Here is a 71,128-nt window from a genome sequence, read left to right as displayed (position 1 = left end):
AGAAAGTATGAACTAAGAAAAGTAAATTATTATAGATAGAAAGGTTATTATTTTACATTATTATGAGGCTAGAAAAAAGTCACGGAAGAAAGATTTCAATCAGAAAAGGTTTTATACTAACAAACCTTACAATGTTAGATTAGGATGGGACCTTAGGTGTCACATCAACTGCAGAAAAGGGAGGAACTCATGGCTTTTGGAGGCTAATCATTAAATTTTCAGATATTTCCAAGTATTAAAAATATCTATTTCTTAGTAAAGAAAAAGATTCTTCCATAGAACTCAAACCCACTAGTTCTATTTCAGCAAGATAGTTTTTTTTTATTTTTAAAAATTTATTTATTTTTGAGATAGAGAGACAGAGTGAGTAGGGTAGGGGCAGAGAGAGAGGGAGAGAGAGAATCCTAAGCAGGCTCCACACTGTCAGCATGGAGCCTGATGTGGGACTTGAACTTACAAGTCATGGGATCATGACTTAAGCTGAATCTAAGAGTCAGATGCTTAACCGATGGAGCCACCCAGGCACCCTAATAGGGGTTTTTTAATTAAATTTTTAAAAAAAATTTTAAATCCAAGTTAGTTAACATATAGTGTAATAATGATTTTAGGAATAGACTTTAGTGATTCATCACTTACATATAACATCCAGTGCTCAACCCATCAAGTGCCCTCTTTAATGTCCATTTAGCCCATTTCCCACCCCCCAAGACCCCACCAGCAACCCTCAGTTTATTCTCTGTATTTAAGAATCTCTTGGGGCGCCTGGGTGGCGCAGTCGGTTAAGCATCCAACTTCAGCCAGGTCACGATCTCGCGGTCCGGGAGTTCGAGCCCCGCGTCAGGCTCTGGGCTGATGGCTCAGAGCCTGGAGCCTGTTTCCGATTCTGTGTCTCCCTCTCTCTCTGCCCCTCCCCCGTTCATGCTCTGTCTCTCTCTGTCCCAAAAATAAATAAACGTTGAAAAAAAAAATTAAAAAAAAAAAAGAATCTCTTATGTTTTGTCCCCCTCCCTGTTTTTATATTAGTTTTGCTTCCCTTTCCTTATGTTCATCTTTTTTGTGTCTTAAATTCCTCATATGAGTGAAATCATCTGATATTTGTCTTTCTCTGACTGACTTAGTTCACTTAACATAATACACTCTAGTTCCATCCATGTTGTTGCAAATGGCAAGGTTTCATTCTTTTTGATCACTGAGTGATAGTCCAGTGTGTGTGTGTGTGTGTGTGTGTGTGTGTGTGTGTGTGTGTGTATACATACCACATCTTCCTTATCCATTCATCCATTGATGGACATTTGGGCTCTTTCCATATTTGGCTATTGTTGATAGTGCTACTATAAACATTGGTGTGTATGTGCCCCTTTCAATCAGCATTCCTGTATCCTTTGGATAAATATCTAGCAGTGCAATTGCTGAGTTGTAGGGTAGTTCTATTTTTAACTTTTTGAGGAAACTCCCTACTGTTTTCCAGAGTGACTGCACCAGTTTGCATTCCCAAGATGAAAAAAAAAATACTTGTTTATTTTTGAGAGAGAGAGCATGAGTGGGGGGCAGGGACAAAGGATCTGTAGTAAGCTCCGTACTGACAGCAGTGAACCTGATTCAGGGTTCGAACTCAAGAACTATGAGACCATGACCTGAGCCAAAGTCGGACGCTTAACCCACTGAGCCACCTAGGTGCCCCTAGGTTTTGTTTGGTTTTGTTTTTAAGATTGTTCAGTTCACCAAATTCTCTTAAAAATTTTTACAAAATGGCTTTTAAAAACACTCAAAATGATTTTTTTTTCTGTAAAAGAAACCTCTTGATGTGAGAGTGCTTCATGGAATAGAATTTTTAAAAAGAGTGAAATGACAGAACTTAGGAACATTAAAAAAAGCCTTCTTAAAGAAAAGGAAACTCAGCTTCAAAGGTGTTTAGGATTTTTTATTTAAAACAGACATGAAAAATCAAGACTGGCAGAACTGGGGATAAAGCAAAGATATTCTGACTTCAGGTTTATAATTCTTCCCACTATTTTAAAACTAATTTATAAACTTATTCATAATTTAACACAAATGTGAGGTTATTATCCAATTGACCTTAGAGCTATATTCTGAAATTGAGTTATTCTTCTGGGGCAAAATACACTATACTTCTCTATTTACACCACTAGACAGCAGGTGACCAAATAACACACAATATGGGACCTCCTACAGGTCTGGAGTGGTAATTAGGTTCAGTGAAGAGTGGTGAATTGCAAAGTCACAAAAGATAGGAAGTTGTAACTATTCAGGCGAGTGGGATTTACTTAAGAGTGAGGTCATCATTTCCCCTCTTCACTTTACTTCTAAAGCAGTGAGAGTCAATTCTAATGACTCTTGAACTGAGATATAATTTGTTTTGGTGATCTCACATCTGTGTGGTGGGTAGAAAATGAGAAGGTGATTAACGAAAAATACTGAGCCTGATTAGTGCATTTGAACATCAGAATATTTCCAAAGTAGAAGGTCTTTCTGAGTGCAATGCAAAAGACAGAAACAATACAGGAAAAAACTGAGAGTCTTCTACACAAATATTTAAAATACCTATGTAATTGGGCACCTGGCTGGCTCAGTCCACAGAGCAGGTGACTCTTGATCTCAGGCTTAGCACTTACTTAAAACAAAACAACAAAACAAACAAAAAAAACCCCAACCTTGTGTGTTGAAGCAGATGATGGTGGCACATTCCAGTGTCTCCACACAGTGGAACTAAATATTCAATAACAAAGGAATGTTTACTTACATTGTGGAGTATGTAGATGATGGAATGCTGGTCAGCTATTTAAAATTATCTCTTAGATAAGTATATTTTTTTGACATGGGAAAATAAGGATACTGGCAGGCAGAAAAATGTTACATTGCATTACATACACAATGATATTTTTAATAACTAAGAGGATATAAACATGGAAATGAATGGCATTTATATACATCTATAAAGTTTCTTAATAATCAGCATTTTTGTTGTTTTCAAAGATTTTGCACTAAGCGTGTATTACTTCTGAAATTGAAAAACAACAAAAGTAAACAGGGGCGTCTGGGTGGCTCAGTTGGTTAAGTGTCCGACTTCAAGCTCAGGTCATGATCTCTGGGTTTATGGGTTCGAGCCCCACATCAAGCTCTGTGCTGACATCTCAGAGCCTGGAGCCTGCTTCGGATTCTGTGTCTCCCTCTCTGTCTGCCCCTCCCCTGCTCACGCTCTGTCTCTTTCTGTCTCTCAAAAATAAATATTAAAAAAATAATAAAAAACAGCAAAAGTAAATGTAACATGAAAAGATCGGTAAAGCAACTCCTTTGCAGTGATAACTACACGATATTCGTCTGCCTGTCTAAACCTTTCAGAGCTTGCCAGACACAAATCTCTCTCTCTCTTTTTCTCCCTGTGACTACCTCATATTCCTGTTTCCCTGGAAGTGAGGCATTTGGGGTCCATGAATTGGCTGTTTAGGTGGTCAGTTTTGCCATTTATGATTTATAGCACTGAAAATACCTGTGAATCTTTGGTTCACATTTTAATAACTTTTAAATTTGAACGTCTAAAACAGGATTTTCACATTGTGGTTTGTAGACCATTTGCATTGGGTGCTTGTTAAAAATGTAGATTCTTGGGGTGCCTGGGTGGCTCCATAGGTTAAGCAGCTGACTGGATTTTGGCTCAGGTCATGATCTCACAGTTCAGTTTGTGAGTTTGAGCCCTGCTGTAGCACAGAGCCTGCTTGGGATTCTCTCTCTCTCTCTCTCTCTCTCTCTCACTGTTTCTCTCTGCTCCCCTCGTCTCTCTCTCTCTCTCTCTCTGTCTCTTTCAAAATAAATAAACAAACAAACAAAATGCAGATTCTTGGGCTCTTCCTCAGGCTTGGTAAATCTAAAATTTGGCGAATGGTGTTCTGGAATTTGCATTTTAACTAGCTCCTTTTGTTATTTTAAGTTTATTTATTTTAAGAGAGAGAGCATGAGCAGAGAGAGAGGGAAAGAGAGAGAATCCCAAGCAAGCTCCGTATGGTGAGTGTGGAGCCCAGCCTGGGACTCAAACGTATGAACCCCGAGATTATGACCTGAGCTGAGACCGAGAGTTGGACATTTAACTGACTGAGCCACCCAGGTTCCCACCCCTCCCTGAGTCGTTTTTATGTGTCTTAAAGTTTAAGACTGATTGGTAATGGCTGGGATCAAAGGTGAGAAAAATGAGAATAAAAATATTTGAACTAGTGAATGATTTTAAGCACTGTATTTTATTTATTAGTCTTCTTCTCTGAACTCTTTTTCTGGTAGATGGTTATACTCAACATTTTTAAAGGCACAAACATATCGGGACAAACCAGTGATGTAATTTTAAATAACCTGAGATCTTCCCACTACCCACCCCAGAAATTTACTACTTCATTAAAGTATTGTATTTGGAAGCATATTCCAGCATGTATTTGGAAATTGAAGTGAATAAACCAAGACGCAATGTCTTGAAAAACAAAACCAAACAGTGTTTCAGAAATAAAACATTATGTAATAGAGGAATAAAATCTGGATTTAAACGTTCTCTGCTAGTCCTAAAGCCAAACAGCACCTGACACATTTGGACACCAGAAGAGTTGATAATAGAGTGAAGAAAATTAGTCTTGAAAGCTTTCACAGCTGGCTTCAGCTTGACCACGGGCTCCTCTTGGGCAGAAGGGCTTTGTCCTACATTCTGAGACTAATGTTTGGAAGGCAACTGTGACCTCCAATTTCGATCCACAGCAGGTTTCTCCTAAATGTTGGAGCGAGAACATCGGTCACAGACTAACAGTTGGAGAGAAAAGTATTGCCAAGAATGCAGTGGACGGCGCTCTAGGAAGAGAAAGCTACTTCTTTGGAGAGAAAGGCTTGTGTGAGAACCATAGGTATATGAGCAGTATCTTGTACAATGTGCAGATGCCTCGAAATCACAAGGCAGTCAAGAACCAAGGTCCTTTTCCCGGTTAACCTTTTTTGAAGAGTTTTGTGTGGCTTACATATTGCAGTGAGGAAATCCAGGGCACGTTTCAGTAAATAGTTATAAAATGTTGATTTATTTAAGTCTCTTCATTTAGTCAGTCTCTAAGCCACTGGGGTTTGAAATATTTATGAAAACTTTGCAAAAATTCTTTGAATAAATGTTTTGATTTTTGTTTATTAGAACACTCATATGAAAACAGATTGTCTAGGGGCGCTTGGGTGGCTCAGTTGATTAGGCTTCCTACTCTTGATTTCGGCTCAGGTCATGATCTCATGGGCCATGGGATCAAGCCCACCCCCCAGGGTTTTGCAGTGACAGTGCTGAGCCTGCTTGGGACTTTCTGTCTCCCTCTCTCTCTGCCCCTCCCCTGCTCGTGCTCTCTCTCTCTCTCTCTCAAAATAAAAATAAACATTAAGAAAAAATTAACTAGTTTGTCTAGCTATTCAAGTATTGCTTTCTTTTCATAATAATTGGGTTGATACTTGGTATCTGTGGCGGCCATGAAAATTGCACCTTGAGAACCCTTACTTCCAGGAACTTGACTGACTGTGGTCCAGCCTCTTTGCTTTGAAATCCACTGCTGCCTTTGCACAGAGGCCACCTTCTCCCCATACATTGATGTGGTGGGGATTCTAAGGCAGACCTCTTCGTGAGACACCGGACTCTTCTCAGATGACTTTGGCTCAAGGATTTCCTGATGACTTTCTGCATGACCCTTTAGGACTCAACCTTTTTTAATGGCTCTTTTAGGTTTTTTGTTTTTTTGTTTTTTGTTTTTTGGCTCCCTCCCCATTTCCTTTCCCAGAGGCATTTCACTGAGAGAAATCCTTGCACATTTAGTGCTATCTTGGAATCTGCTTCTTGCAAGGCCTGGAATAACACAGTATCTCTGGTAGTATCTCAGAATTGTGTTCTGATGGGAGGTTAAAGTGGTTTAATTTGAAGTGCAGTAGAGATGCACTTTTTTTTTTTTCCAAACAGGAAGAATATGGAGCTAGAATCTAACTGCAGTGGCGGAATATTAGAAAATGTTCTACTCTGCTGAGGTGCCACTGGTACTCATTGATTCCATTTGTATTTCCCTTCTCCTCTTAAATATCTTGGATCCTTTTTGAAATTTTTATTTCTCTACCTCCTAGCAACTGCACATTTTCCCTACAAGAGGTTTTATTTGAAATCACATGAGTTTGTAGTTATCTCAATTTTTAAATTATTTCTGTAGCTATCTTAGACCCTCAAAAAGTTTATAAAATGGAGAAGTCCCTAGAGAAATTCAACAAAAGTAAATATGACGGACTTACTACAGTAAAATCCAATAATTTAATTACAAAGGGATGGATACAAATATACTTAAAATATACAAACAACAGATAAATTCATATTGATTCAGTCTGATAATTTGATGTCTGTTGGCTACAGACTGAATGAACAAGCATTTATAGAGATCTTCCTTTGTTTTCAAGAGTTGGATGGACACGATGGTCTGGATCCTCAAGAGGCCTACTATCCAGTTATGATTAGACTTGGCCACACAAGAGAAGAAGTCCTAGAAGCCCAGGCTTGGAAGAGATTTGAATATTCATCAAGTCCAATCACCTTTGTGCTTGAATGTTCTCTTCCCCAGCAAGGCCAACTGTTTGCAAAACTACTAACTCCAGTTTGAAAAAGAGCCTGCAATTCCATCTCTAGATATCTTTGACTTTAAAAAAAATATTAAATATAATTTACTGTCAAATTAGTTTACATACAACACCCAGTGCTCATCCCAACAAGTGCCCTCCTCAATGCCCATCACCCACTTTCCCCTCTCCCCCATGGATGTCTTTGACTTTCAAAATTCCTCTTCATAATGAAATTTCACTCTCTGGTCTTAGTTCTACCCCTGAGGAAGCCAGTTTTCAAGATGGTCTCTCAAATCCCTATCTCCTGGTAGTCACACCCTGGTGTGGTTCCTGCCCACATTGTACCAGAGATGCTGTGTGACCAAGAACAAATGGCAAAGGTGATGGGATGTCACATCTGAGATGAAGCTATAAAAGACTGCTGCTTCTGTTTGGGGTGCTTTTCTACTCATTCACTAGTGCATGCTCATTTGTTCTCCTTACCAGTCATGGGGGAAGCTGTCTGCTGTATAGAGAGGACATTCAGGGAGCCCATGGAGAAGTGCAAGTGATGAGGCTGTCTGACAGCCAGTAGGGAACTGAGACTTGCTATAATTACAGACATAAAACTGGAAGGGCATTCAGTCTCAGTCATGCCTTGAGATGCCTGCAGCCTCATCAGACAGCTTGACTATAACTTCCTGAGACCCTGAGCCAGATGCACCCAGCGAGGATGCACCCCTCCTAGATCTTTGATCTTCAGAACTGGGGAAAAATCAACACTTGTTGTTTGAAAGCTGCTAAATTTGGGGAAAATTTGTTACATAATAATAGATAACTAACACAACTCCTTAAAGTCATTTACTTATGTTATTTTTTAATATAATGTGCAATAATTACATATAATATATAACAATAATGACATTTTTTGAGCATCTATAATCTTTCAAGTATTGTTCTAAGTGCTTACATGTGTTAAGTTATTCACAACAATCCTATGGCATTTATATTTTTATTTCAGGTTCTCAGACAAGAAAAGTTTTGGGGGGTGCCCAGAAGTTTAAGTAACCTTCCTAAGGTCACAGAGCTGGTAAATAGTGTTACTGGGACTCGAATGTGGGAGTTCTCCTTTCAGAGCCAAGCTTTCGGGAGGTTGCATCAGGCTGTAGGCTGGGGCTGGAGCCATCTCAAGGCTCAGTGGGGGTCGGAGAATCTGTTCCCAAGTTCACTCACATAGTTGTCAGCAGGCCTAATTCCTTACTGTTGATTAGCCAGAGGCTTCCTTCCTCACCACAGGAATTTATCTCATTAGTGAGTTTAAAAATAAGATCACAGTATATAGGGCTTTCTTTTTTTCCACACTCCAACATATTGTAAAGATTTTCCCATGTAACTAAACATTTCTAACTATCATTTTCTAAAGGCTTTGGATACAAATTGCCACCTTGACAAGACAGAATTTCTTTAGGTGAATCAGCTAAAAAAGTGAAATACTGTCCCACTTTATCTTTAATTTAGGCACAAAGAGAAACTTCATTCACTGCGATGATTGTCAGCCTCTTTGATTCACCTCTATACAAAAAGTGAAATTTGTGTTTTTACTTGACAACAGAGCTCTTCCCTCGTACTGTATACTAATATTGTCTTCTATTTTGTAATTATAAGATAAAGAATTTTTAAAACTTGAAGTTCTATAAAAGCTAAGTACTCTTAGTGCCAAATCTAGAGATATGCAAGTTAACATGAATAATTCATTACTGAGTGAAGGAAAAACAGTTTCAGTCATTGAAAATTTCTTCCTGCCTTGTCTGGATTATGGTCTTTCTTCTTCTTTCTTTTTTTTGTAAGGTGTCATGAGAGTGAGAAATAGTCTGCCAAGGGAAGCAGGGAAGTTTCTCCCATCTCTGACTTTCACACAAAGGCATCCCACTTAGAGAGTCTTCTTATTTGTTCACGGGAACAAAGCTCAGAGAGCAGCTTTGTGCTGTCGCTTGCATGCAGTCACTTCCCTGTGTATGTGAAATGGGCTTAAAAGAGCCCCATGGGAGTTGTCATTACAAACACAAATCCCACACCTTGGGTAAAAGGAAGTCAGTCAGATGAACACCTTCAAGCTGATGTTTCAGGCGTGAGATCACTTTAGGGAAACTGAATCCCAATAGGGAGGCTTTAAAAAGAAGTAAGACTTGAAAAACCTCCACAACAAAATCACAATTCTAGAGGATCCAATTCTAAATGAAGCAAATTCTTTATGTTATGTGTTAAAAATGTCTTTTGGATATATATACACACACATATATATGTGTGTATATGTATATATATGTATATACGTGTATATATATACACACACATATATACGTATATACATATATATAGTATATACGTATATATATATACGTATATATGTGTGTGTATATATATATACGTATATACACGTATATATATATATATATATATATATATATATATTGCTTTTAAGATACAGGAGGGCATAAAATTGAAGGTCTTCCCAGTATATCACTCCCTGTGATATCCCTAATTTCTTGTGTTGCTCTCTTTTACTGAAGTGTCCTAAAGATTGACAGTAGACCAGAATACAAAGTGTTTATAATTTTTTCATGTTTTCCACCAATATTGTTCATGTGAGAGTTAAATGAATTTTCTCTAAATGATAGTCTAAGTCTTTAATGGGTTTTGATTTGGCATAATTCCTTACGTGCTCTCAGTGGAATACTCTTTAGGGGTTGGATTGTAACATGGGGTAATGCAGCTCTCACAAATCAAGTTACATCAATCTATGAAGTATAAGCCAGAACGTTATTTGAGGAAGTTTTTATGGGTTCAGAATCTCTATTGCCCAGAACAATGTTTAGGATTTATCCTCAATTTTCAGGATTCAACTTCTAACTCTGCTTTTTAAAAACTAGGTGTAGGATAGAACCCGGTGCTGAGGGATTGGAGCAAATATATTGCATACTGTTATGGATGTTATGGCTGACCATTTCATAAGAACTTGTGACTTTTAGGCAATGAGTGGGAGTTGAGAATGATGTAAGGTTTTTTTCTTCAGAAGCTGGAGGGAGGTTCAATTTATTTAATACTCTTCAGAAAATGTCACTGGAGTTAAGTTCAGCCCAGAACCGATGCTAAACACCATTTCCATTTATTCAGCTAGTGTGAGTGTTATAGGAAGCAACTTATGGGCACTAAACACATATTGATGTAAACATAAAAATTCATTTAAAATTGGCTTTTAAGTGTAAAGCTCATTTGAACAATTTTATTACTTCAACTCAGATAAATACATAATTTAACTAACTATAACTAGTTAATTAATGTGTAAATAGTATGTGTCCCAAACAAAGTTTGAAAGGCCTCCCAAATAATGAAGCAATTAATGCACAATAAAGAAAAGTACACATAGGAAACTCTGTGTAGTAAAATGTTATTCTACATGTTACTTTTAGGTATCACCCTTTCTCAAGGGTCACTTAGGCTAAAAGAACATGCTTATGATGTGAGTTTAGCATTGCAACATTTCAAATCTTGATGAAAGCCTTCAAAGTAGAAGTTTTGAACGCATTAAGTAGTTCAATTTTTTCTCCAGGCACAGAATTTATTTGACCAATAATACTTCCAGTTAATAGTTGGTGCTTTCCAAAAAGGAACTAATCAGTAGTTTCCATTACTGTTTCATTTTTCAAGGCTTTCAAATCAGTGACTGTATTAGCCAGTTTTCAAGGAATGTGGTTCAGGTTTAGGGAAAGGCTCTTGACAAAGCTCTTCCTGCTGTGCAGCCAGCCATGGCCGGTACACCAGAACTTTCTGCAGTTAGTGCAGCCTGGAGCACCCAGACACACAGAAGGAATTCCTCATAACTGACTGCCTGATGCCTTCACTGCTGCATCTCTTTGTTTCCTAGGATTTGGAGAATTCTGAGGGTTCTTTATCAAGAAAAGTTCATTATTTGGTAGCTAAGCTCTCTCCATAGGATAGGTTCATTTTTCTCTCAACTACCCTCAAGTCATATTTCAAAATTTCCTTCAAAATACAGTTCTTCTGGGCAAATCCATGACTAATTGACTCATCACAGATATTCTGTTAAACCAAACTAAAAATTAAATGAAATTATAAAGGCAATGGCACAAATGAAAGAGCACCTGACTGGAAGTTTGGAGACGAGGCCTCCAGTTCTGGTTCTACAACTTGCTACAGGTGCCTGATATTGACTCCTTGGTCTTGACTGAATTTCACTTCCCACACACCACTTACCCACCACTTACCACATTTAGCAATGTGAATTATATATAATCAATATACTGATATCAAATCCATACATAAAATATCGTTTATCAAAAGAAATATTTGTCAAATATATAAAATATCCATATTCATACATATATGGATAATTATGAATGCAAAGAGCATTCATATATGATTATATATAGCATTCATATATATAATACTTGTTATATATATAATGCTATATATAATGCTATATATAATATATAATGCTATATATATTATATATATAATGCTATATATAATGTATATATTATATATAGCATTCATACATAAGATTATATATAGTATTCATATATATGTGAATATAGCATATATATTATATATAATGCTATATATAATATATAATGCTATATATAATGCTATATATATTATATATAATGCTATATATAATGTGTATATTATATATAGCATTCATATATAAGATTATATATTGTATAATAATTATAATTAATAATATAATAGTTACATTATATAATTAATACATTAAGATTACACAATCTCTACATAATATATAGAGGGATTATATAATCTTCTTATTTTTATATATTTTATTCTTGTAGTTGCACAGTGAGTTGGACTGGATTCTAGATATCTGGTTTTGCTCCCAGTCTTTCTATTTCAGATGGATCATCCAGAGGGGAGGCTTTTCCAGCTGTAGGAGAGTTAGTGGTGTACCAGAAACAGACTAGTGTGTTTATTTAATGCATAAAGTACAGTACTATTATATACTTTAAATATTATAAGCTCTTACAGTTTAAAGTACATACACAAAGTATATATATTTAATGTTCATGTCATCTGGATATGAGCTCAGTCTTGGAGACAAAGTCCTTTACAAAGATTATATGTTTCATAGATTTATATAATTTTTTATGTTCACATCTTCACTTTACAGATGAGAAAACTGAGGCCCAGAGAATTAAGGCTCCTGCCTTTTCGTCCGTCCACTTTGCTTTTACCACGTCAAACTCCACGCACAGATAGGTGGTCAGTGACGATGAAGGCGACCTAATGGCAGCGGGACCTTCTGAAAGTAATTTTCCCAACAAAGACCCACAGTGGGGTTTCTTCACAGGTCGGCTCTGGGGGCGGGTCGCTCTGTCCCGCCGCTGCTCTGCTGGTCTGCGGATAAACGCGCGGTGGCGCCTTGTGCTCCAGGCCCCTCTCGGGAGTGCGGTGGGCATGGGTTGCGGCGTCAGCACGAAGGTGGTCCCGGGGCCGCCCTTGCTGCCCCGGGTCAAGCAGGAGGGCCAAGGCTGCGCTAACTCCAGAGGCGTAGGACCCGGGCCCGAGGCGGCGGCCGAGGCGGCTCGCAGGATGCAGGTGGCCCGATTCCGCGCCAGGTTCGATCCGCGTGTCCTTGCCAGGTAAAGCGGCAGGTTAAGCACTGGCAAAGGGGCTGGCCTGGAGCTGGGTGGAGGAAGGTAGATTAAAGACGGATCAAGATGGCTTTAGACCAGCTGCTTTCTGCTGCTAGGCCCCTGATGTCACTAAATTCTTTCTCTGCCCCTTTGAGATGTAAGTCTTCCACAACCAGGAATGTCTTTCTCAAGGAATGTCATTCCCTTTGAAATGTAATCATGGGGCCACTTTCTCCCAGTCTTTGTGGGAAGGGGGGAGCCTAATTTGCCTGAGCCCCAATTAGCACGGATGGCCTACTCATGTTGACCACCTTCCCCACCAAGCTAACGTGCCCTACTATCTCTCTACTAGCTCTCTCAGTGCTGAAACTCTCTTGCCTTTTGTTTAAACAGAGTTAAAGTCAGTCTCTCTCTCCTACTGCAATAGTTTTGACTTCATTTGTAATAGTCTGGAATAAAGTCTTCTTCAGTGGTTTTAATAAGAGTCAGGGACAAATTCTCTTTGACACCTCTGAGCAGATTCCAGACTGAAAGTGGAGGAGGAACAGCAGTGAGGAAAGGGAGGGGATCCCGGGCCTCTGAGCCCTGGAAAGCGGAAGGCCTCTCAACCCCTATAGGGCTGATGGATGAGAGCCTTGCCACAGATATGCTGAGGCAGGGTCCAGACAGGCCTGGTTTGCGAAGGATCTTTACCACATTCTGAAAAAGGATCTTTACCACATTCTACCCTATAATTCACAGGATAGAAACAAGTCTTTGAATCAGCCAGACTCGAGATCCACTCCTGTCTCTTCTTGCATGTCTAATTGAGAATGTTCCTTAGCCTTTCTCCTCCCTCAGTTTTTGCCTCTGTAAAGTGGGAATAATAATAGTATCTACTCTATAGGAGTGTTGTGAGGATAATTAAAATAATATATGGAAATTATGCTGCACAGTGCAGGGCACAAATCTTTATTTAGGTATTGGTGCAGTACTTACTCTTGTCTTCATAAGGCACACATAGGACCTAGCTGACTCTGCAAGAAATGAGCAAGGATCGCGGGTTGGTTGGCCTGAAAAATAACTTCCTCAGTGAGTACCATGTTGGACATGCAGAGAAAGAAAATCGTGAAATCCTCTTCCACTCTGCAGGGCTTGGTGGGACACAGTGGTGGCTGGCTCCATTGGCTTCTCAGGGACACTTCTGGCCCTAGAATTGTGTGCTTACTTCATCACAGTGCTGTGAACAGTCTATGCTGAGCCATTTCCTGGCCTACTTGGCAACTTCAAATACAAAGGTACCTTGTGGATGAGTCCAGTAGCTGCGAAGCTTAGAGACAAAGTTGGCTGATCCAACTGAACTTGAATCAGAATGGACATGGGATCTTATCATGACTAAATTGGCTAGATGGTATCTCTGGTCATCTGTAGCCAGAGAATTGTGGCTTTTCCGCTCTCATAACCTCCATCGGCAGGGTAGTTCCCAGTCCTGTAGGTGTGAAAGGGTCATAGAGGTGGAGGGTCATGACACTCTAAGGGCTGTAGCTGTAAGGGCTCTAGCGACTAACTCAAGGCTCTTCTTTACCTGATGGAGAGTTGAGCCCCAGAAGATTAACTGACTTGTAGAAGTTAGAGGCAGAACTGAGTCTAGAATACAGTTGTCTTTCTTCTCCTTTGTCATTCCACTTAGAACTCTTGCAGAATATAGCTGATAGAATTTAAATCTGAGGATATTCACTTTCTTCTTGGGAGTTCATTACAATTACTTCTATCAAATAGGTTGTGATATTACTATTGTTTCCATGTGTCATTTTTTAAATACATGTTCTAGCAGCTGAAGTTACAGGAATAATTTCAATTTCTATAATTTCTAGGCTAATGTACAATTGCACCACCTACAAAATTAACTTTGAAGCTGTTTTGTTGGGTGATGGGTAAGAGTGGAGGAGTGGAAGGGATGGAATGGGCTCATAAATGCCTTCTCCGATGCTTGATTTGATCGTTAATGTTTTCAAAGTATATGTAATAATTTGGAAATAATAGGTATTCAGTGAACGATTCTTTCATTCAACATTTATTGCTGTTCCCTCTGTGCCAGGCACTGCATAAGATCTAGCCACTCAAGTCATAAAAATCGTCACCATCCATGCCATCAAGGGCTCACAAGCAAGGCTGCAGTTACTGGAATTTGTTATGGGACATTGGTTATTCAATCTGCAATCATTTATTTCCACTACTCTACATTTTGGCTTAAAGCCTATGTTTCCCTCAGTACCAAATTACTAGCAGTTTTTCAAATATTTGGGATGAAGGCCCCTTAACAGTATTGAATAAAGCTCCTTTTATTTAAGCAAAAGAGTGTAGTTCCTCAGAGATGGTAATTGGTCTGATAGCTGATGATTAATTCCACGAGCAAATGAATTTGCCTGCAGTTTTGAGGGCATAGTGATAAATTAGTATCTGCAAAGTGCTTTCATCCACATTAGAGGTAAATGTAAAACTTGGTTGGTTTGCAAAGCAATAGAATTTGAAATGCCTGTGATTATCTTCAAAATCAACCTGAAAGTACATGTGAATATAAAAGCAAAGTTGGAAAGAGAAGAGGTGACAGAATCCGTTTAAGATGAGTAAATTGCTATCTGTTTTGATAAAGTAATTGGCCAGAAAATTAAATGCACTGCATAGAACAAAGCTGTTTTCAGTAAGCTGGTACAGCCAAATGCCATTTTTTATTCAGTAAGCACAGGAATATAAGGAACAGATAGGTGGGGGGAAAATTACTGGAAGAATAAACTCAGCAAAAAGAAATAAGGCTATTTAAAGCACAGATTGAGATTTGCATTTGAATCTCTGGTATTGAGTATGCAACTTAAAGAATTACCTTTTCCCTGCATACTCCCAGGGCATATTTCCATTTGCTGGCATCCTTTCCTGGGAGAAGTTCTAATAAAGTGGAAGAGCACCAAATTACGATTCAAGTAAGACGACCTGGGTTCTCATCCTCACTCTAGAACTTAAACAACCAGTTGGCTAGCCTGATCTTCAATTTTCTCATTTGTAAAATGAGGGGTTGGATTAAATCATTCTCTAATATTCTTTCCAGATGTAAAATCATAATTCTAAGTTTAGCACTTTCTCGACATTTCTTTCTTTTTAAAAAAATTTTTTTTAATGTTTTGTTTTTGAGAGACAGAGCACAGGCAGGGGAGGAGTAGAGAGAGAGGGAGACACAGAATCCAAAGCAGGCTCCAGGCTCTGCGTTGTCAGCACAGAGCCCGATGCAAGGCTCAAACTCACAGACCATGAGATCATGACCTGAGCTGAAGTCAGACACTTAACCAACTGAGCCACTCAGGTACCCCATCAACATTTCTTAAATGAGAGTTATAAATTTGACAGAACTCTTAGATGGACATAGACATTTACACAGATAATTCAAGTTCAAGGTCACCAACCTTTGAAATCCTAGCCGACTTCCTGGCCTTTCTGAGAGATAATTACTTTACACATTAACATATATCCCATGTTAAAATTCTGTTTCCAGTGCAGAAATTGCAAGAGCTGAGGGTCAGGTGGGAGGAAACTGTGGTTCTAACACCACCCCCACCAGACATACTTACCTAATCAGTGGTTATCTATTAAAGCGCTACTGTGGACGAGATAAGGCATGTGCCTCGCTCGGACTGAGAGCTCACAGTCAAGTAACCTGAAGAAGACCCTGTCTTGTGATATGATTTCCTCCTTCTTATGAGAAGTTATAAACAGGACTAAGCTTCTTTTTTTATTTTCTCCACTTGGTTTGGTGGTGGTTGTTACAGAATAATAAAAACGAGGGTTGTGGGGAAGAAAGAAAATGGTAGAAGGTGATCCTAAAGTTCTTCAATGAAATTTTGGTGAAATACATTTGAAGGGGTTAGATTTAATTCCCATCCATTTCAACTACAATCTGTGTGGCCTTGGGAAATTACTTAACTTTTTTTATTCTTAATTTTCTTACCTATGAAAGGGGGATAGTATCATATTAGTCAATAAGAGTATTGTGAGAAGATTTTTTTTAAATAAATTTTCTTGCACACAATAAATGTATAATAAATGGTAACTGTTGTTATAAAGACTGTTGTTTTAATAGTTCTCTTTCCACCAACTAATTATTTTCATATCACTTGCCTACATTCCAAAGAAGAATCTGGAGAGGACTTCAAAAGTAATAAATACAATTAAGCTGTAATGAGCAAGGGAATTGGATGAGGGGATATAAAGATAGATAAAAAGGTGGTACAAAGCACCAACTTAAATAATTTTAAGAATCATCAATTCAGAGGATAACAGATTTGGCTTTTCTTCCCAATAGATATGACATCAAGGCTCTTATTGGGACAGGCAATTTCAGCAAGGTTCTCAGGGTGGAGCAGAAGACCACGAAGAAACCTTTTGCAATCAAAGTGATGGAAACCAGAGTGAGAGAAGGCCGAGAAGCATGTGAATCAGAGCTCACCATCCTGAGGCGGGTTAGCCACCGTTATATTGTTCAGCTCGTGGAGATCTTTGAGGCTCAGGATCGAGTTTACATGGTGATGGAGTTGGCTACGGGAGGAGAGCTCTTTGACCGACTCATTACTCAGGGATCCTTTACAGAGCAGGACGCTGTCAGAATTCTCCAGATGGTTGCAGATGGCATCCGGTATCTGCATGCATTGCGAATAACCCACAGGGACCTAAAGCCTGAAAATCTCTTATATTATCATCCAGGTGCCGAGTCGAAAATTTTAATCACAGATTTTGGTTTGGCACACTCTGGGAACAAAAGTGGAGACTGGACAATGAGGACACTCTGTGGGACCCCAGAGTACATAGCCCCCGAGATTTTGCTAAGGAAACCTTATACTAGTGCCGTGGACATGTGGGCTCTTGGTGTAATCACCTATGTTTTACTTAGTGGAGTCCTGCCTTTCGATGATGAAAACCATACAAGACTTTGCAGGAAGATTCTGAAAGGCAAATATAATTATACAGGAGAGGTAAGAAATAATTTTAATTCTTATTAATTCAGCTTAGTGCAATTTCTCAACCTCAGCACTATTAACATTTAGAGCTGGATGATTCTTTACAGGGGGGTAGCATAGGGGATGGGAGTGGGGCTTTCTTGTGCATTGCAGAATATTTAGAAGCATCCTTGGCCTTCACTCCACCCTCTATACACTACTGGTAGATACAATATCTAGTAAATACACTAGATTCAACACCTTCCCCAAATTGTGACAACAAAAATTGTCTCCAGACATTGTTAAATGTCCCCTTTGGGGCAAAACCACCTCTGGATGAGAGCCATTGATCTGAAGGTGGCAAGGGCCTCAATTACGGAGTTGTCTGTGGTCAGTACATGACATTAATAATTAAGTAGACAAGTTAGTTTGTGTGTAGTTTTTCTTCCATCAGCTGAGTAGACTAATGTGTACCAGAAGCTCAGCATGATGCTTGGGTGTTTGGTGAGAGATTCTCTGCCTTGAATCTAGATAATCCAAACCTTTTTTGTGATATAATGTTTCCTCAGTGAAACGTTTAGCCTTACAGCTTATGTAAAATATTTATCCATTGTTTAAACTTGGAGCTCCCAGTGTTCGTGAAAGTGTTCACTTCTTATTGTTTTGAGTAGAGAAGGAAAGTTGTCAATGTTTGTGTGTAGGATGCCTGACAAAAAGAGAAATTCATTTCATGTTCAGCAAGTGACCAAATACATTATCTTTTTAAGTATGAAAGGGTTCTTTGTCTCATAAAGAAAAATATTGGTAGTTTGATTATATCTACTTAAGGTATAATATCTGTACGTATAACATCTTACACAAAATCAAAAGCTAAAGAAGAAATTTAAATATAATATTTTCTGTACTTTGACAGAGCTTTAATATCTTACTGTAGATGTATGCATTGTAAAAAACTCATCGAAATTGGTAATTGAGAACTAAGACTTACATAGAAAGGTAGGAAAGGATGGGGGGAATTCACACACAGTTCAGTACCATTGATTATTAAAAGTTTGAAAAATGTGCACCCTCACTAATATCCCAAAAATGCAAATGAAAACAAAGTCTTTAAAAAAATTTTTTTAAATCAATCAAAGATTAAAAAAAAAACCTTCAACTTGATTCATTGCTAAGAGTATTAAGAGATCAACCATCTCATTCGCTGCTGGTGGAGGGAAAATTTTACAGATTTCTTGGAAAGTAGATTGAAAATATTCATCTGGAACTTTTAAAAGCTTATATATTTTGATCTGGTAATTCCACTTCTAACAATCTAAGGAAATAATCCCGGATGCAGCAAAGGTTTCAGTATAAAGATGGTCATCGGAGCTATAGTTACAAAAGTGGATAATTGGAAAAAAAAAACCCTAAAAGAATGTTTGCATATTATGAGACATCCATATGATAGAGTATGATAGTTTCTAAATTGTGCATGCTTAAAAATTGTACAGATATTTGAAAAATGTGCACAGTATACTACCAAGTGAAAATAAAAATGCAAAATACAAACTATGTATAGAGTATAATCACAATCATGTGGGAAAATGTATGCATAGGAAAAAGGCTTAAAAGAAATACAGTAAAATGTTAACAGAGCTCATTTCCTGGTTTGGGGATTATGGATCATTTTGGTTTTTTTCTTTATAATTTGAATATCTTTGTGTTTCTGTTGTTCTTTTGTTTATAAAGGATATGTCTTTCTGTTTTGGCTATGGCTCCGTGACTCTTCTGTTCTATGTACTGTTGGGTGGAGTTGCCGTCATCGTGGCCTGACTGCGATGTTATATCTATGATGGTTCTTCTAATGTCTGACATCTTGATGGGGATGGCTGGAAATCTGGGGTCATCTAGGTCACTGGAACCCTTATTCCCCCCTCCACTCTCTATGCTTCATAGGGCCTTCTCTTCTTGGGGGCTTCTCCATGGAGTCTCTCCGGCAGAATAGTCAGACTTTTTACAGGTTAGTTTAGGCTTTCCAAAAAGGAGTATTCAAGAGGGGGACAGTGGAAATTGCCAGTCCTCTTGAAGGCTGAGCTTGGAAATGACACTGCATTACTTCTGCCTCATTCTATTGTGAGTTCTGTGGGCCTTAGGCTAACCCAGATTCAATGTGGAGGGAGACTGCACACAGTATGACTATTGGGAGTGTGGTTTATTAAGCCATGTTCGGACTAGATATCACCATTGCTTTTTTAATGTGTGAGAATAATAAGCAAATATTCTTTAAGAAGTCCTTTTATCAGGTTTAATTCAGAGGGTTTCTAGGGTTGGGTTCCCCTAAAGGCCAAGAAACCCGAGAAGAAGATTCAGGTTCAAGTGACTTATTAAGGGTAGACTCCCAGGAGATAGGTAAGGGAGTCTGGAAATCAGGACAAGGAAGGTGAAGAGGCCAAGGCCATAAAGGTCAGCCTCATTTTGCAGGGAAGAATTCTTAAGCATTCTTTCAACCTGAGGTAGGAGAGCTGGGCTTTCACATCTACCCCTCTCTGCTAGTCAATGGGGGTGATGGTGGTGGGGAGCTGGTGGTAAATTTTTATATTCTCTGGGGATCAGAAGCAAGTAGCTCCAAGTGCCCTAGGGTGGTCACTGAAAAAAGCAAGGTATTGGGTTTTAGAAGCAAAGCACTCCAGGGGTACTTGGGTGGCTCAGTCGGTTAAGCATCCGACTTCGGCTCAGGTCACGATCTCACCATTTGTGAGTTCAGGTCCCTCGTTGGGCTCTGTGCTGACAGCTCAGAGCCTGGAGCCTGCTTCAGATTCTGTGACTCCCTCTCTCTCTGCCCTTCCCCCACTCACACTCTTTCTTTTTCTCAAAAATAAGTAAACATTAAAAACAAAAGAAGCAAAGCACTCCAAAGGAAGGGGGTGTGGGTACATACAGAAAAGAGGGGCTCAAGCTCCGTTTGGAGCACTGACATTATCTCCATGGTGCACGCTCTATTTCTTGAGGAAATACCTGTTGGTAGCCCCAGATAACATATAACACAGAGTAAGATTGTGGCTGCTTGCAAAATGTTACTGGATTTATATTCCCTTGGTTTTCTTTTCCGTGTTTGTGAGGCACCCATGTCCATCATATTAACATTTTCTTACAATATTACCAACTGTCTTAGTCATCTCAATCTGCTATAACAAAATACCACAGACTGGATGGCTTAAACAATAGAAACTTATTTCTCACAGCTCTAGGAGCTGAGAAGTTCAAGACCAAGATTCCAACAAGGTAGGTTTCATTATGAAGCCTCTTCTCTTGGCTTGTAGGCAGCTGCCATCTCATGGTGTACTCACATGACCTCTTTGTGTGTGTGGAGAGAGAGAGATGGGGATAGGGAGAGGGGGGGGGGCAACTCTGTGGTGTCTCTTCTTAAAAGGCCACTAATCCTATCAGATCAGGGCCCCACCCTATGACCTCATTTAATTACTTCCTTGGAGACCTCTCTCTAAATACAGTGATACAAGAGGCTAGGGCTTCAACACATGAATTTTGGAGAAACACAAACATTCAGTCCATGACATCTAGGAAACACATGTTGATAGACGTAGAAAGGCATATCATCACATTTTCTCTGTCATCATATCATTGTATACCTATCACTTACAACAAGCCTAGTAATTTCTAAATGTACCAATTTTATTTAAATACCAGGGTGACCATTGATTCTGGAAGAATAGGTATGGTAGACAGAATTATAGCCCTCCAAAGGTGTCCCTATTCTAATATCCAGAATCTGTAAGTGTATTATCTTACATGGCAAAAGAGAATTTGCAGATGTGACTAAATTAAAGATCTTGAGATGGGGATATTATCCTGGATTATCTCGGTGAACCCAATGTGATCACCAGGGTCCTTACAGTAGGAAGGCAGGATGGTCAAAGATGGAAGAGATTTGATGAAAGGAACATAGATTGGAGCGATGTGCTTTGGAAATTGAGGAAGGGGTCATGAACCAAGGAATATGGACAGTCTCTGGAAACCGAAAAAGGCAAGGAAAGAATTCTCTCCTGAAACCTCTAGAAGGAACGCAGCTTTGCTGACCATTTTAGCTTGTAAAACCCATGTTCACCTGCAGAACTGTAAGGTAATAAATGTGTGTTGTTTTTTAAAGTCCCTTTGTCTATAACTAAAATTCCATGTATGACACATAGTGTGAATCATTTCTTTTCTCTAGAAGTCCGGTGGAGAAGTGCAACAAATAGGACAAAACTTCCAAAGATTTAAGTGCTGTATCTCTTATAATGAAGAGGAGTGATGTGTTTAATATATATATAGCAAGGTTGCCTACATGGCTCAGTTAGTTAAGTGTCCAACTCTTGATTTTGGCTCAGGTCATGATGTCACGGTTCTTGGCTTCAAGCCTTGCATCAGTCTCTGGACTGATAGTGCTTAGGATTCTCTCTCTCCCTCTGTCTTCCCCCTCTCAAAATAAATAAAATAAAACTTAAAAAATATGTATATATATATAGCAAATATTTTGCTAGATATTTGGCAGATATATACTCTGACTCCACCCATGTATAAGCAAAAAACTAGCTCTGATATTAATGTTTAATTCTTCTTGATTTTGGTGTGAAATATATTCCTTTTCATGAAACTTTGATGACCATTCCACCTGTGTTACTCTTTCCCTTCTCTGAGTAGTGTTTAGGATTATGAGAAATGTCTTTTGTTTTGACATTTAACCTATATGTCATCTTTCCAAGACATTGTTGGCTCTTTGAAGGCTGGGATTCTACCATATTTTCCACTTTATATCCAATAAAATATCATGAAGAGTTAAGTATAGAGAAACATTTAACAAAAAATAATCGTTTTTAAAAATTATAAAGAGATTCTGATTTATAACAACATGAGTAAATGCTTCTCAACTGTAACTGCATTGAACATAAAATACAAATTTTAATTTATAGCAAGGTGGATTTTAGATAACTAATACCTTCAGTTGCTGAATTCATTAGATTCATTTTGGAACATTAGTGTGGTTTGGAAGGGTACATTTACTCTACTCACTGGGCTTTGCAGGGTAGGGGTAGTTCTCTTTTCCAGTCACTTCCTGCAATGCTCAAGGAGCAACCAGGTTGGAAAAACACAGCACAGGTCAAAAAGAAAAAAAACAAAAAAACTATTTTGTGAGGGAGGCCTTCACTTACCTACTTTATTACCAGTACCATCATGATGGCTTTCAGCTTGGTGGCAGGGCTCATGCTGGAGATAGTAAGTAAAAGACTCACCCACCATTTCTCCCAGAGATAGTTGGAAAGCATCCTCGTGTGGTCTCCACCCTCCTTGTCAGGCCTTCTTTGGGCCAGGGAATCATGCTAAGCTCCGGGAATACCCATATGAAAATACTCAGTGACCCTGCTCTTTGAAATCAGGTGATCTTGTCTGAGAGACCAAGTATTCTTTTGTATCTCTTCAAATTTAAGTGCTCTGATACATGTAGGAGCAAAGGCTCAGAGTCCATGGAAGAAGGGAAGACAGCCTCTTACTAAGGATATTTGGGTCAGATTTCACAAAGGAGAGGACATGTGTGCTGTGTCTTAGAGGAAGGGTAGGAGTTTCTGAAAGGGAGATTAGTATGTTCCAAGTAGACAGAACAACATATACAAACGTACATAGAAAGGAATATGTTGTATAGTAAAAAATAAGAATTTTAGAGCATTTGTGTGCAGGTGAATGTATATTTATGTGGGTATTTTGTAAAGCAGTGTAGTGTAGTGGTTAAGGACACAATCCAGAACAATCCTGCCTGGTTCTACTCCCAGCTCTGCCATTTACTAAGCATGTAACTTAGGCCATATTTCTTCATTTCTCTGTATCTCAGTTTCTTAATTTGTAAAAACAGTAATAATGATTGTTTACCTAACAAGGTGGTTGTGAAGATCAGATGAGCTAAAAGATGTCAAGTGCTTGGAATAGTTTAACATATTAGTACATAGTGCTATATTTGTGTTAGCTATTTCTGTTACTATTACTATTAATATGGGAAACAGAGGGACTACAAGTTTGAATTTTGCTTAAATAAGCTACTAGTTACATATATATCTTACAGTGCACACTGTACTTACCAAGTACACCATTTCATTTTTTAAGTGGAAGAGTGAGAAAAGTGTGATGTTAACATTTTAATGCTAATGGTAAATTACACATTCTTGCCAATGAGTTGGGAATCATATATTATTGTGTAATTATATTATAACTATATCACAGCAGTCTTTTTTGGTGTTAAATAAGTTGATAATAAAATGAGTCTTACAACCATGTTAGTTAGCCATCTGAGAAAGATAGACATTGGTATTAAAAACATGTTAAAAAAAATCCCACATGGATAGTGATAAAAAATGGTCCCCATATACTTAGATTCACCTATGATTTCCATACTGGTAGGGAAAAAGTTTACTGATGCACTCCCTGAGAGGTAACATATCTGATGGATTTTGGTCACCAGCCATGACCCCAATTTTCTTTCTATATCCTCATCTCCATTTATTTCTCTTATTTTTTCTTTGCTATATTTCTTTTCCATGCAGGTTATTAAGTAGGAAAAAGTGAAAGGAGAGCAAAAGATTTGGCTCTTTAATTCCTTTTCATTCTCTTTCCATCATGACTAGAATTTCAATGATGAAATGAACCACAGTTCAGTTAGGTCATAATTCCTGTAATTTGGTTCCCATTCCTGTGGTTTAGTTCTTAAAAACTTATGTTCACAAAAATGTGTTCAACTTTTTAGATGACATTTTTACTTTAAAAGTAGTTTTATGGAAAATACTTTCAATATTTGTAAAACCTATCACAATGTACTTCATTTTCTACCTATCACTTTCTTCATCTCTTCTTTGACTTAAATTGGACAGGTATATATATTCTTCCCTTAAACTCAATCACAGTGAGGGATACCTAGGTGGCTCAGCTGGTTGGGCGTCTGACTTTGGCTCAGGTCATGATCTCAGGGCTCGTGGATTCAAGCCCCATGTCAGGTTCTGTGCTAACAGCTGAGCTTGGAGACTGCTTCAGATTTTGTGTCTCCCTCTCTCTCTGTCCCTCCCCCCACTTGTTATCCGCCTCTCCTTCTCTCTCTCTCTCTCTCTCTCTCTCAAAAATAAATAAACATTAAAAAAAGAAACTCAATCATAGTGAGTGTTTCTTGGAATCAAAACCATGTGCATTACCTTTTTGACTGTGTAGTTGTTACCTTTGGTATAAGGGATAGTGATTAGAATGGAAAGTAGTTATCTGTTTCTTTGATTATGTTGCACTTCTTGACCTTGATATCATCAGCGGAATTCATTGAGTTGAGGAGAAAATAACTATTTACATAAAGCTTCTGAAACTTAGAAATACTTGGTTTTAATGTTATAGTTATATTGTTTATGTTCTGGTTTATGAGGTTTACAATAGGAACTAGTTCTAAATATATATTATATGTGGAAGAATAAGTCAACCATTGACTCGGAGTTCAAAGGCCAACTCAATTTTTTGTCACTCTTATGTCCTTGAGTGCTTTGAAATGTGATAAGTGCTCAAACAAATTAGGCTCTATTCAATCCTCTTTAAATTTCAGTGTTTTCCTTATAAGAAGAACCAGAAGCATGACTTGTCTCATGTCAAGAACCCCTTAACTCATAAAAATATTCACTTTATGAGCCTGGTATAAGATTGATTGGCTCTTTCTCCACTTTTATTTTTTATTAGATGCTTCCTGTAATAAACTTGGGTATATCTTTTGACTTTTTCCAGGGTTTACAAATAGCTAAAGCATTCTGACATAATTAGCTTTGTCTCTGAGCAGTTTTAGTTTTGGCAAAGATAAAACACAATTTAAAGTCTGCTTTGTAGATTGAGAGGAAAAATGTTTTAATTTTAAATATTTATAGCATAAGGATGATGTACAAAATCTCCTGCTTGCTGAGCTGAGGAAGAGTGATTTTACCAGTCTACAACTAATAAGGTCATGGAGAGTTCATTGCTACTTTCGGACACATTTACATAAAATTTAATTGCAGAGCTTAAATGAAATCCTACCAAGGCCATACACTAAAGTTCAAAGGAAGAGAAATGCTAGTCAGAGAATTGTCATAAGTAGATGTTTCCAATAAAAACTATTTAAATTTTTTTTAAGTTTTTATTTTTTTTTTAGTAATCTCTGTACCCAGTGTAGGACTTGAACTTACAACCCTGAGATGAAAAGTTGCATGTTCTTCTGACTGAGCCAGCCAGGTGCCTCTAAAACCTGCTGCTGTTGAGTGCTCTTAGCTCAAAGATTTGAATGGCAACTTATCTATATACTTAAAAAATATATATTTATAGTTTTCTAAAAACTCTGTAATTAAATTTGTGAATAGTTATTACCCTGTTTCAGTAAGCTCTATATTTATCAAATTTTAGCATCAGTTACAATCCTTAAAATTTAAGATGTTGAATCTAGAATTTTAGGAACTGCATATATTATGTGTGTGTTTGTGTGTGTGTGAATGTTTGTAGGGTCTAGCTTCTTAATGATGACTTTTACTAGTGATTCTCTATGTGCATTTCTGCAAAGGAACCACATTAGGAGTAATTATTCATCAAGAAATTGGAAAGCACAAAACTAAAATCATTCCTTACTTCTCTGTTTAAAGGTGAAAGAATCAAGACATCAATAGATTATAAGCTACCATCTCTCTAAATTCCCTTTATTCTTCCAAAGTGAGTAAGTAGTGCAATTGTTAGTATTAAATTTTGGTTTTATACTTTTTGTTAGTGTTGATTTACACAGTTCTGCCAATTTCTATTCAAGAGGACAAATAGGCAAAGAACCAGATAAGGAAAGGAAGAAAGAACAAAGGGGGAAAAAAAGACTGAATTGTTCACAAATTTTACAATTTATTTGTAACTAAATTATTTGAATGACCTTGGGATAAAACAAAGTGCTACCATTTTCTTTTTGTAGTTTCAAGTTTTTATTTAAATTCTAGTTAGTTAACACATAGGGTAATATTGGTTTCAGGAGTAGAATGTAGTGATTCATCGCCTACATACAACACCCAGTGCTCATCCCAACAAGTGCCCTCCTTAATACCCATCACCTATTTAACCCATCCTCCCACTCCCAGCAACCCTTAGTGTTTCTCTATAGTTAAGAGTCTGTTTTATGGTTTGCCTCTCTCTTTCCCTCCCTGTGTTCATCTGTTTCATTTCTTAAATTCCACATATGAGTAAAATCATATGGTATTTGTCTTTCTTTGACTTATTTCACTTAGCATAATACACGCTAGCTCCATCCATGTCATTGCAAATGGCAAGATTTCATTATTTTTTTTGGTTAAGCTTTATTCAATTGTATAGATATACCACAACTTCTTAATCCATTCATCAGTCGATATACATTTGGGCTGTTTCCATATTTGGCTATTGTTGATAATGCTGCTATAAACATTAGGGTGCATGTATCCCTTTGGATCCGTAATTTTGTATCTTTTGGGTAAGTACCTAGTAGTGCAATTGCTGGATCAGAGGGTAGTTCTACTTTAAACATTTTGGGGAACCTCCATGCTGTTTTCCAGAGTGGCTGCACCAGTTTGCATTCCCACCAACAGTGAAAGAGGGTGCCTCTTTGTATCCTTGCTAATATCTGTTGTTTCCTATGTTGTTCATTTTAGCCATTCTGACAGGTGTGAAGTGATATCTCATTACAGTTTTGATTTGCATTTCCCTGATGATGAGTGATGTTGAGCATCTTTTCATGTGTCTGTTAACCATCTGGATGTCTTGCTACCTTTCTTTGTATTTGGTTCCTTACCTCTTAACATAGAGCAGTGTTTTGAGGACACACATTCATCATGATAATAGTAAGTGGAACCGGTATGAGAAGTTTTAGATAATTTTCATCTTCCAGTTCTCTGAATATAGTCAGTGGATGTGTCCACAAAAGAACTGAGGAAGGAGTTACATTGTGGTTTAATAGTAACAAGAACAAGAACAACAAATATATATGACATTTTATATTTTGAAAACCATTTTTCACATATTTGATCTAATTTGGTTCGAATGGCACTCTTATGAAAGAGATATGATGATCCCCATTTTTTTGATGAGAAGACTGAGATCCTTTGTTTAGAGCTATAGAGGGCCAGACAGCCTGTCTAGTCCAGACTCACTTACCTCAATCCCAGGCTTTTTCCATATTGAGATAGGTTAACAGGCTGACTGATGACAGTGTCTCCTTGAGATTGCTGAGAAAAGCCGAACAGAAGAATTTTCAAGGCAAAGAGTGGAAATGGCAAAGTGGCTGTCCAGGCTGGTGAAGGGACCCAATGATGGCATTGAGAGTTCGTCCAGGATATGAATGTGGTTCGATGTGTGGTCTCCAAATCTTTATTTTTAAAAAGTCATCTCTATGTCCAGTGTGGGGCTCGAAGGTCAAGAGTTGCTTGCTCTACTGACCGAGCCAGTCAGGTGTCCCTCTAAATCATTTTTGGTCAGATAACACTATTCGTTAAAGAAATGTGAGCATACACACTCATTTATAGAATATATACATATATGTGTGTATTTATTTTATACTTTATACAACAGAGACAACAATAAATTTTATATTAAAAAGATAAGAATAAAATAGTTCTGACATTTTTTCTATACCTGTCATTTTCTAATGTGTAATATATAATTCACTCCTAGGTACTCTCCAGTTGTTCTTTATGGCTCAGGAGTCCTGTAGTTTATAGCCCGTGTTTGAATAACGCACTTTGGCTGAAGAGCTTTTTTTCCATGTTACCTTATTTTCTGCAACTGCATTTTAAGTGTATATTCATTTGAGGTCATCTTAATGAGCTTTCCATAAATCTCACTACCCGTATTTTACATTTTCCAGAAAGATTCAGTTGCTTGTCTTATAATGTTCCATTGGAGACATCTGATTTAACCTTGAGCCTAGATAAATGTGTCTGGATCCAGAGCCAAATAGATGTCTAGCCAAAGCAGAGGATGAGTGTCAGCCCCTGACGTACTTTGTCTAGACATGCAGTGTTTACATTTTATTTTTCCTGTGTTTGAGTATTTGGCAAATGTATTCATTTATTTCATGCATTTTATTTTGGGCATAAATATCTCTTGCATCTCATTTACCTAAGTAAACTGAAGGAAAAAAAAGAGCAATTCCTTTTTACTGGTTTCTTTTTTTTTTTATAATTTTTTTTAAGGTTTATTCATTTTTCAGAGACAGACAGAGTGCAAGTGGGAGAGGGGCAGAGAGGGAGATACAGAATCTGAAGCAGGCTTCAGGCTCTGAGATGTCAGCACAGAGCCCGACGCGGGGGCCGAACTCACTGACGGCGAGATCATGACCTGAGCTGAAGTCAGACACTTAATCAACTGAGCCACCCAGGCTCCCCTACTGGTTTCTTTTGATTCAAATTCTAGGTTAATAGAGTGTTAAGAGATTAGAGACTGTGATATCTGATTAAATTCTGATTTTTCCTCACATGAGGACAAAGACAATAGGTTATAAGGATTTCCTTATCTTTCTTGGGAGATAATTTTTTAAAATTTATTTTGAGAGAGAGAGAGAGAGAGAGAGAGAGAGAGAGAGTGAGAGCGAGCTCGTGCGCATGTGCATGCGCAAGCTGGGGAGGAGCAGAGAGAGAGAGGAAGAGAGAGAATCCTAAGCAGGCTCCCCACTGTAAGTGCAGAGCCCAGTGCGGGGCTGGATTTCAGGAACCGTGAGATCATGACCTGAGCCAAGGTCAAGAGTCAGGTGATTAAGAGTCAGTGAGCCACCGAGGCGCCCCAGGAGATACAATTTTTTTAAAAATACATGTCAATCAGAAATTGCTGCTAAAGATACAGCAAATGTACTGGCAGTTTTCTCAATGTTTCTCCTTTGTAGATGACAAGGGATACAAAACTATAGTTTTTTCCTAGATATATGCTATGTATTGGTAGGTAATGCAGAAAACACATGTAAAGCAACAGCTCTCTTTACCCTCACAGAAGTCACTATGAATTGCTGCTATTCTATTTAAAGTGTGTGCCAAAGCTGTAATTTTGCCAGAATAAATCCCTGAACCATCAAATAGCTGGTTGTACATACTGCACCCTGCCATATCTCTGCTACATGCTGGATCCCACTTGGAGCCAGCTGACTGGAACAGTGAGGGCCCTGTGTGTGTTGAAGAAATGCAGTGCAGCCAGAGTCTTCACTGAAGTGCCTTCTTTGTTCTCCTTCTCTCTTGAGGCTGTGGAGATGAAGGCATCCTAAGTCTGGAATAAGTTTTCAAAGGGAGAGAAAAGTTGATGATTTCTCAATCCATCCCACTTCCCACTCTGGCTCATTCTTGGAGTCATGGGGACTCTACAAGATGACCAGAATGTGGTAAATACTAACCCAATACTGGTGTACTTCATGTACAACAGCTGCTCTTCCTTGTCCAGCTTACATAAATGTGATGTGGAAACTCACATTGCTAATTGCAGCATGCTGGACAGATTTCTAGAAAGGAATTCTCGTTCACTGAACAGAAACTTTGGAACAGAATTTGTGTTTGTTTTTTCCTTTTGCCAAATAGATTTTTTTTTTATTTTGCCTTTCTCAAAAGCAGATTTTCAGGTTCACTATATATTTAACAATATAGTATTTAATTTGCTTATTTGAAAAAGTCTTTTGGATTTGATATGCGTTGATTTATGTCATTAAGAAGATTATTCTCTATGTGTGTTTTTATTTTATTTATTTAATTCTATCTTATTTCTTTTTCCTTTCTAGCCTTGGCCAAATATTTCCCATTTGGCGAAGGACTTTATAGACAAACTACTTATTTTGGAGGCTAGTCAGCGCATGTCAGCCGGGCAGGCCCTGGATCACCCCTGGGTGGTCACCAGGGCTGCAGGGTGTTCCATGAAGAATCTTCAGAGGGTCATATCCAGGAACCTCATGCGGAAGGCGTCTCCCCACTCTCAGAGTCCTGAGTCTGCACAGTCTTCTAAGTCACAGTCTTATCACAAATCAAAGCAGATGTGGAGCATGAGAAACTTAAAGGTCGAAGAATCACCACTGTCTGCATTTTTGTAAGCAGATAACTTTCAAAACAACTTTAAACAACTTTAAGGCAGATCTATTAACTTCATTAAATGCATTAGGTTAATAGGGACCATTTCATCATGATTAAAGCACCTAAAAATGCTCCACAGGAATGGGAGCAAATGGTTATTGTTGGGTAATGTTGACCTTCGCTTTAAACATTTTTTGGTCTGTAATTTTTTTCTTTGTCTACATTTATTCCCCAAAATATACTTCTGTAAAAGATAAGTAGTATAATAAATACTAAATGTATTTATATAATTGGAAATAGATGAAGAAGGGAAGCCCAGGTGGCTCATCGGTTGACCATCTGACTCTTGATTTTGGCTCAAGTCATGATCTCACAGTTTGTAAATTTGAGGCCTCTGTGCTGACAGCATGGAGCCTACATGGGATTCTCTCTGTCCCTCTCATTCTGACTCTCCCTTGCTCTCTCTCTGTCTTTCAAAATAAATAAATAACAACTTAAAAAAAAAAGAAATAGATGAAGAAAATCCCTCAAGCATCGATGGATTAAATAAAATGTGAGATAATAGGAATAAGGGATATGTAGGTGAAGAAATGATGAATCAGAGACATAGTAGGCATAGTTAGAAATGGGGAATAAGTATATTTATACTGAAATTACTGATTTATATTTAAGACTATTGTATGGTGTTAATAACCATTAGGCAAAACTCAAAACAATTACAAACATCTGGTAAGTTCATATTAATCTGCAAATATTAATGGAAATTGTTAATTTGGGGGCATATAAAGAAACTTGGTTGGCAACAAAACCAAAAACAAAACAGTGAAACTTATCTCAAACTAGAATTCTTCTGCACAGCAAAGGAAACAATTAACAGAACGAAAAGGCAATCTATGCTATGGGAGAAAATATTTGTAAACCACATATCTGATAAGAAGTTAATCTTCAAAATATAAAACAAAACTCCTAAGACTCATTAGTAAAAAAACCCCTAATAACCCAATTTAAAAAATGTACTAAGGACTTGAACAAAAATTTTTCCAAAGAAGAGATCAAATGGCCAACAGGTACAGGAAAAGATGCTCAACATCACTAAACATCAGGGAACTGCAAATCAAAACCATAATGAGATTCTTTTTTGCACGTATCAGGGTGGCTATTATAAAAAAAAACAAGACAACAAATGTTGGCGAGAAGATGGGTAAAACAGAACACTTGTCCACTGTGAGTGGGAGTACAAAATGGTGCAGCCACTGTGGAAGACAATACGTAGCATATTCAAAAAAACAAAAAATTAAGAATAGGAATACCACATGATCTAGAAATCCCACTTCTGAGTATTTGTTTGTTTTTTTTTTAAAAATTTTTTTTTCAACGTTTATTTATTTTTGGGACAGAGAGAGACAGAGCATGAACAGGGGAGGGGCAGAGAGAGAGGGAGACAAGATTGGAAACAGGCTCCAGGCTCTGAGCCATCAGCCCAGAGCCCGACGCGGGGCTCGAACTCCCGGACCGTGAGATCGTGACCTGGCTGAAGTCGGACGCTTAACCGACTGCGCCACCCAGGCGCCCCTACTTCTGAGTATTTGTCCAAAAGAATTTAAATCATGATTTGGAAGAGATATTAGCAAGGCTATGTTTATGGCAGCACTATTCACAAAAGCCAATATGTGCAAATATGATAACTGTCTACTGACAGATGAATCAAGAATATGTGGCATCTACATGTGACAGAATACTACTCAGCCTTAAAAAATAAGGAAATTTTTCCATATATGACAGCATGGATCAACTGGAGGGTATTATGCTAAGGTTAATAAGCCAGTCACAGAAAGACAAACACCATGTGATTCTACTTAACATGAGGTATCTAAAATAGTCAAACTCAGAATCAAAGAGGGGAATGGTGGTTGCCAGGGGCTGAGGGAAGAGGAAATGGGGAGTTACTAGTTAACAAGCATAACGTTTTCATCAAGCTTGTTGAATAAGCTCTAAAGATCTGCCATACAACCTTGTACTCAGAGTCAATGATGATGTATTGCACACCTAAGTTTTGTTAGAAGATAGGTTTCATGACATTAAAAAAATTTTTTAAAAAGACTCTAAAGATACATTTTCTACCCATAAGAGACTCACAGTTTAATTTGGGCATTGTTCACTGGAATATGGGAGTTTTGCAGAATCGGACAGTAGTGATTTTCCTCTAGCGTTAGCATTTATCACCCACCAGAGCTCACAAAGCAGGGTGTGATCATCTTGCTTCATTCTTCTACTGTCAACTCTGTCTGGTTAGCACAGGTTTCCTCCAGAATCATTTTTTAATTTTAAGTAGGCTTCATGTCCAGCCTACGTTGGAGTCCAACATAGGACTTGAACTCACGACCCTGAGATCAAGACCTGAGCTGAGATAAAAAATTGGACTATTGGGGCGCCTGGGTGGCTCAGTCGGTTAAGAGTCCGACTTTGGCTCAGGTCATGATCTTGCGGTTCGTGATTTCAAGCCCCGCGTTGGGCTCTGTGCTGATGGCTCAGAACCTGGAGCCTGTTTCAGATTCTGTGTCTCCCTCTCTCTCTCTGACCCTCCCCCGTTCATGCTCTGTCTCTCTCTGTCTCAAAAATAAATAAACGTTAAAAAAAATTTTTTTAAAAATTGGACTATTAACCATCTGAGCCACCCAGATGCCCCTTTTTTAGAATCATTTAATTAAATATCTTGATGGCCCTAACTACCATGGAATATTTATAAATAGCATATTAAAAGAATCGGGCTCTAAAACTCAGTTCTCTAAGAAAGGCACATATGGTCTGATCCTTAGTACAGTAAATTTTTGTAAAGTTATACAAAGACTGAAATATTACTTTTAAGTATATCTGTAGGACACTTGTATGAATGGATATAGTAAATAATGATTCATCGTTTGACATCATTTAATTTGTTTAATGAAGTACAATAATAAAATGCTAGAGTGACATTTCCTTTAATTATAAAATCAGTGTTAGTTTTTTGTTTTATTTTTCTTTTTTAGGTTTCACAAGTGCAGCAATTGAATGTGAGATATAAATATGAATATACAATTAGTGCCAGAAGTATTTTCACTATAAATTGTAATGTTGCATCACATATGGCAAACAATGGATTAGTTCCTTTTCTATAGAAAGAACTTACAGAGTCATTAAAAAAATAGGAAAATGGGCAATTATTTTGGCAGGTAGTTTACAAAATTACAAATGGCTAATAAGTATGTGAAAAATGCTCAATTTCACTAATTAAAAAGAAGAAAATTAAAACAACAAAGAGATAATAATTTTTCATCTATCAGATTAATGCATTTTAAAACCTGGATAATACATTTGGTGAAAGGTGACAGGAAAGCGGATACTGTATGCTCCACTGAGGAGTTCAATCTGGTTCTACCTGGTAAGGGAACAGTGTGGCAGTGACATCTATTCAAATTAAAAATTCATTGATCCTTTGGCCTAATAGCAGCATTTCTCGAAATTTGTCCTACCCATATTCTTACCAAAGTATGCAAAGACGTGTGCAAAAGCATAGAAAACATTGTTATTTATATAAACAGGAATCACAAATAAATGTCCATCAAGAGGGAACTCAAATAAAACATGTTACATTTAAGCAAGGTGCTACTTCACATAAAAAATGACATGGCAGGTCTGTGTCTTTTGTATATGATATGCTATTGTGTTCTAGTATGGTCTTATTTGTGTGAAAAATCTATTCAGAAGCTTGAAGATTTGTAAGAATTTGATAGAGATAGTGATTATCTGAGGGGAAAAAAAAGAATAGGAAGTCCATGATGGGAGGGAAAGGTTTTTCATTTTATATCTATTTCTACCTTAAAAGTTTTAAAACTGATGTATTTTCTTTGAATCTATAGTTTAAAAAAACAAAGAAACAAACAAACAAAAAAAACATGGGCACCTGGGTGCCTCAGTTGGTTAAGCGTCCGACTCTTTAAAAAAATTTTTTTTAAATGTTTCTTTATTTTTGAGAGAGAGAGAGAGAGACAGAGTGTGAGTGAGGGAGGCATAGAGAGAGAGAGAAGAAGACACAGAATCCAAAGCAGGCTCCAGGCTCTGTCAGCATGCAGCCTGACGTGGGGCTCCAATTCATGAATTGCAACATCGTGACCTGAACCAAACTCAGATGCTCAGCTGACTGAGCCACCCAGGCACCCCGAGCACCCGACTCTTGATTTTGGCTCAGGTCATCATCTCAGTGTTTGTGAGATTGAACCCCGTGTTGGGCTCTGTGCTGATAGTGGAGAGCCTGCCTGGGATTCTCTCTCTCTCCCTCTCTCTCTGCCCCTCCCCTGCTCTCTCTCTCTCTCAAAATAAATAAATAAACATTAAAAAAAAAAAGAAATCCTTAAAAACAATAAATCTATAGTAAAAAGAAAGTCAAGTTAAAAATGCAAGTGGCAGGGGGGAAAGAATAAAAAAGGGAGAAGCCTGAATATGTACCCTAGGGAAATTGGGGATTGACTAATCAGATGTGAAAATTGGTTCTTTATATAATTGGATATTTTATGTATTTTCCACTTGAAACTTTCAGAATAAAAATGCAAGCAATAAAAATTCTAATGCTAATGCTTTCAGATTTCTTAAATAGCTGGAAAATAGCTTTAACATGTAGCAATGTTATTCTCTCCTTACATTTATTGAATACTCATTGTTCCATGTGCTATGCCTAATACCTTTAACATATATTATCTCATTTACTCCTCATGACCAACCTGTGAGGTAAGTATTATTCTTAGTTTGGTTTTACAGTTGAGGAAATTTAGGCTCAGAGATGTGTGGTAACTTTTGCATGGTCACACAGCAGCCAAATAGCAGATCTGCAATTAGAAACTCAGAACTCCTCCTTCAGTCTCTATGTTGGAACAATTCCAGGGGATAAGAATTCAAAAAGCAGGTTCTGATGCCTTCAATTCTGTCCATATTGACACAAAGAAATAGTGAGATAAAATATTGTCTGAAGTTATGATGTAAATATTTGTCATTTCCATAGTAATTTACTTTCACGTTCTATGCTTATGCAAGTTACCCTCAGGTGCTTTCCTATCAATGCCAAACTTTAAAAGCCCACCTGCATGCATCCTGTAGTCGAGTCAGGACTAGGTTATTGCAGGCCAACAGAGGATACTGTCTACCAGGTATAGGAGAGGTAGGGCTGGGCTAGGAAGATGCGTTAAGTCTCAGAGATGAGTAAAGGCTGGGAGTTATTCAGGGAGGCTGTCTGGGGCAGCAGGGACCAGACAAGAAAGGTCAGGAATCCAGATAGAAGGTGACAATAAGGACTCAGAGTCCCCAGAGAGGAGCTTGGCACTGAGCCCATGGTTTCTCAGGGTCGGAGTGCTTGTTTCCATGGGAACTGTAAACCAGGAGTGAGAGAATCTGCAGGATGGAAGGACCAATGGCAGGCAATAGCACTTAACTCTCAACATTTTTAAGGTGTCAGGGTCAGGAACCAGACCGTATTTATCTTGGAAATCCCCAGAATCTGGTAGTTTGTACTTAGCAGGAACTCAGTTACTGTTTAAAAATAAAATGTGGACTATTCACTGCCTACACTTGCCCCCAAGTTTTCCCTCACTGAGCAGCTCAAGTTCCTGTTGAAGATCAAAATATCTTGATCTTTTTGTAGAAGTTGGGTGGATGTGATGGGAAGAGTGTAAGATGGTTAGCGAGGTGCACACTAGGAATTTTCATGAGTAGGAAAAAACAGCCTTCTCTTTCTTGCTGGCTACTTCTGGACCCTCCCAATGTGTCCCTAAACACTTTATGATTTTTTTTTACTGTTTATTTTATTTTTGAGAGACAGAGAGACAGAGTGTGAGTGGGGTAGAACCAGAGAGAGATGGAGACATGGAATCCAAAGCAGGTCCAGGCTCCAAGCTGTCAGCACAGAGTCTGATATGGGGCTCAAACTCACAAACTGTGAAATCATGACCTGAGCTGAAGTTGGATGCTTAACAGACTGAGCCACCCAGGTGCCTCTCTTTATGGGTTTTGAATGGAAGATTGTGGTTGGGTAATAGGTTCCCTTCTCTCCAACTTTTGTAAAGTTCTTACAAATCAACTCATTTTGTTTTTAACTGTCTCTCTGAAAGATGTTCTTTCACAGACTTAATTTCTTGTTATGCTGATTTGATGTGACAAAGAACTTGTAGGTCACATTTTGATGTCCCAGGGTGGAGTTTTTCCCACCTTTCTCTCCCTACTAACAACCAACAATATGTATCACCTTCTTAAAATTTTTTTAATTGTAAAAATTTAATTTTTTTAAAAGTAATCTCTACATCCAATCTGGGGCTTGAACTCACAATCCCAAGATCAAGAGTTGCACGCTCCACCGACTGAGCCAGCCAGGTGCCCTGCTAATTTTTGTTTTTGAATAAAAAGGTTTTGATAATTCTACCAGTTAGATATATCAGATGACTTTGTTGTATGAATTGATGAGAGAAAAATATAAAGTAGCAAAGACTTTTTCATATGTTTTGACCCTATTCTACCATCCTCTGGTGAAATTAGGTACTGCAAACTAATTTCTAAATATTTGGATATTCTTTACTTCACCAAGGTCAATATGAACTGAGTAAATAGAACACCCAGATTTTTTTTGTGTGAAAACGTACAAGAAATCTCACAAATTTCTTTTTCCTTCTTACAACTTTCATGAAATCATTTCTATTTTTCTTTTTAAGTTTATTTATTTCTGAGAGAGAGACAACACAAGCACGGAGGAGCAGAGAGAGGGAGAGAGAGAGAGGATCCCAAGCAGACTACACGCTGCCATCAAGAGCCCTTTAGGGCACTCAGAGTCACAAACCGTGAGATCAAGACCTGAGCCAAAACCAAGAGTCGGATGTTTAACCCACTGAGCTACCCAGGCACCCTTATTTTTTTCTAAAATGGGAAAAACAGATTTTTACTTAACAATAATAGTATCTTAAAAAATTTTTTTTGATGTTGTATTTATTTTTGAGAGAGAGAAAGAGACAGAGTGCAAGCGGGGGAGGGGCAGAGAGAGAGGAAGACAGAATCCAAAGCAGGTTCCAGGCTCTGAGCTGTCTAGGCAGAGAGCCTGACGCAGAGCTCGAACTTGTGAACCGTGAGATCATGACCTGAACCAAACTCAGATACTTAACTGACTGAGCCATCCAGGTGCCCCAATAATATCTTTCATCACCAATATCCATTTTGATTTTGTCCTGTATTATTATATGTCCTGGGTTTTCTTGTCTTAATAAATTCTCTTACCCTTTCTCTCTGTCTCCTGGTAGTTATGTAACAGCTTACTATTTTCTTTGCTTGCATATTTAAAAAATGTTTGTCAAGAAGATCTACGTTCCATGACATAAGCACAAGACTGATAACTATATTTTGAGGAATTTATGTTCGATTGACAAGATGTGCACATATGAGTTGTATTCTTTTCATTCTATTGCAAATCTTACCATGTCTATTAAAATATGTTGTATACAAATGTGACGGTGAATGGTCTTTAAGTGTATAAACTTCTGGAAACTTAAAATACTTAGGCTAAAGTTTAAACATCTTCAACTTAATATGACAAATAATTACTGATTTGTATTTGGAATGTTTTTTCCAAATATTTAAGCCTCTACACTTTGAAAAAATTACTTTAACCAAGACTTTAATTCACAGATAATAGGTTCTAAAACCTAGAACATGAATTAGTGTGAATTTGAATCTGGAGACTTAAGATGGTGTATTAGTTTCCCAGGGTTATTGTAATAAACTATCATTGTCAGGGTGGCTTAAAAACAACAGAAATTCATTCTCTCATGGTTCTGGAGGCCAGACATCCAAAGTGGATGTAAGGACAGGTTTGATTCCTTCTGGAGATGTGAGTGACAATGTGCTTTGTGCCTCTCTTCCAGCTTCTGGTGGTTGCTGGCAATCCTTGGCTTTCCTTAGCTGCTGGCTGCCCTCCAGTCGCTGCTTTCGTCTTCATACGGCTTTCCCCGCTGAGTCTTCTCCTTCCATTTCTACTGGATTTAGGGCCCATGTTAATTTAGGATGATCTCTTTGCTAGATCCTTTCCTTCATTACATTTTAAAAGATGCTTATTTCAAATATTCAGGGAAAAAAAACCAGAAATAAAACAAATAAATCATTGAAGTAGTAATTAGTACAAGTTTATTGTGTAATACACCAAAAAGACAGTTTGCACACCAGAAGCACCCAAACCGAAACATGGAATGATGCTCAGAGGTATATTGTTACAAAGCAGTTGACACAACGCAGAAGCAGTTGCTGTTTTTCTTCACAGTGACTGGTTACAATATTAGAATTTTCTTAAATGAAAGGGACTTGCTTAGTGGTTACTTCAGATCAATTTTGGGGAACAACTTAAGTTTCACTTATGATTTTCACAGGCACAGGCAAGAAGGGACACAGGTCAAGTTAGCCTCGCTGGTTTTGCAACATAAGTGAAATTAAGTTTTGCTTGTATGACTCAACTGGTTTGATATGCTCAGGGAATTTTCAAGTCTGGTCTCTGCATTTGATTTGAACAAAAATAAGGTCACATTCTGAGGTTCTGCCTGGACATATCTTTTACGGGTCACTATTCAATCCAGTACAGATAGAAATGAACACGTATGGTTTGGGGCCCCTGGCTGGCTTAGTTGGTAGAGCACATGACTCTCGATCTTGGGGTCATGAGTTCAAACTTTGTGTTGGGCATAGAGCTTACTTAAAATATAACAAAATAAATAAATCTTAAAAAAAAACCCACATATGGTTTGTGACTCTGGAGGTAACATTGGATGTCTTATCTTAGATGTGGCTTCACAAACCATTGTCTTCCTCTTTCTGTGGCATTTGTTCCAGTTTTGGGTCCACTTTCAATCCTTTCTAAGGTGGTGCTTTGAGTATTAACTAGTAGATTTGTTTGCAACAATATTCTATAAATTATTATTCTAAGTCTACATTTCTATATTGAATTCTAAAGTTTTTTTAAAGTTTATTTCTTTTGAGAGAGCAAAAGAGAGTGAGTGAATGAGTGCAGGAGAGGGACAGAGCAATAGAGATTGAGAGAGAGAGAGAGAGAGAGAGAGAGAGAGAGAGAGGTGATTCCAAGCAGGCTCTGCCTGTTTAGCATGAAGCCCAGAAGCCAACACTGGGCTCGAACTCACACCATGAGATCATGACTTGAACCAAAATCAAGAGTTGGATGCTTAACCAATTGAGCCACCCAGGCACTCCTCTATAATTGCATTCTATTTCCTGGTATATCAATTCAGGAAAAAAGAGATATTTTATTTGCCTCTAGGAAATAACTAAATCAAAGTCCTGGATATTCCAGTCTTTATTTATTCTTTTCTCTATTTCAAAGGTTTTTAGTTATCTAATACAAATAGACATAATTGAGGTAAAAATTAATTTGAATTGATTGCAAGAGAAAAGCAGGAAAAAATTAAAATGAAAGTAGAAGGAATAGGAAAAAACTAGAAGGTAAGATTATTATATTAAATTATAAGTAAAATGCAAAAATATTAAAATTTTTATTATTTTATGTTTTACTGTAATAAGTGCACTCTAATCCCCATCACTTAATTCACCCATCACCCCCACCCACCTCCCCTCTGTTTGTTCTCTGTAGTTAAGAGTCTGTTTCTTGGTTTCTCTCTCTTTCTTTTTTCCCTTTGTTCACGTGTTTTGTTTCTTAAATTCCACATATGAGAGAAATCATATGGTATTTGTCCTTCTCTGACTGACTTATTTTGCTTAGCCTTATACTCTCTAGCTCTATTCGTGTTGTTGCAAATGGCAAGATTTTATTCTTTTTTGTGGCTAAGCAATATTTTATTATATATATACACCTCTTCTTGATCCATTCATATATCGATGGACACTTGGGCTGCTTCCACAGTTTGGCTATAGTAAATAATGTTGCAATAAACATAGGCCTGCATGTATCCCTTTGAATGAGTGTTTTTATATTTTTGGGTAAATATCCAGTAGTGTGATTACTGGAGAATAGAGTAGTTCTATTTTTAATCTTTTGAGGAAACTCCATACTGTTTTCCAGAATGGCTGCACCAGTGCATTCCCACCAACAGTGCAAGAAAAGGGTTTCCCTTTGTCCACATCCTTGCCAACACTTGTTTCTTGTGTTTTTGAGTTTAGCCGTTCTGACAGATGTGAGGTGATATTTCAGGTTTTTTTTAATTGTAGTTTTGATTTATATTTCCCTGATGTTGAGTGATGTTGAGCATGTTTTCATGTGTCTATTGGCCATCTGTATGTCTTCTTTGGAGAAATGACTTTGTGTCTTTTGCCCATTAAAATTTTTTTTTTAACATTTATTCATTTTTGAGAGACAGAGAGAGACAGAGTGGGAGTAAGGAGGGGCAGAGAGAGAGGGAGACACAGAATTCAAAGCAGGCTCCAAGCTCTGAGTTGTCAGCACAGAGCCCAATGCGGGGCTTGAAATCATGGACCATGAGATCATGACCTGAGCTGAAGTCAGATGCTTAACCATCTGAGCCACCTAGGTGCCCCTCTTCTGCCCATTTTTTAATTGGGTTAATTGCTTTTTGGGTGTTGAGTTGTATCAGCGCTTTAATATATTTTTTATTCTAACCCTTTATTGGATATGCCATTTGCAAATATCTTCTCCCATTCAGGCTTTTAGTTTTGTTGATATTTTCTTCACTGTGCAGAAAATATTAAAAAAAATTAAACCGTATATTGTAGATGATGGTTTGCTAAGGATAAGCTTCAAATTTGACTCTCAGCTTTTCAGCAATGTATTCAAAGAAAGCAGGTAACAGGCTTCAAAGTGACAATAAAATTATAACAAATTAATTTTAATTAGTTATGTAGAGGAAGCATATTCATTCCTGACTCTGAGACTCAAAGTAAAATTTCTTGTGGGATCTCCTGGAGAGGATGTGCAATGTAATTAGCAAGTGCAATGCAATTAGCAAGTTCTTTATGGTAAACACACTGTGAGATTCAACAAGTTTCTTGTTCATAATGTCCCTCAATGGAGGCCAATGAGTAATTTGTGAAAAAAGCTCCAGGGAGCTCAAAAGCCATGTAAAGCTTGTTGGTCTGAATTGCCAGAGGGAGGGATTTTTAGAAAACCTAAAGGAATGGGTATACCAAAATATTGTTACCCAACACGGATTTGATTTGTATCACACAGCAGTGATTCCAGGCTGTACCGATGACAAGAGCCTGGGGGGTGGCTGTCCTGTGGTGCCAGCTCTGGGCACAGTCATATGCTCCGGCTGACAGCCTGTGGGGCTGGGCAGACAGGCTATGCTGCACACATGCCAGAGAGGACCTGCCTCCCTCGTGGAGACAGAGTGAAGGCACATCTTTGGAGGCCACTGGGACTTTCTTCAGAGACTGGAGCCTGCTACACTACTCTGAGGAGAGGGCCACAAGTCCCCGAAACTCCACCCGAATGGTGTGGGTAATTTTCTATTTAAAAAAATCTTTTAATGTCTATGGAAAGATATTTACCTCAGATGTAAAAAAAAAAAAGCATGTTTCATAGAACCTTTACTTAGTCTCTCTACTGAGAAGGGACAGTAGAATCACTTCTTAGTGTCCCCTCTTCTGAAATAAAATGGCATCAAGAACTATTTGTAAGGCAACTGAATTAATTAGCATGTTGTATAGAATTAATATCATTATGCTAAAGTTGAGGATCATCTGACAAAAGGGACGGCTTTGGTTTTAAAAGATCACTAGCTTTTTTCCCCCAGCAGGTATCAGTCATTTATCTACTAAAATCATATCTAGTTTGTGACAATAGAGCCTTTTAAGCTACATTTAAAAAAGTGACTACCTATGACTTTATTTCTTTATTTTTAAGATTTTATTTTTAAGTGATCTCCACACTCAACATGGGGCTCAAACTCACAGCCCTGATATCAAGAGGGTGTGTGGTCCAGCCACTGAGCCAGCCAGGTGCCCCTGATTTTATTCTCTATTGGAGGCCTTACCACTTATTAACTCATTTTCTGGATAAAATAAGCAATTTAACTATAGATAGAAAATAATGCCTCATTGACAAGTGAAATTCCTTGTTTTAGCAAAAAAGCAAGAACCTTTTTCTTGGGATGCTTTATGTCACAGCAGGTGCACAGAAAAGCCAATTCCATTTGCTTGCCGTGATGCTCCAAAGGTTTGGGATGGGTGGAAGGATCGTAGACTTTTATGTTGGGTCCTTGACCACACTCATCTTCTGCCCCCTTCAAAACCAGTACCTCTAGCATTAGAAAAAATGGGGCAGAGAGCCTGGGGCTGTGGGGTGCAGATTCTGTTCCATGTTTGCAGAGCTGTCCAGGGATCAATGGAGGGTCCAGTTGGGTATTTCTCCTCTGGATCTAGAGGCAGAGTTCTGTTTGTTCTCATAAACCGTCTAAAGTTAGATTCATGCCCCAGGCAGTTCTCATGGTATGAGCTTTGAGTGGCGGCTCTGGCCACAGTTTTGAGTAACTTCAGAAGAACTCTGCTTCACTCTGCGCCAGAGCTGGCCTCAGTTTAAAAGTGATTAGTGAAGCTCAGTGCTAGACGCCCTGCATTAGCATCCCTGGGTGCTAAGAACATTCCCTGCCACAATAAATACCACCTACCCACACCTGCCAGTGTGGGTTGGGGACAAGGAGAACAGTGAGAAGGGTGTGGATGGTGTGTGTGAGAGAGTTTCATGGCCTTTTAGGAGAGATTGACGCTCAGAATGGAAACAGAAAGTAAAAGAGGAGGGAGGCAAGGATGGGGTCCCTTCTTAGCATACACTCCAGTGTTGTTAAGGAAACCAAGGGACTCTCCTTCCCCAGCCAGAGTCAAGCTGAAGCAAAGCCTCCCTCCGAAGTGGGGAAACTGTCCTAGAGTGATTTGTGAATTCCGGCTTGCGTTGGAGGTTTTCACTAATCCAGGCTCCTTCCAAGACAAAGGGCCCGGGACTGGCATCTCTCCAGAGGATGGCCCATCTCATTGGTGTTCCCAGACAAAGCAGGAGGCACTAACAGTGGGGGGCCGTGTTCACTGCTTTTCGGCAGGAAAGCCAGGGAGGAAGGTGGCAGTTTGGAAATGTGACTGTGCACAAGTGCCGGCTGTGACGTGCTGTGCACCCAAACACCAGAGACTGTGCAGAGAACAGTCTTCTTAGTGGAAAGTGGGTTGCCCCAGTGGGAGCGTTTTTTTTATGAGAGACAGTATGATAGAAGCAACTGCCTTCTATGTTCAAATATGGGTGATTCTGAAACAAGGGCTTTCTTTGAGGTCTTTAAAAACTACTTTGTGGTTGCCGTGTGGAAAAAGAAAGACAAATAGACAAAAGTTTGTTGAGAACTGAGTCCTCAAAATTTCTACCCATTCAAGCCCTCAAAGAAGGAAGAAACCTACGAACACAGCTTTGTTAACATTTATCAAGAAGAGAACATGGAAAATGGCTATTTTCTTTGCACCATCTAATAAGCTAATCGTTCTCTGCTTAGGAAACAGATTGCTTTCTTAAAAATGGGAAAGACCACCTCTCGTTGCAGAGAGGGGGGACAAATTTGTAGATGTTATAAAGATAACATCTACAAACTGAAAGTTTGTACCTTTTGACCACCTACATGCTTTTCACACATCCCCTACCCCCCTGCTTCTGGCAACTACAAATCTGTGCTCTGAAAGATACGCCAATTCTGAAATTTGTTTCAGCCAATGAACATTTCCATTGTAAACATACAAGAGGAACATGAAAAGTGAGATGCAGCCTATAAAAATTAATGGCCAGAAAATACACACTTTGCTTAGAGGATTGATTGTCCTTTCTATGAGGAGCCAGTGAGGCAGACATATGACCTCTGGCCACTTGTGGCTTATCTGCTGGGTGATGACTACCCAGCACCCCTGTCTATCAGCTCCCTTCTGTCTGGCCTATCCAGGGTCTGCACCTCAATGGGAGATGATGTGAGGCTCAAGGAAGAGCTGAAAATGTCTGCTTCACACATACATCACTTAACGGTAAAACAGCCCCAGCAGCAGCGACAACAACAAAAGCTATAAATATAAATGTAACAAACTTTTTGTTTTGTCCAGGTCAAAATTTACTTTTTTAATGAACATACCTATTTCCTATTTTCTAAAATTGTATTTTAAAAAGATCCAGTTTTAAGTTATCTATACTACTGCTCTTCTAACCTTGTGCTTAATGAAGAGGTAGCTGGACCACATGGTATATATATATATATATATATATATATATATATATATATATATATACATATATATATATATAGTAACACATGTGTCTGTAACAAATATGGTAACATATATCATACCATAATGTTACAAACTCCATGTCCTCTAAGGTGCAGAGGGGCTCTTTATTGCTGTAATAAACTAGAAGTGGAGTGGTACATTATCACTTGTTAAAGGAGAAACAGGCTGTAGAAAGCTGTCTATTCATATAGACAGTAATATAGACAGTATTGCGCAAAACATCCACAGTTTGTACTGATGACACCATCACAGCCACCTTCTAAATGTCTCCTCAGTCACTTCCTCCTTCCATTTGATCACCAAGCCCTGGTCCCTCGACCACCACAATGCCTCTCTAACAGCTTTTGTACTGGTAGCTTTGCCTCTGGCTTCTTTGCTTTCAATTCATCTTCCATCTCTCTCTCTCTCTCTCTCTCTCTCTCTCTCTCTCTCTCACACACACACACACACGCACACACACACACTTCTAAAACACAGGTCTTAATTGGGACATCAGTGTGCTTAAGATGCTTGGGAAAAAGTTCTGCCACTAACCTACTGAACATACCCAAACTCTAAAGTCCCTGCACAGCATCTTTCTAGTCTTCCAAGACATTTAACGACCTCTTTCCAGTCTCCTTCCTCTTCCCAGTTTGCACTTCCTCCCACGTGTCGTGGTCGTGCTAAAACTTCCTGGTTATGGAGACACCTGTGTGTGCTGCCATCTTCTTCCAGCCACTCCAGTTGTGAAGTCTTGCCGCAAATGTGTGAGCCCCCTTATTGTCTCAGCGTATATCTTATACATGTGCAGAATAGAGTCCTGCTACAGGACCATACTAGTATAATTTATGAAAAGAAAATCCGAGGTAGATTCATGTAATCTCATCACATCAATGATGAAAAGCAGTGACACTTGGCTGGCCCCTGTGATGACTGCTGAGTTGCAGTTACAGAGTCATGATTATTTTGGAGGAACAATGGCTATTTTTGTTTCCTCATTCAGGCTTGTGACTCTATCCAACACATGACTCTTCTTCTTTTGAATTTTTTGTATATAATGTATTGTTTATTTTTGAGGTTAGTGTAGGTAATCATGCTCATTGTGCAAATCTGTAAACCCCAAAGAGAAAAATCGAATTACCCATAACAACACCTAGAGATATCTATTTCTCACATTACCATAGTTTATAAATATGTACACACTGCTTGGTAGTAGGTTTTTTTCTCCTTCCATTTTTATATTGTGAATTTTTTTCTCTTCAAATAATCTTCCATATACTTTTCAAATGATTACATGATGCTTAATCATGTGGAAATATCATAACTTAGTTAACCAGTATCCTACTTTTGAGGATTCAGATTATTTCCCAAGCTTTTCTGTTGTGAATAAATGGTATATTAAAAATTCTTGCAGTGTTCTTTCTACATTTGTGTTTGGGATAAACCCCAGAATGGAATTTCTGAGTTAAAGGGCATGCACTTTTTACTCTCTAGAAAGTTTGTATAAATTTATGCCTCCCACATCCTTGCCAAAATATTGGGTATTGGTAGTTTAAAAAGAATCCTACTCAAATAGATGAAAAATAATATCTTGATTTAATTTGGATTCCTTTGCTTTCCAGTTGCTAATGATCTCAAAGATGAATTAGAAGGTAGAGAACAGAACTAAAACGTGTATGCAAGGATAGTGTGTTATGTTATTTTGACAAGCTTTTTATCTTTATTTTTTAGAGAGAGAGAATGTAAGTGGGAGAAAAGGACAGAGAGAGAGAGAGAGAGAGAGAGAGAGAGAGAGAGAGAGAAAATCTTAAACAGGTTCCATGCTCAGCACGGAGCCTGACATGGGACTCAATCCCATGATCCTGGGATCATGATCTGAGCCAAAATCAGAAGTTGGATGCTCAACCAACTGAGCCACCCAGGGTCCCTTTGACAAGCTTTTTAAATTCAACCCCCACCCCTTTTAACCTACTAGGAATAAGACAAATCCAGAGCTGAAACAACTTGTTCTATAATTTACTGACAAATAACATAACATAGTTTATTTTCATGAAGTATTCTTGGTGACCCCCTTGTCCTGCCCACATCAGAGCCTGGAGAGGGCCACAGGAGACCCTTCCTAGTCAAGGTTGAGGCCTGTCTAAAGTCAGGCCTGAAGGAACATTAGCAGTGATGGTTTATGACCTTCAGTTTGAGGTAAGGACAAGATTAGACTGTTCATTTCTGTGAGCTGAAAGGAACTTGCCCTTATTGTGACTCTAGAGTGTTTGCAACTCTTCTCACTAAATTTTGTGGCTCTGACATTTTGTTTATGCTTTCAGGTAAGCTCCAGTCAAGGGGTTTTACCCAGTTTGGGGAAATTGTCCATCTCTAACAGGCACTTGCTTATCAAAGAAGTGGAAAATATAAAAACCCTTATTACCAGTAGCTGGCAAGAGGTGAAAATGCCAATTTTTTACTCTATTTTGTTGAAATATATGAGACAGTTCAATTTACAGTTAGGAAACCAGTTCCTACCCCTGAAAAACAAACCAGCAAAAACACAGGCAAACAAACAGAATGTGTTTATTCTTCATCGAAGCTGGGGGTGCCATCCCTAAGGATGCAGATCGAGAGAGCTGACCCCTGCATGTACTTCTGATTAGGCAAATGCTATCATGGACCTCAGTTCATCCCTTTAGAGTGCCACACAAATGGGAGGCATTTTCTGTGAGCGAGGACCCTTGACAACACAAGCAGGCCATTAAGCTCCAAATGCTGAGTCTCAAAGCAATTTACAGAAGAAATGGTTGTATATAGTTTTACTACAAGAGACTATTGCCATTTTTTGTGAAGATACACCTTTTTCTTATAAGGCAATCACTTTGGGCATCAAAATTTTTCCTTTTAAATGACAGTGTAGTTCTACCAAATTGTTGATATTTCTATTCTCATCCATCCAGATTTACTCAGCATCTCGCTTGTTCCAGGTCCTGTGTACAGCATGGCAGTCCCAGACATGAATGGGAATGGATTCCTACCTGTCCAGACCATGGAAATGGGCATGTGTGGAGCAAAAACACACGGACTCCACAAGTGATATGTACAGAACATTATTTTAACAGAGATAAAGAACTGCTAACCTAACACTGCAGGCATTCATGGCCCTTCCAAACAATGGTTCATGAAATCTTTAGATACCTATGATAGAGATGCTTATTCATAGTAAAGCAGTGTGGATATACAACCCTTGGGCACTAGATGGCGCCATAAGATATTCATATGTTAGTATTTTGGCTCTCCGGAGTGAAACTAATTCCAACTCCAGCTTGAGGTTGCAAACATTTATTAAGAAAAAGGCACAGTTTATAAAGTCAAACTTTTTTTTTTTACTTTCATAAAGACTTAATATATTCTTCAAAAACTAAATAGATTATAGATATACATGTTAGATAGGCATTTTAGATGTCCCACCAAGGCACTGGGCTGTGGAAAGTATCCTTATGGGATGGGTGCACATTTGCTGTGCAGGTCTGTGCTACCTCTGATCCCACACTCATGCAGGGTGGAGGCTGATTCCTTAGGAGTGAGTCTCCTTCCACCCAAAGTCCTTTCACACATGTCTCTGAGCCCAAAAAAGGTGGGTGGGTCAGTTTCTAGTCTTAGCTCTTGGGACTGGGTGGCTTTGCACGGCTCCTGGATTTACTGGGTCCAACACACCATCCCCTCCGTACTGAGGAGACCATCATCTCACAGAAACTCAGAGCTTCCATCCATCCTGGCGCTTTAGCTCAAAGACTCAATGGCCTCTCTGGCTTTGCTTCTGCTCACTGCTCTGGCACCCACTTCTGGCTTTGATTAAAATGTGCCTGAGGAGTGATGCACACCCTTTGCATTCAGGCATGTGTTCCAAACACTCCATTCTTATACGATACCCAGAATTTTCATATTTTTCAGAAGAGTGATTTTTCCCCCACTATCTTAGTCTACCATTGAGACTGGAAGTCCATTCTTACCATTTGAAAATGAAACTCTCCATTGAGAAAGATAAATGAGAAGGAGGTGGTGTGAACTTTGGTTTCCAGGGCCTCTGCAGCCTGGTCTATCACAATCGGAGTTGTCAGGTGTGAGGGTTGGCTCTGACAGCTACTTTGCAGTTTTTTCTTCTTCCACATGAAGCAATTACCCTGAAATTCCCACCCTATCTATGGATACACGTTGGTGGAAAATGCAGGATTTGTCTCCCTCAAACATTCTCCTCCTATGATTCTGCCTCCCATCCTTAGTGATATGACCACTTAGTTTAGGCAAAGTCTTATTTGTGAGTCCCCAGAGTGTGTTCTTTGTGGCTGCCAAGCCTGCAAGAGGCTTACAAAGAATGTGTTTGTTTCAGATAATGTCAACATGGTCTCCATTATTGCCACTCACTCAGGGACCCCTGGCAGAAGGGGCCACCTACACCTTCTTTTCAACAGTCTGCTCCCCAACCCCAGTCTCCTCACAGTGCTCTGATTCCCTATAGCCTGACCTCCTGGTCTCCAAAAGTTATGAATCTAATATAGAAATTGTCATACAAAGAAAGATAGAGGAAAGGAAACTTTTAGAGGTGATGGTTATGTTTATGGTATTGTTTATGGTGGTGATTTCACAGGTGTATACTTATGCTTCAACTCATCAAGATGTATACATTAAATGTGGACAGCTTCTTTCCCATGTCAATGATAACCTCAATAAAAAAGAGTATGTTCTTTGGGAATTTACTAGTAGGAGAATCATTTTAATGAAGGTATCTTTAATTCAATGACATAAATTTGTATTTTAAAACTATCCCTCAGAAATATTCTTCCCCCTCCCAATGCATGTAGAAATTCCACAGGATGCTATAAGCAGTGTCAGATTAACCAAAACAAAGCTTTCATTAAAGCTGCTGAGAGAAGGTACTGGAGATAATTAGTTGTAGAACCATTCTGCTCATATATATGGCATCTGTTTTTGTATTGAACTTGCTTTTTTTTTAATTGAAGTATAATTGATGTACAATGTAGCAGTTTCAGGTGTACAACACAGTGATTGGATAACTCTTTACATTATGCTTTGTACTTCCTGCTTTGTTAATATCACCCTGTCCTCTAGTTTTCCAAGCTAGGAACCTCAGAGTCATCTGCAGTATTTTCCCTATTGTCCTGTACATTTTTAAGGGCTCTCTAAGGCATGCCACCAACCAACTCCAAAATGCCTCTCGAATGTATCTTCCTGTTGTATTGCTTTTCCTTTGGCTCAGGCTTTATCAGTCTCACTTGGGTTATTTAGTACCCCCTAACTAGTCTCTGTGGTTTCAGGTTTGCCCCCTCAAATCCATTTTCCTTTCTTTCTTTTTTTAAGTTTATTTTTATTTATTTTGAAAGAGAGAGCAAGCAGGGGAAGGGCAGAGACAGGAGACAGAATCCCAAGCAGGCTCTGTGCTATTGGAGCAGAGTCCAAGCGGGGCTCGAACTCATAAACTGTGAGATCATGACATGAACTGAAACCAAGAGTCAGACGCTCAACCAACTGAGCCACCCAGGTGCCCCAAATCCATTTTTCACGCTTAGTTCCAGACAACTTTCTAAAACACAGATCTGATAGCAGGCTTCCTCTGAAGTGATGGTGGCACCAAACCTAAAGGCTCAAGGCTAACCTGCTTTGCATGTGAGAAGGTCCTTCTAGTCCCATAGCAGCCCATCTGTGCCCTTTCCTAATGGCCAGTTCTGTGGGTCTGACCAGGCGTTTTTCCAGGGAGATGGACAGGGCTCAGGTTTCTCATCTCAGCTGCAAGGCATGCAGCTAAGGGGCAATTGTTAGAACATCCCCAACAGACTGGGTCAGAGCCACATGGACCAAAGTTGGGTCCTCAGTTTAAACAGACAAGGAGAACAGCTAACATGTAGAGCCAGAGGAAACAGAAAAGATGAGAACTGATAAGCAAGGAGGCTGGGGTGGTGGGGGATTGAGTCTGATGGTTCCTCAGGTGGGAAGCTAGGAGTTCTATTTTTATTTCTGTTTTGTGGGGGATTTTTAAAAAAACCTCGGAGGAGCCACTTCCTTTCACATGCCTTCCGCCTTGGTGGCTGTTCCTCTCTGTGCATTGGCTCTTGCTGTTCTCTGCTGAGAGCTCCTGTCTCTCCTTCAACTTCTTGGTTCCCTATCTCCTTGGCTTCACTAACCAGTCTTCTGTATATTTATTAGCCACTGGTATTCTGAGAAACTGAGATTCTGTTTGATTTTGCCAGATTTCATACAGCCAAGACCTGATTAGAATCACTAGTCTTAGTCTGTTGGGAAATGTTGATACAATGAATAAAGCTTTTAGAAATTTTCGAAGAAAATGAAAAAGAGTTTTATTTGAGTCCAAGTTAGGACAGCTGCCCAGCATACACAACCTTCACAAAGAAGAGACTGCTCCAGGAAAGGAAGATTTAGTGCAGGATGATATACTTTTTTTTTTTTTTAATATAAAGGGTTACACATTGTCATAGCAAAGGACATTCCAGAAAGTTATAGACTTTATCTTATGTTTATTATAGTATGTGCAAGGCTGTATCATTTAAATCTTATGAGAGCCAGGGAGGTTTTCTTCTTTTTCTTTTTTTATGTTTGGAATTCTCCTATTTGGTTATTATTATTATTTTTTAATGAAGCAAATGTACAATGTAGGCTCAGGGCAGAAATAGAGCCCATGCTTTGAGGTTTTGGCAAGTCATTTTGACCTTGGTAAATGGTAAAGTATAACTTCCCTGAGAGCCCAGGAATAGGGCCCACAGACATGAAAAGTTGAAAATTTCCTTTACTTTATCACCTCTGCAGTCACTTTTCCCACGTTTCTTTCTCACATTCCTTTTATGTGTAACTATCTTTTACCTTGAATAATAATCACCTAACCAAGGAGTAATTAAATGTAGCAAACATTTTCTTTAAATAAAAATTTTTAAAAAATGAGTTATGTTTGGGGCGCCTGGGTGGCACAGTCGGTTAAGCGTCCGACTTCAGCCAGGTCACGATCTTGCGGTCCGCGAGTTCGAGCCCCGCGTCGGGCTCTGGGCTGATGGCTCAGAGCCTGGAGCCTGTTTCCGATTCTGTGTCTCCCTCTCTCTCTGCCCCTCCCCCGTTCATGCTCTGTCTCTCTCTGTCCCAAAAATAAATAAACGTTGAAAAAAAATTTTTTTAAAAAATGAGTTATGTTCAGTATCTTTGAAATACCTCTTGGCATTTTAGTGGCCGTGTCTATACACAGAGCTAAATATATATGTGAGCCGTGTACAGTTAGCATCTTTGAGCTACTGCTGGCCCCTTATCCTGGGACATTCTTCCACCCTTTGACTGGTTACCTGCTGCTCACTTTTCCTGTCTCCATTTAAATGTCCTTTTCTGAGAGACACTTGATGAGAATCTCTGCTGTTCTTTTTCAGAGAACCTATATTATTCATTATTGTGCTTCCACAATTGGAAATGTGATTGTTTGAGTGATTGTTTATTAAACATGTCTTTTACTCAAGACTGTAAACTATGAAGCTATTGTTTTCCAGGATCTCACACAGTGCTTGGCACATAGCAAGTACTCTAAACATTTATTATGTGAAGGCATTAATGAATCTTGCTCCTTTATTGTTTTTTTTTTAATTTTTAAAATACTTTTTTTAAGTAATCTCTACACCAGCATGAAGCTTGAATTCACAACCCCAGGATTAAGAGTTTCGTGCTCCACCAACTGAGCCTGCCAGGTGCCCCAGAATCTTACTCCTTTAAAGAAATTGTTCTACTAGCTAACAGCTGTGGTTATATTAAAAAAGAAATGGTTATTTGGCACCAGGGGAATATTTGAAAATATTTATTTGGCTCCACTGAAACCCACATAGCTCAGGGAAAATTTCCTTATTGGCCAAGAGAATGACTTTCTGAGTTTTTTTTTTCCCATTGAAAAAAATTTTTTAATTTAATTTTTTTATTTTTTAAAATTTACATCCAAATTAGTTAGCATATAGTGCAACAATGATTTCAGGAGTAGATTCCTTAATGCCCCTTACCCATTTAGCCCATCCCCCATCCCATAACCCCTCCAGCAACCCTCAGTTTGTTCTCCAAACTTTTCTGTTTTGCCCCCCTCCCTGTTTTTATATTATTTTTGTTTCCCTTCCCTTATGTTCATCTGTTTTCTCTCTTAAAGTCGTCATATGAGTGAAGTCATATGGTTTTTGTCTTTCTCTGACTGACTAATTTCACTTAGCATAATACCCTTCAGTTCCATCCATGTAGTTTCAAATGGCAAGATTTCATTCTTTTTGATTGCCGAGTAATACTCCATTGTGTGTGTGTGTTTGTGTGTGTGTGTGTGTGTGTGTATATATATATATGTATATATATATATATATATACACCACATCTTATTTATCCATTCATCCATCAATGGACTCTTTCCAAACTTTGGGCTCTTTCCATACTTTGGCTATTATTGACAGTGCTGCTATAAACATGGGGGTGATATATCCCTTCGAAACAGCACACCTGTATCCTGTGGATAAATGCCTAGTAGTGCACTTGCTGGGTCGTAGGGTACTTCTATTTTTAGTATTTTGAGGAACTTCCATACTATTTTCCAGAGTGGCTGCAAAGCTTGCATTGCCACCAACAATGCAAAAGAGATCTTCTTTCTTCACATCCTCGCCAACATCTGTTGTTGCCTGAGTTGGTAATGTTAGCCATTCTGACAGGTGTAAGGTGGTATCTCATTGTAGTTTTGATTTGTATTTCCCTGATGGTGAGTGATAGTGAGCATTTTTTCATGTGTCGGTTGGCCATCTGGATGTCTTCCTTGGAGAAGTGTCTATTCATATCTTTTGCCCATTTCTTCACAGGATTATTTGTTTTTTGGGTGTTGAGTTTGATAAGTTCTTTATAGATTTTGGATACTAACCCTTTATCTGATATGTCATTTGCAAATAGCTTCTCGCATTCTGTCGGTTGCCTTTTAGTTTTGCTAATTGTTTCCTTCGTTGTGCAGAAGCTTTTTATTTTGATGAGGTCCCAGTAGTTCATTTTTGCTTTTGTTTCTCTTGCCTCCAGAGACGGGTTGAGTAAGAAATTGCTGTGGCCAAGATCAAAGAGGTTTTTGCCTGCTTTCTCCTCAAGGATTTTGATGGCTTCCTGTCTTACATTGAGGTCTTTCATCCATTTTGAGTTTATTTTTGTGTGTGGTGTAAGAAAGTGGTCCAGGTTCATTCTTCTGCATGTCACTGTCCCGTTTTCCCAGCACCACTTGCTGAAGAGACTGTCTTTATTCCATTGGATATTCTTTCCTGCTTTGTCAAAGATTAGTTGGCCATACGTTTGTGGGTCCATTTCTGGGTTCTCTATTCTGTTCCATTGATCTGAGTGTCTGTTCTTGTGCCAGTACCATACTGTCTTGATGATTACAGCTTTGTAGTATGGCTTGAAGTCTGGGATTGTGATGCCTCCTGCTTTGGTTTTCTTTTTCAAGATTGCTTTGGCTATTTGGGGTCTTTTCTTGTTCCATACAAATTTTAGGATTATTTGCTCTAGCTGTGTGAAGAATGTTGCGGTTATTTTGATAGGTATTGCATTGAATATGTAGATTGCTTTGGGTAGTATTGACATTTTAACAATATTTGTTCTTCCTATCCAGGAGCATGGAATCTTTTTCCATTTTTTTGTGTCTTATTCAATTTCCTTCATAAGATTTCTATAGTTTTCAGCATATAGAATTTCCACCTCTTTGGTTAGATTTATTCCTACGTATTTTATGGTTTTTGGTGCAACTGTAAATGGGATCAATTCCTTGATTTCTCTTTCTGTCGCTTCATTGTTGGTGTATAGGAATACAACCGATTTCTGTGCATTGATTTTATATCCTGCAACTTTCCTGAATTCACGAATCAATTCTAGCAGTTTTTTGGTGGAATCTTTTGGGTTTTCCATATAGAGTATCATGTCATCTGCGAAGAGTGAAAGTTTGACCTCCTCCTGGCCGATTTGGATTCCTTTTATTTCTTTGTGTTGTCTGATTGCAGAGGTTAAGACTTCCAATACTATGTTGAATAACAGTGGCGAGAATGGACATCCCTGTCTCATTCCTGACCTTAGGGGGAAAGCTCTCAGTGTTTCCCCATTGAGGATTATATTAGTGTTGGGTCGTTCATATATGGCTTTTATGATCTCGAGGTATGCTCCTTCTATCCCTACTTGCTTGAAGGTTTTTTATCACGAAAGGATGTTGTATTTTGTCAAATGCTTTCTCTGCATCTATTGAGAGGATCATATGGTTCTTGTCCTTTCTTTTATTGATGTGATGAATCACGTTAATTGTTTTGCAGATATTGAACCAGCCCTGCATCCCAGGTATAAATCCCGCTTGGTTGTGGTGAATAATTTTTTTAATGTATTGTTGGATCCGGTTGGCTAATATCTTGTTGAGGATTTTTGCATCCATGTGCATCAGGGAATTTGGTCTATAGTTCTCCTTTTTAGTGGGGTCTCTGGTTTTGGAATCAAGGTAATGCTGACCTCATAGAAAGAGTTTGGAAGTTTTCCTTCCGTTTCTCTTTTTTGGAACACCTTCAAGAGAATAGGTGTTAACTCTTCCTTAAATGTTTGGTAGAATTCCTCTGGAAAGCCATCTGGCCCTGGACTCTTGTTTTTTGGGAGATTTTTGATTACTAATTTGATTTTCTTACTGGTTATGGGTCTGTTCAAATTTTCTATTTCTTCCTGTTTCAGTTTGGTAGTGTGTATGTTTCTAGGAATTTGTCCGTTTCTTCCAGATTACCCATTTTATTGGCATATAATTGCTCATATAATTCTCTTATTATTGTTTTTATGTCTGTTGTGTTGGTTGTGATCTTTCCACTTTCATTCTTGATTTTATTTATTTGGGTCCTTTCCTTTTTATTTTTGATCATACTGGCTAGTGGTTTAGCAATTTTTTAAATTCTTTCAAAGAACCAGCTTCTGGTTTCCTTGATCTGCTCTACTGTTTTTTCGGTTTCGATAGCATTAATTTCTGCTCTAATCTTTATTATTTCCTGTCTTTTGCTCGTTTTGGGGTTAATTTGCTGTTCTTTTTCCAGCTCTTTAAGGCGTAAGGTTAGGTTGTGTATCTGAGATCTTTCTTCCTTCTTTAGGAAGGCCTGGATTGCTGTATACTTTCCTCTTATGATTGCCTTTGCTGCATCCCAGAGGTTTTGGGTTGTGGTGTTATCATTTTCATTGACTTCCATATACTTTTTAATTTCCTCTTTAACTGCTTGGTTAGCCCACTCATTCTTTAGTAGGATATTCTTTAGTCTCCAAGTATTTGTTACCTTTCCAATTTTTTTCTTGTGGTTGATTTCGAGTTTCATAGTGTTGTGGTCTGAAGATATGCACGGCATGATCTTGATCTTTTTGTACTTACTTAGGGCTGATTTGTGTCCCAGTATATGGTCTATTCTGGAGAACGTTCCAGGTGCACTGGAGAAGAATGTATACTCTGCTGCTTTAGGATGAAATGTTCTGAATATATCTGTTAAGTCCATCTGGTCCAGTGTGTCAATCAAAACCATTATTTCCTTGTTGATTTTTTGATTAGATGTTCTGTTCATTGCTGTGAGTGGGGTGTTGAAGTCTCCTGCTATTATGGTATTACTATCGATGAGTTTCTTTATGTTTGTGATTAACTGATCTATATATTTGGGTGCTCTCACATTTGGCACATAAATGTTTACAGTTGTTAGGTGTTCTTGGTCTATAGACCCCTTGATTATGATATAATGCCCTTCTGCATCCCTTGATACAGTCTTTATTTTAAAGTGTAGATTGTCTGATATAAGTATGGCTACTCCGCTTTCTTTTGTTGACCATTAGCATGATTGATGGTTCTCCATCCCATTATTTTCAATCTTTAAGTGTCTTTAGGTCTAAAGTGGGTCTCTTGTAAACAGCGTATAGATGGATCTTGTTTCCTTATCCATTCTGTTACCCTATGTCATTTGATTGGAGCATTGAGTCCATTGACATTTAGAGTGAGTAGCGAAAGGTATGAATTTATTGCCATTATGATGCTTGTAGAGTTGGAGTTTCTGGTGATGTTCTCTGGTCTTTTCTAATCTTTTGCTGCTTTTGGTATATATATATATATATATATATATATATATATATATATATATATTTCATCTTTTCTCCCCTCAGAAACTCCCCCTTAAATTTCTTGCAGGGCTGGTTTAGTGGTCACAAACTCCTTTAATTTTTGTTTGTCTGGGAAATTTTATATCTCTCCTATTTTGAATGACAGCCTTCCTGGATAAAAAATTTTTGGCTGCATATTTTTCTGATTCAGCACACTGAATATATCCCACCACTCCCTTCTGGCCTGCCAAGTTTCTGTGGATAGGTGTGCTGCAAACTTTGTCTGTCTTCCCTTGTATGTTAGGGACTTTTTTCCCCTGGCTGCTTTCATGGTTCTCTCCTTTCCTGAGTATTTTGTGAATTTGACTATGATATGCCTTGTTGATGGTTGGTTTTTGTTGAATTTAATGGGGGTCCTCTGTGCTTCCTGGATTTTGATGTCTGTGTCTTTCCCCGGGTTAAGAAAGTTTTCCACTATGATTTGCTCACATAACCCTTCTACCTCTATTTCTCTCTTTTCCTCTTTTGGGACCCCTATGATTCTGGTGTTGTTCCTTTTTAATGAGTCATTGATTTCTCTAATTCTTAAATTGTGCTCTTTTGCCTTAATCTCCCTCTTTTTTTCTGCTTCATTATTCTCTATAAGTTTGTCCTCTAAATGGCTGATTCTCTGTTCTGCCTTGTCCATCCTTGCCGCTGCTGCATCCATCTGTGATGGCAGCTCAGTTATAGCATTTTTAATTTCATTCTGGCTATTTTTTACTTCTTTTATCTCTGCATAAATCTCTAACCTATCTCTAATCTATTTTGGACTCCAGCTAGTATTCTTATTATCGTGATTCTAAATTCTGGTTCAGACATCTTGCTTGTATCTGTGTTGGTTAAATCCCTGGCTGTCGTTTCTTCGTGCTCTTTCTTTTGGGGTGAATTCCTTCATTTTGTCATTTTGAAGGGAGGAAAGGATTTAATGAGCTAGAAAAATTGAAATTAAAAAAATTAAAATTGAAAACACACACACACAAATCGAATAGATGATGCTAGATCCTAGGTGTGTTTTGGTCTGGTGTTGAAAGTGGTTTGACAGATTAGAGAAAAAAAAAGTGGGGGGAGAGAAAAAAAAAGGAAATTGTTTGAGAATTTGAAAAAATGAATACCCTGAAGTAGACTAAAATGAGATGATGGGGGTAAAACAGAATTTTAGAAAATATACACAAAAGTAAAGAATATAGTAGAGAAAAATTAAAGAAAAATATTTTAATAGAAATTAAAAATAAGTATGAATTTTTTTATTTTCTGTATTTAAGAAAAAGGAAAAGAAACAAAAAAGAGAAAAAAAGATGAAAAAAGAAAAGAAAGAAAGAAATCATTTGAAAATTTGAAAAAATGAATACACTGTAGTAGACTAAAATAAAATGATGGAAATAAAATAGAATTTGAAAAAATTTACATAAAAGCCAAAAATATAGTAAAAAAATTAAAGAAAAATATTATTAATAGAAATTGAAAGTAAAAATGAAATTTTCTCTTTCTTCATTCAAGAAAAAGAAAAGAAATGAAAAAAAAAAGAAGAAAAAGAAAGAAAAGAAAAGGAAATTGTTTGAAAATTTGAAAAGGTGAATCCACTGAAGTAGACTAAAATAAAATGATGGAAGCAAAGTAGAATTTGAAAAAATTTGGGGCGCCTGGGTGGCGCAGTCGGTTAAAGCGTCCGACTTCAGCCAGGTCACGATCTCGCGGTCCGTGAGTTCGAGCCCCGCGTCAGGCTCTGGGCTGATGGCTCAGAGCCTGGAGCCTGTTTCTGATTCTGTGTCTCCCTCTCTCTCTGCCCCTCCCCCGTTCATGCTCTATCTCTCTCTGTCCCAAAAATAAATAAACGTTGAAAAAAAAAATTAAAAAAAAAAGAAAAAATTTACACAAAAGTAAAAAATTTAGTAATAAAAATTAAAGAAAGATATTTTTAATGAATATTGAAAATAAAATGAATTTTTTCTCTTTCTGTACTCAAGAAAAAGAAAAGAATTGTAAAAGAGAAAAAGGAAAAAGAAAAAAAAAGAAAATTGAATAGATGAACATGCTAACAGATTGACGGAAGACTGAAATTACTTCGTTTTCCCCTAGAAGTCAGTCTATGTAGCTCTTTATAGTCCATAAATTAAGCGGACAGTGAGACTTGTGTTCTTGAAGAGCGAAGTTGGCCCAGTTGGGCAGGGCTCAGTGTAATAGCTCTGCTCTCCAGTAGATGGCGCTGCTAGCCTACTGGGGTGGATTGTTGTGGGGCTCATAGGTGCGTATGCACATGCGCGGGATTGGTGAAAATGGCGCCAGCCAACTATTCAGTCTATTCTTCTGGATCAGCAATCGTATACCCACCCTCCGTCTTCAGCTCTCATCCGCTCCCTGCTTCTTCACTCTCCGTGACCAGACCCCAGGCAGTACCTGTCTCCCAAGTTTTGTCTCGGATGTGGCTGTTTTCCCCGGCCCCTTACTTCCGAAGGACTGCAGCTTTGACCGGTTCCGTGCCTTTGCAGGAGGGTCTAACCGAGGAATTGCCGAATGTCGGCAGCACCCAGGTACGCCCGCTGGACTCTATTGTTGCCGGTGTCCTGAGACTGTGGCCTGGTGCCAGCCCACACCAGAAAAACTTTGTGAGAGAGTGTAGCAGCAGCATTTCAGGGATTATGGAAAATCACAACACACATCTGGCACCAGCCTTTACCCTTAACGACCTTGCCCCAGTACCAGCGAATGTGGCCATTTTCTGGGGTCTGCTGGGACCAGGTGGCTTCAACAGTCTCTACCAAATATCCTTCCAGAAGTGGAACTGCTTTTCCCTGTGTGGCCTGAGAACCTCCTGGATCCCACTCTGTTCCTGGGGATTCACTCTTCCCACCAGAGCACCACCAGGTATCGAGCTGTGGAGTTGCAGACTGCGCTCCCCTTGTTTACAGTCTTAATGGAATTTAAACCCTCTCCTTTCTCCTTTCTCCCTTTTTAGTTTAGTCCCTGCGGCTGTTTACAATTTTCCCGCTTTCTCTCCAGCTGCTTTTGGGAGGGGTGCTTTTCCCGTATTCTCCCCCCTCTCCCCAGTCTCTGTCCTCTCTCCGCCCTCAAAAGCGGTTCTCTACCTTTCTCGGCTTCTTGCTCCCCACGTTTGGTTCTCTGTGCTGCATACATGCTGAATCCTGTGGTTCAGGTTGTGCAGATTGTCATGTTAATCCTCCAATCAGTTTTCTAGGTGTGTAAGATGGTTTAGTGTTGGTCTGGCTGTATTTCATGGACGCGAGACACACAGAAAGCTTCCATGCTGTTCTGCCTTCTTGGCTCCTCCCTCAAGGTGTATTTAAAAATTTGACTTTCTGAGTTCTAATTATTAAGCTGTAAGTGAACGTGTCCAGACATAGGAGATTGGTGAGGAACTTGAATGTGAAAGCTAAATTGATCTTATAAGGTAATAAACTGGTTGAAACTGGGATAGGAAAAAAAGGCATCTGTTATCTTGTGGCTATAAGACTAATGTTTTACAAGCATAAAAAAACAGAAAGGCACACGTTGGCAAGAGGGAAATTGAAATGCAGCGCCTAATAATTGCAAACATGGTTTGCTGTTGTGGGGCTTACAGTACTCTCATTTTGGGACAATAGATAACTGAAATAATAGTTATAATAAAACAAAGAGCAATGATTGTGATATTCATAGAAATGTATGATAGTAAAAAGAGTGATTAATTCTGCACTGGAGAGTCAAGGAAGGTTGTACAGAGGAGGTGATAAAATTTCAGGTCCTGAATGATGAATAGGGCACTTGCACGCTTGCAAAAAAAGGAAGGGAATTCCAGGAAGGAGAAAGGTACACATAATGGCATGAAGGTGTTAGGGATTGCAACTTACCTGAACATTAAAGAGACAAGGCATGTGGATGGAGTAGAGGCAGCTGGTGGGTATGAGAGGTGAGTCGGGAGGTAACGCTATGGTTGAATTGTGAAGAATTCTGTATGCAATAGTAAGTAATGTGTGAGCTATCTTTAATGAATGGCAACGGGGAAAAAAGTTTACTTTGTGCATTTAGCATGGCAAGGGGCACCTGGGTGGCTCAGTTGGTTAAGCATCTGACTTCAGTTCAGGTCACGATCTCATGGAGTGGGTGCGAGCCCCACGGGCTCTGTGCTAACACCTCAGAGCCTGGAGCCTGCTACAGAATCTGTGTGTCCCTCTCTCTCTGCCCTTTTCCCACTGATGCTCTGTCTCTCTCCCTCAAAAACAAAACTAGCATGGCAATTAATGACTTCCTGGAAGATACATTTCTTGGTTGGCATATCTCTGGTGGAATTTTCCCTTCTGAGGTTCTCACACTAGAAAATACAGTAAAAAAACCATTCAGTGTAAATGTGAGTGCATTTGCTACTTTGGCAATTAAAAGTGTCTTAAAAGCAGGGCCCTCAGTGGAGTTCTTCTAGGAAGAGGCAGATAGCAGTAGAGGATAGTGGCTCAGAGCAAAAAGTTTGGCTTCAAATTGTCTGGGTTTGAGTCCTGGTTCCACCTTGAGTAAGCTGCTAACTCCTAAAAACCTCAGTTTTTTCATCTGTGAAATGGATATAAAAATAATATTACCTACCCCAATGGAGCTGCATAAGGATTAAGATAATGCTTGTAAAGCAGGGAAATAATAAATATTTCCTAACAAAATATCCAGCTATTCAAAATATATTTATTCAGTACACATCAGAATCCAGTCCCTTATCCATGGAGGCTGAATTAGTCATTGTTCAGCTCCAGAGTTACCTCATTAGAAATTTACTAAAGTTAGGAATAAGTCCTGGGAAGGACTTATTAAATAGTCATTCCCAGGGTCTACGTGAAATCCAAACGGCTGATGAACAACAGCAGTTCTGCACATCTGTCACCCTGAGACCTCGAATTCATTAAGACCATGAATCTGAATACACATAGTTTTGTCTTACTTATTTTGGGGGACAATTAAGAGTTTTGAAAATAGCATTTCTGGTCACTGTGAAGCAGAAAAATTGGAGTCACTTTGGAGCCGTCATTAGTCTTGTCATCATAATACTGAAAGAATAAAATGAGCTAAGACCTACAAGTTGAGAATCATGCAAATCCTTTTACAACGTGTCTTAGAAAATTCAAGGAAATGTTGTAGTTAGGCAAGGAAAAGGCCATGGAGAAGACAGTCCACAATAGAAGAGCTTTAAAAGAAATGGCTCGTAAGAACAGATTTTAATCTGTCTCCTCCTCCCTTGCAAGTTGTGGAGGGTGAGACAGAGTGGGGAGAAACTGGTTAAGAGGCTGGTTTAGCAGAGCCAAAGACAATGATAACTCTAGGAAAATGTTCCTAGACATTCTGAATGCTTAACAAAGGAGAGAAAACAAAACAAAATCTGCAGAAAAGATTTTTGGCAAAAAGAGTGAGAGCATTTCCTTACATTTTATCGTGAAGGAAAGAATCTTTGTCACATAGCGCATCTCTATTCACTGCCAGAGTGAACACAGAAAATGGGAGGGAGGCAATTACGTGCAGAGTCTGCAAAGAATTGAGGAATTTCAAGAAAAAGAATGGATGCTAATTTAGAAAATCACCTGAAGCCAGAACTCTGGGGATTTTGAAAACCAGTTCTTCCCATATGTGATGATTACATGAGGAATCTGATAGGCTTGTATTTGTATTTCTTAGGTCTGCTGAGGATTGCACTGCCCCTCTACATGTTCTCCCTCTCTTTTTCTCTCTCTCAATCCTCTGTTGAATTATTTGAGTTAATATTTCAAGGGGAAAAACAAAGCCAATGAATGACGAAGCTAGCATGCATATATTTTAGCTTTTACCTAGTAGATTTTAAAGTTGATAAGGGCAAGAAATATCCTGGTGTCCTCATAACATCCTGTATTTACTGGTAATGTGACCTTGGCTGTAAGCTGCCCGCGCATGATTTCATTAGCTGTGGAATATCGATAATAGTAGTTCCTACCTCATTTGGTTGTTGTGATAATATAATGAAATGATACAAATAAAGTGTATATCACAGTGTCCAACACTTGTGCTATATTTGCTAATATATTGCTCACTGTTTCTAAATGTACCACTAAACCTTTCATGCAGAGTGCTAAATCTATCCAAATTATCATTCTACTTAAAATTTTTTTAAATGTTTGTTTGTTCATTTATTTATTCATTTATTTGAGAGAGAGAGAGAGAGAGAGAGAGAGAGAGAGAGAGAGAAAACGCAAGCTGGGGTGGGGCAGAGAGAGAGGGAGACACAGAATCCAAAGCAGGCTCCAGGCTCTGGGCTGTCAGTGCAGAGTCTGACATGGGGCTCGAACCCATGAATCTCGAGATCATGACCTGAGCTGAAGTTAGACACTCAACAGACTGAGCCACACAGGCACCCATTTATCATTCTCCTTCTAAAGCTTGTGCAACAAAACACCACAAATTGGTGGCTTAAAACCGAGATTTATTGTGTCACAGTTCTAGAGGCCGGAAGTCCAACATCAAGGTGTTGGCAGGGTCACAATCCCTGTGAAACTCACAGAACAGAATTCTCTCTTGCCTTTTCTTAGCTTCCGGTGGTTTTCCATCAATCCTTGGCCTGTAGCTGCAGCCCCTCAATCTCTGCCTCCATCATCACCTGGTGTTCTCCTTGTGTGTCTGTCTGTCATCCTGTGACAAGGATACCAGCCTTATTGCATTAAGGGTCCACCCTATACCAGCATGAAGTCGACTCAACTAATTATATATCCAGTAATCCTATTTTAAAGTAAGGTCACATTCTCAGGGGTTAGGATTTGAACATATTTTGTGGGGACGCAATTCAACTCATCATACTCCTTCATTTTATGTTTATGACAACTATGACTATATAAGATCATTAGTTAGTTCACAATCAAATGAACTGTGTGAAAGGGGAGTTTGCTTAAATTGACTAAACTGGAAATCAAACTTTCTGGTTCATAGTATTCTTACTGTAATACAAACTTATCTGCAGTCACATGGCTGTAGATTAATGAATAGCAAATGAAGATCAGCTTTTTTTGTAAGTGATTGCATAACTTACACGTATGTACACATACCGTGATGATTTTAATCTTGAACCAATGATGACTGCTTTCATTCCTGGTTCTGTTGTAACATTACAGAATGCAATCACAAAGCAAACAATCTAGAAATAGGGTAAATAGTATTGTGGACACAGCCTGGTACAGATGAGGGAGATGAACATGAACTTGAAGGCTTTTGCTCTTTTGTTTGAGATTTTTTTGGTTCATTTGTTTGTTCAATCAAAAGGAAAGATAGTTTTCTTTTTTAAATTTTTTTTTTTTCAACGTTTATTTACTTTTGGGACAGAGAGAGACAGAGCATGAACGGGGGAGGGGCAGAGAGAGAGGGAGACTCAGAATCGGAAACAGGCTCCAGGCTCTGAGCCATCAGCCCAGAGCCTGACGCGGGGCTCGAACTCACAGACCGCGAGATCATGACCTGGCTGAAGTCGGACGCTTAACCGACTGCGCCACCCAGGCGCCCCAAAGATAGTTTTCTAAGAAAAATACTACAGAGGGAATCCAACAAGAAGAATACTTTTTGGGATTTAAAAAACTATAGATATAAATTTATTTTGAGAAGTCGGTTCATGCAATTGTGGAGGCTGGCAAATCCTAAGTCTTCAGGGCAGGCCATGGCTGGAAGCTGAGGCAAAAGTTGATGCAGTTTTGAATTGGAAGTGTGTGGGGCTGGCTGGCAGGCTGGAAGATCAGGTGGGATCTCTCTGTTACAGTCTTGAGGGAGAATTTCTTCCTTTCTGGGAAATCTCAGATTTTGCTCAAAAGGCCTTCAACTGATTGGATGAGTCCCACCCACATTGCTCCCTTCCTCTCTCTCTCTCTCTCTCTCTCTCTCTCTCTCTCTCTCTCTCTCTTTTATTTTTACTTTTTGGGATCTCAGTGAAGTTAGAACCAAGTTTCAATGTTGTCCAAAGTTGAAGGAGCATGTGTATAGGAGAGTAATATAAATGTTTGAGCATAAATGAGTAAAGCAGTTCAAACATCTTACTAAGGATTAAGGAGGAGGCAGAAGTGCATGAAGTAATTTCTGAAATTACGGGACAGGGCACACCTTGAAAGCTGGGCTCCGGACCCCTTGCCCAATTCATTGTCTGGTGCAGGTCCGGTCTCAACTACTCCAATAGCCTCTTGCTGGGCTCCCTGCCTCTACCTCCAACCACATGAAGTAGAACCTGCTTGTCCTTGGGCCTCTCAACACTCTCCCCTCAGAAAAAACGTCATTGATCAACAATTTTCCCCATCACATCACCCTTGTTATATGTTTTCATCATATTTATTAAAGGATATCTAATTTTGATTGCTTATATTTTCTAAGCATGAGCTTGACTATTTAAATTCAGTTTAAATTAATGTCCTGCAAGAAGAACTGCAGGACATCAGTTGAGTGATGTCATACATCACCGACCTCAGTCCCTTCCCCCTTCTCTTTGATCCTCAGCATTCCCAGAGGTTAGACAACAGGGTCAGTGAGGTTGGTGCCCTGCTCACGGCCTCTCAGAGGGAACCAATTCAGTCTGAAGTGGTCATAGGATATCCTCATTCTTAAATGTCTCTCTTCTCTTCCGGCAGCTGGCTAGGCTGAAAGCTCATGCTGATTATGCTTTCTGTATGTTTAGGCCCACCACATGGCTGTCACTCTGGAGTGTATCTTAGATAAAATGATTTAAAACATATCTCAGGTGCAATTAGAGGGCTGATCACTTTCAGAGTCCCATACCATAGTTCTGCAAGGATGTTCCCTTGCAGGTTATAACAAACTAGAAATCAAACTCTCTGGTTCATAGTATTTTTACCCTAATACAAACTTATCTGCAGTCACATGGCTTTAGATTAATGAACAGCAAATGAAATATCAACTTTCTTGGTAAGTGAGGGTCACATTTGTAGCCAGTCAGCTCTAGAGTGCACCATGCTGGCTGTTCTAAATCTCTGCATCTTCTAGCTGCTTAATGCAGAAATGTGCCAAGGAAATGTACAAAGTGTTTTAGAAAAGCACACATGTTGCAAAAATGATGCTTTTCAGGTTTTGTGTGTGTGTGTGTGTGTGTGTGTGTGTGTGTCCCTGGCTGCAATGCTTTGGAAGGTAATCTTTATGCTGACTGACAGTTAGCACAGAACAGCAAGGCTCTCATGGTCTCATCTCCTCCTCGAGTCAGTGTTTCTATTGAATTATAAATATGGCATACACATTCCCAAATGATTTTTGTCTTTCTGGCATTTGCCTGAAAGAGTAAGCTCCATTGCTCATTTTAATCATCTGTCTTTCTCTTTGACATACGATTGTTCAGATTTTCCATTGTATGTAAAGATGAGCAGTTCTCCCGTGATGAGGTGGTCACAGCCATTTCTGAGATTGAAGGAAAATAACAGTGTGTAGGAATTAAGTGTGTGAACTTGGGTCAGACAAAAGGTCAGAATCTCACTTCTGTTTCTTATGGAAAATTACTTCTTCTAGTCTTACTTTACTCATCAGTAAAATAAGAATGATAGTTATTATACTTAGTTTTTAGGGGGTTTAGTGGCTATTAAAGGAGAACGTGCACTCAAACTGCTTAGCACAGTGCCTGGCACATAGTAAATCTAGAATAAATGTTACCTAATATTATTTTCCCAGTCACTTATTATTTACTGGGAACTTGCACACATATGGATATATGGAGAAATCATAAAATGGCTTTGTGAATTTGTCTCTAATGTGAATCAGTGCACTGATTGGTGCACTGATTGGTGGCTGTTTCTAGAACACCAGGTGCTCCACTTGGTGCTGGGAGTACAAAGGTGACTGGAATCATGAACCCTGTTCTCAGGAAGCTCACAGCTCATCGGGAGGCAGTTATAGGAACAAGTGATTGGATGGTACCTGTGCAACAGTGCAAGGACGCAGCAAGTGCAGAGGGAGCACAGAGAAGGCACCGGGAGCTCTGAGCATCCTCCCAGAAAGAGGTCACACACATAGTGAGGGTGACCAGGCAAGATGCAGACTCTTCCTTCTCTCTAGAAGCATCTTGTGTTTAGATTGTCTAGAGCACGACCAGTTTCCACTAAGTTCACCTTGTAAACATTTCTTGCCGCTCCAAATCACTTCAGTGTGCTAGTTCAGATGCTCCAACTCTGGTCTGGACTGTTGCAATGGTCCCTTGTGGTCTCCAGGCTTGTTCCTGTCCAGTCCATTGAGAAATAAAACACAAATCTGGACTCAGTAAGGAGAGACTTTATTTAAAACAATAATTACAAGGTGGGGGGTTATGAAGTGGATTATTGCAATAGGGAGAATGTTCTGATCAAGAGATCTGCAAACATCACAAAGGTTTTTCTTTTAGGGGAGGAGTAAACAAGGCAAGAGAGAACTGGATATGGGCAAGTGGGACGAAAGGGAGAAGCATGATTGGACAGGATACAAGAAATCCCTCTGAGGCCCCTCGGTTCTCAGGATGGCTTGTCAAGGAGGGGCTGCAGCCTGGCTCAGGTTGCTAAGGGCCAAAGTTCACCTTTTCAAAACTTGATTGACAAGCATTTTGTTCTCATTCATCAGTGGGGACAAAATCCTTTAGCTAATCATTTACAAAGCAAAGAATGGAAATTTGGAGTGTCTGTTTCTGGCCTTGTCGTAGGTAAGCAAGAGGAGCCTCCATGAATCTTACCTAAGGCTTTGGGGACTTCTTTGTCAGTATTTTCAGAACACAAAAGAACTTCTAAAGCTTCACCATTTTCCAGCAGTGCGGGGCTCAGGCAACATTGTCACCATTTTCTCCTCAGCTACAAGGATTTACTTTCTGAATGACAGATATGGCCAAATGGCTTCTTGCTTAACATAGTTCAATGGCTCTCATCTTGATGGCCCTGGCATACCTCTTCTGCCGTATCTTTAGCTTTGGACTCCAGGAACACCAGACAGCAGTGGTTTCCAGTATGCCACATGGTTTTATTTATTTATTTATGTATTTATTTGTTTATTTAAGTAGGCTCTAATGCCACCTTGGAGCTTGAACTCACGACCTTGAGATCAAGAGTCACATGCTCTATTGACTGAGGACTGAGCCAACCAGGTGCCCCTACCACGGGGTTTCTAATCTCTATGTCTTTGTTCATACTGTTCCTGATGCCTGAAATGCCATCTCCCCGCTTGATGATACCTAAACTCTTAATTATCCTCAAAGTCTCAGATGAGGGGACATCTTCAGGAGAACCTCAGCCCTGTACCATGCTGAGGTCGGGTATTTCTTTGTGTTTCTGTAACATTGTGAACTTACAGCTCTCATTGTACTTAGCACATCATGGTCACAGTTCTTTGTGTCTTTAGCATCAGGGACTGTATTTTAAACCCTATCGGTCAATGTTTGTTTAGTGTTGTCTACTTCGCTGGCAAATGCTATGAGTCCACTTATTTGTGAATCTCCATTTTTCAGATGAGAACATTGAGACTAGGAAACCAAACAGCTTACCACTTATCATGCAGAGGCTTTGAACTGAATAGAACGGACATGCTGATGTTAAGAGTATTTTAGAATTGTATCTTTAGAGTTCTCTTATCATTTGCCCTGGTAGAGACAGAATGTTTGAGCTTAGTGGAATCATGGTGTTCATCCAGCTCATTGCCACCAAATGTACAAGTTTTTAACCTTTGGGAGGTAAAAGACACACAGCTCCTGGTGCCTGAACAATATTGGCTCCTCTTAGATCCCGTTGAGGTTCGGAATGGTGAGCATATCTTCTTCAGTAGTGTAACATTCCAGTTAACTAGTGCATAGTCAACACGGCCTAGAAAGCTGATGTCTTTATTCAGAGTTCTGAGTAAATTGTTCAGAAGCTGCTTGGCTTTCAGTCCCTGAGAAAGTTTTCTGATGTTTCAGGGACTCCTCCCTCGTCGCATTCTCTGGTATCTAACAGTAGCAAAACGTGGACTCTGGGACCTTATTTATGACAGATAAAGACCTACCGAGAAATCCAGTGCTTGTTCGTTCTTTCATTCATGCAATTCACTGTTTACTCATTCATTAGATAACTTGACCAATATTTCTTAAACACTTAATTTGTGTCAGGTACTATTCTATGCTTGGGATAAAGAGAAAAACAGGATGTGGTTCCTATCTTCAAGGAATTCATAGGCTTCTAAAAGAATCAGTCAGATAAGCCAATAAGCAATAAACAGATATCAATGGTGAGTCATAAATACTGCTGGGAAGAGAAAGGAAAAATGCAGCTGTGATTCCTTACAGTATTATTTATGGCAATTGTGGTCTCTCTATTTCAAGTCTTACAACTCGAGTAATTACAAGTATTGAAGCCAAATCACCAACCAGATTCCGTCCAGAGGCAACTTGATTCCATCAAAACACTATTATGATTTTGGAGACTTGAGTCTGTGTGTATAGCTTGCACATACGGCAAAAACTTATGAGTACACTTTGAATCAGTAACAAAATATGAGACTCTGGGTTGGACAGAGGACATGGGTGCTGACCGCTGAGCCTGAAAAATAGTAAATGTCGGAGTATCAGCAATAAAATTGCTGGTCACACTCTCTGGGTAAAAATACCGTCCATAGAAATCGAAGGGCTTTTATTTATTTGTTTGTTTTTTCCCCTGTCTCCTGTAGGTGGCTGACAGGATAAACTCTGAAAGACATTCTGAGGAGATTTTTGTTTCTCATCCTTGTTTTCTGTTCCTATCCCTACACAGTCTTGTCAGAGTGGACCAGGTGCCATCTGCCTCAGATCCGAGAGCTCACAGGAAGACTGGTCTTTTTGCTAGAAGGCCACTGGGGTATATTGACTTACAAAGGTTGTGAAACAAAAGTGCATACAAGTCCAGGAAATATCTCTTTTTCCTCATGTAATTCTTATTCAACTGAGAACAAAATATGGTAACTTATTCTGACTTCCAGTGTTGTTTGCAAGATGGCCTCATCTTCTTTGTTGAGCTGGTGAATCTCTGCAAGACTCCTTCTGAGACCCGGCTGGGGTCCCAATATCACTTAGTGGAGCCTCTTTCTTTTCTCATCAAATGAAGACAGTAGTTTTCTTCCCTTGGGGAGACAGTTAATATTTACAGAATACAGCATAACTACAAAAGGACCAATTTTGGGAAAATGAAAAAAAAAAAGATAATGTAATACACAATACAATACAATACAATACAATGCCAACACTGTGAGTTGAAGTTTTACTTTTCTTTTCGGAAGGGCACCACAGTGGAAAATGGATGGTGTTGCGTCTACATTAAAAGAACATCTTTAACAGTCATAGAGTTAAATGTAGGTTAAGTCCAAGGACATTGCTAAACATCACTAGATGCCAATAGCATATCCCTCCCACACCCAGCTGTGACAATCAAAAATGTCTCCAGACATTGCCTGGGTGTCAATATCATCTCTGGCTGAGAACCACAGCTATAGAAAAAAGTGTTTGGATTCAAAGAAGGAAGAGTGGCTGTACTACTAATTTTAAATTTCACTTTTCTTACCTTTAGAAAGTAGAGGTTAGCAAGATGAAGGTGACTTCTACCTCTAACAAGCTATGATATGAAAGGAAGAAATAAAGATAATGAAGATTTAGGAAAACATGGAAGTGAAGGCTAGGGAAATTGGCTAAGATATGGAGTGGTCCTGTAAGTTCTGTATTTCCAAACAAAGTTGAGAGTCCATATCACCAATTAGAAAGAGTTGCTAATCTAAGCTAATTAACTAGAGAACAAAGGATCAGAAATCCAGACAAGGGATTGGGACTTCTACAGATGATTTTGAAGACGATGATGAAGAAAAGGAAGAAGAAGATGAAGAACAGAAGGAGAAGGAGAAGAAGATGGCAGTGTCAGTGGTGGTGGTGGTAATGACAGAGCAGCTAACATTAATTAAGCACTAACGATGGACAGGCTGTCAGGTGTGTGGGTGACAAAAACTCAGCATTTAGGCTCAGGTTGGAGGTAATGGCAGGAGTCACAAAGAAAAGCTGCAAAAGCCAGACCGCTCTCAGATTTGGAGAAAAATCATAGCCAAAGGAAATTAAGCAACTTGGCAATTTAGCACATATTTTGTAGATGGAAACAATGCAACAAGATTAGCTGAGAATATATACTTGCTGATGAAAGTATTAATACTTCATTATTAAAATCCAAGTGAAGATCATTTCCAATGGAAATAGAGGAAAGGGAATAGTAAGAAGAAGGGAAATGTAAAGGTGTTAAGATACAATGAAAGTGGCCAAACAGCAAATGAGTCTCATGAATGAAAATATTTTTCTTAACTCATTCTTTTTCTCTTAGGTACTTTTTTTGTTGATGTTTATTGCATTTTACTTATTTATGTTATATTAGAAGTAAATAGGTCAGGGCAGTCTCTTCCTTCCTTCCTTCCTTCCTTCCTTCCTTCCTTCCTTCCTTTGACTATT

The 71,128-nt window shown here is 38.8% G+C and overlaps 1 protein-coding gene across 1 annotated transcript; it reads left to right on the top strand.

Moving 5' to 3' along the window:
• The first annotated feature begins 12,078 nt into the window (after window positions 1-12,078).
• Window positions 12,079-30,299, top strand: PSKH2 (protein serine kinase H2). Its single transcript, XM_047841699.1, has 3 exons — window positions 12,079-12,263; window positions 16,588-17,254; window positions 29,994-30,299. Exons 1-3 carry the CDS (start codon window positions 12,079-12,081, stop codon window positions 30,297-30,299), a joined length of 1,158 nt encoding a protein of 385 aa, XP_047697655.1.
• Window positions 30,300-71,128: the final 40,829 nt, after the last annotated feature.

The sequence above is a fragment of the Prionailurus viverrinus genome, chromosome F2, assembly GCF_022837055.1.
Source record: "Prionailurus viverrinus isolate Anna chromosome F2, UM_Priviv_1.0, whole genome shotgun sequence".
Taxonomy (NCBI): Eukaryota; Metazoa; Chordata; class Mammalia; order Carnivora; family Felidae; genus Prionailurus; species Prionailurus viverrinus.
The sequence above is the reverse complement of the archived record's forward strand: the minus strand, read 5'-3'. Positions and strand labels throughout refer to the sequence as shown.

What these genes read in the sequence shown, in the direction of transcription:
- PSKH2 (XM_047841699.1), top strand. Translation starts at nt 12,079, where the DNA reads ATGGGTTGCGGCGTCAGCACGAAGGTGGTCCCGGGGCCGCCCTTGCTG. An exon ending in GATCCGCGTGTCCTTGCCAG is followed by an intron (nt 12,264 to 16,587) that starts GTAAAGCGGCAG and finishes TCTTCCCAATAG; the next exon opens with ATATGACATCAAGGCTCTTA. An exon ending in AATATAATTATACAGGAGAG is followed by an intron (nt 17,255 to 29,993) that starts GTAAGAAATAAT and finishes TTTCCTTTCTAG; the next exon opens with CCTTGGCCAAATATTTCCCA.